General features: G+C 45.6%; 1 protein-coding gene across 1 annotated transcript; it reads right to left on the bottom strand.

Annotated features, from left to right (window-relative positions):
* Positions 1-22,153: 22,153 nt before the first annotated feature.
* Positions 22,154-35,771, bottom strand: LOC121167757 (dnaJ homolog subfamily A member 2). Its single transcript, XM_040997338.1, has 9 exons — positions 35,575-35,771; positions 34,277-34,336; positions 33,745-33,968; positions 30,911-30,991; positions 30,549-30,682; positions 28,136-28,332; positions 24,515-24,659; positions 24,260-24,387; positions 22,154-23,866 (listed from the first exon to the last, which is right to left on the bottom strand). The coding sequence occupies exons 1-9, from the start codon at positions 35,650-35,652 to the stop codon at positions 23,675-23,677; spliced, it is 1,239 nt and encodes a 412-aa protein (XP_040853272.1). The 5' UTR covers positions 35,653-35,771; the 3' UTR covers positions 22,154-23,674.
* Positions 35,772-67,279: the final 31,508 nt, after the last annotated feature.

Below are 67,279 nucleotides of genomic sequence, written 5' to 3'. Positions count from 1 at the left end.
TGGAGAATGTTTTACATGGCTGATGGATATGTGTATGTTATGTGTCTAGCTTAAGATCCTTTTCTCCCTTGAATGTTATCACATTTTAATAAAAATGCCTGGGGCTGCCATTGTGGCTCAGTGAATTAAGCCACTGCCTGAGACTCTGGCAACCCACATGAGTGCCAGTTCGAGTCCCAGCTGCTCTGTTTCTGATCCAGCTCCCTGCTAATGTGCGTGCGAAAGCAGCAGGTGATGGTTCGAATATTTGGGCCTATGCCATCTGCGTGGAAAACCCAGATGGATAAAAAAGGCCTTTAACCTGGTCCAGCCCTTTCTGCTGCAGCCATTTGGAGAGTGAACCAACAGAGGGAGATGTCTCTGTGTCTGCCTCTCCCTGTGTCATTCTACATTTCAAATAAATAAGTAAAGATAAAAATGCCTGATGAACAATTTCCTGGCTATCGTATCTATGCCATGTGTGATTATTAGTTAATGGCTCTCTTAAACATTTGGGTTGTATACAAAGGTGCTTTTAAAAAAAACATCTAAAAGGCAATGTGGGGCCCGGCGTGATGGCGCAAGTGGTTAAGGTCCTCACCTTGCACGCCCGGGATCCCATATGGGCACCGGTTCTATCCCGGCAGCCCCGCTTCCCTTCCAGCTCCCTGCCTGTGGCCTGGGAAAGCAGTCTTAGGACCCTGCACCCGCGTGGGAGACCCGGAAGAGGCTCCTGGCTTCAGATCGGCATAGCATTGGCCGTTGCGCTCACTTGGGGAGTGAATCATCGGACGGAAGATCTTCCTCTCTGTCTCTCCTCTCTGTATATCCGCCTTTCCAATAAAAAAATAATAAAAAAAGATAAATCTTAAAAAAAAGGCAGTGTGACATTAAAATCATCTGCCAGCTCACTCCCCTCAAGATGTCTACCACTGGTACAGTGACCCAAGTGAAACCAGGAGCCAGGAACTCCATCAGAGTCTCCCACGTGACCGTCATCCCCCCCACCCACAGCCTTTTCCGTGCATTAGGAGGAAACTGGAATGAAGCAGACCCAGTGATATGGTATGCCAGCAATGCAAAGCAGGATTTAAGAATGGAGTGATAGCAATTTGTGCTTCATGCCCCCAGGTAGTAAACAGAAACTCTCTCACCAGGGAATCCTACCCTTCATGTCAAAAGACCAGTCTAACCTGTCTCCACGGCCTCTGCGTTTCCTTTGACTACCTTGCCCCAGGGAGCAGACCTATCAATGTCGAAATGCTCATAAACAGCTGTTCTATCCTCACCCACACCTCCATTTCCAAGGAATCTCCCTACCCCTAAGAACACCCCAAACCCCAAACCATAAAAACCCCATCCTGCTAAGGGCCTTTGCCACATGGTCACTCTGTCTACACACAGGCAGATGGCCACCCTTTTAAAATTGATGCAATTTGGTTGTGAATTTGCTCTCCATTTCTCAGTTTCTCTGCCTTTTTCCCAATGGCGTAACCCACTGTACCACAACTCTAGTTCCTACAAATGGTATTTTTTTTTTCAATCTGTGGGAAAATGTAGTTATGAGTTTATTTTGGTATCCAAAACTTTTTCACCTAATACATGTATGCTTTGAAAAAGTTACACATGGGGCCTGGCACAATGCCTCAACTGGCTAACCCTCCCCGCTCAAGCGCCAAGGTCTCACATAGGCACCAATTCATGTCCCAGCTGCTCCACTTTCCATCCAGCTCTTCTTTATGACCTGGGAAAGCACTGGAGGACGGCCCAAAGCCTTAGGACCCTATGCTCATGTGGGAGACCTGGAAGAAGCTTCTAGCTCCTGGCTTCGGATCAGCTCAGCTCCAGCCATTGCGGCCACTTGGGAAGTAAATCAGTGAATGGAAGATCTTTCTGGCTCTCCTTCTCTCTGTAAATCTGCCTTTCCAATAAAAAAAAAAATCTAAAGGAGAGAAAATTATAGGTAGATTTCAAATTTTTTTTGCACCAAAATAAACCAATACATTTAATTTACAGACTGCTTTTCTATCAATAACTGTTGCTTTTGCTTTCAATTCATAAAATTAAAGTGTTTTTCATCAGACCCACAAACTGGGGACTTTATTTCTTATCCTTCCTTGCAGGTTTATATGGCCATTGAATGGGACATAAGTGTTAGGGTCCAAAATCGCCCCTCCGTTGAATAGCAAAGAACCAGACGTGGATGCAATCAGCAAGCAGAGTTTATTGAGCTGGCTAGCCAGGGTCAAGCTCCTCACACGGACATGCAGGACCGGTGGATGAAGCAAGACCCTGAGCTAGGGACAAGCCAGATTCTTATAGGCAGTTTGGCCGTTACAGCAAAGCCCACGCCCGCGAAAAGCACTCCAATCATTTTAACGCAAATATGAAACACTCTGATCAACTAAAAGCCCGCAAAATGCCTCAAGTCTCTATTCATCAGGACAAGACAAAACTGTTCTAAGCTAAGGGGTTACAGATGCAAAGCAATAGGTAACATATCTGTGAAATACAGACCATGGGGCTATTTTACCCTTATCAGGGCCACTGACCCTTACTTACATCCTGAGCCTGGGTGCGGGGGACAATGGGCTCTTGCTCTTATCAGTGCCTGCAAAAGACCCACTGACCCTTACAGCCTAAGCCTGGGAGTGTGGCCCAAGTTATTTGTAAAAACTTCTTTTTAGGGCCCAGCGTGGTGGCTCAGTGGTTAAGGTCCTCACCTTGCACGCCCAGGATCCCATATGGGCGCCGGTTCTATCCCGGCAGCCCTGCTTCCCTTCCAGCTCCCCGCCTGTGGCCCGGTAGAGCAGTCGAGGACAGCCCAAAGTTTTGGGACCCTGCACCCGTGTGGGAGACCCAGAAGAGGCTCCTAGCTTCGGATCAGCATAGCATTGCACTCACTTGGGGAGTGAATCATCGGACGGAACATCTTCCTCTCTGTCTCTCCTCTCTGTATATCTGCCTTTCCAATAAAAAAATAAAAAAATAAATCTTTTAAAAAAAAAAAACTTCTTTTTACTTTAAATTCAAGTTGCTTTTGACTTACTCAACCCACTTCTAATATATAGACCTTTTAACATTTTGGTTGCCTCTAACAATAAGTAAGAATGTATTGTTGCTAGGAACTTCTTTTAAGCAATTATCCTCCCTCCCCGCCCCCATTCCTTTCCATTCACTGCTTGGAGTGCCAACTATAATTGGTGAATCCTAGTCGTGACAGCAGGACTCCAAGCTTGAGGCAGGTGCTGCTTGTGATGCCTGCATGCTGTAGCAAAGTACCTGGGTTCAAGTTCCAGCTCTACTCTTGATTCCAACTTTCTACTGACGTACACCCTAGGAGGCAACACAAGGGGAGACCCGAGTTTAGTTTCTGATTCTGACTTTGACCTGATCCAGCACCAGCAGTTCTAGGAATTTGGGGAGTGACCCAGCAGATGGAAGATTTCTGTCTGCCTTTAAAATAAGTAAAATTAGGGGCCCGGCGCGGTGGCGCAAGTAGTTAAGTCCTCACCTTGCACACCCGGGATCCCATATGGGCGCCGGTTCTAATCCCAGCAGCCCCGCTTCCCTGCCTGTGGCCTGGGAAAGCAGTCGAGGATGGCCCAAAGCTTTGGGACCCTGCACCCGTGTGGGAGACCCGGAAGAGGCTCCTGGCTTCAGATCGGCATAGCATCGGCCGTTGCGCTCACTTGGGGAGTGAATCATCGGACGGAAGATCTTCCTCTCTGTCTCTCCTCTCTGTATATCCGCCTTTCCAATGAAAAAAAATAATTAAAAAAAAATAAGTAAAATTAGTTAACATTAAAGAAGGTATCTGGGCCCGGCAGCGTGGCCTAACAGCTGAAGTCCTCACCTTGAATGCCCCAGGATCCCATATGGGCACCGGTTCTAATCCCAGCAGCCCTACTTCCCATCCAGCTCCCTGCTTGTGGCCTGGGAAAGCAGTTGAGGACGACCCAAAGCCTTGGGACCCTGCACCTGTGTGGGAGACCCGGAAGAAGTTCCTGGATCCTGGCTTCGGATCGGCATAGCATCGACCGTTGCGCTCACTTGGGGAGTGAATCATCGGATGGAAGATCTTCCTCTCTGTCTTTCCTCCTCTCTGTATATCTGACTTTCCAATAAATAAATAAATCTTAAAAAAAATAATAATAAGTGACTGTGACAGCCAGGCCTGGGCCAGGTCAAAGCCAGGAGCCAGGAACTTCATCCAGTCTTTCAAATGGCTAGCAGGGACCCAAGTACTGGGATCGTCCTCGACTGCCTTCCCTGGATCAGAATAGAGCAGCCATAACTTGGCTAATGCTGAATGGCTAAATTAGCCAATACTGAATGCTTGTGTCACAAGCCACAGCTTACCTGCTGTGTGAAGATGCCTGCCTCTGTTCCAAATCATAGAACTGTGGGACACATTTGTCAAAATTATAAAACTTTCTCTAATGAATTGTGTTTCATTGTATGAACTTCAACAGACTTAGCCAGGTTAGAAATTCCACCTCCTGATACCTATTCTAGAACATTTCTGCATTTGTGATAAATAGTTGTACAAGAGTGTTCTTGCTAGCATTGTTAGCAACAGCAAAAGGGGGGATGAAATGTGAGTATTTACTGGTGTATGCCTCCAGAGGACCATGCAACTGCTAAGCATATGACTGCTTCGGTTCCCACTGATGGGAAAAGCCACCCGGAAGCCACTGCTGACATGAAGCAGCAGTTGCCATGGACATCAGCAGGGCTGTGGTTGACAGGGATATCCCTCCTGTCCATCTCCAGGGAATTTGCTTCCCTCCCCAAAGGAGTTGCCTTATTCAATTGCCTTATACTGTGGGTTCTTTGGGTGGATCAACAAATTCCCTCCCAGGATTAATAAAGTCTAATTTTCCAGCAGTCCAAGCTACTACAAACATGGAGCTTGTAGCCAGCACTGTGACATTGTAGGTTAAGCCAGCACCGCAGGTGCCAATTTGCATCCCAGCTGTTCTACTTCCATGCTAGCTCCCTGCTAATAGTCTGGGAAAGCAGACAAAATGGCTCAAGGCCTTGGACCCTCTACCCACATGGGAGACCTGAAGGAAGTTCCTGGCTCTTGACCTTGGACCGGCCCAGCTCCACTTGTTACAGCTATTTGGAAAGTCAATCAACAGATAACAGACCTTTCTCTCTTTCTGTCCTTTTCTCTGTCTGCAACTCTGCCTTTCAAATCCAAAAAAGAAATAAAATAAAGAGCCTTTTAAAAACAAAGCAAAATAATGTGGAGCCCAAGTCTTGAAGACACATTTGGGTGGTGGCTTCATGGAGGAAAGGGACTTTGGTAAGGCAGCAGAACTGACACGCCAAGGATGTGTGGTCCAGGGCCACAGCGTGTTTTGCCCTGAACTTCATCAGGTGCTTTGAAAGGTCTCTGCCCTTTCCCTTGTTTGGCTAGCTCCGATTTGGGATTGGGCTAACAAACTCTCCTCCTATCCCGTGTTAGTTGGGGTCAAGTTTCTATTGCCTTCAACCAAAACGTACATCAGTATATAGTTAGGATGGAACATGAGTTAGGATATACTGGGTGTTTCTACACACAAAATTCTTGGCTTGAATTTTGGCGTAGAGGCTGGGAGACAGAAATGGTGTGGTCGTAACCAGCCACTGGTATCACAAGTTCTATCAGAGCAAGGCTTGTTTAAAGCTACGCAGTGTGAATTTCCAACAGGGAGTGGGCCAGGGCACCCTCAGACTGTACTTAAACAGCCTTAGCTGTGCACATCATCTCTGCTCTCTTCAGTGCAAGAGATCCCCTCACAACGGTATTCTGAATTTGGAAAGTCTTTAAGAACCATTCTTATAAATTCCTTACTCTTCAAGCTCCTTAAAGGGAACCCTTATTTTGCTACAGATCCATCAGATTTACTCATCTGACTGCTTTGTGTAGTCTGTGTTCCTGGAAAGATGTACATCAAAGGCTTTTAACTTTAATGATTGTTGAAAAGATTTATTATTTACTTTTATTGCAAAATCAGATATATAGAGAGACAGGAGAAGAGGCAGAGAGGAAGATCTTTCATCTGATGATTCACTCCTCAAGTGACTGCAATGCGCCAGTCCGAAGCCAGGAGCCAGGAGCTCTTCCAGGGCTCCCATCCGGGTGCAGGGTCCCAAAGCTTTGGCCCATCCTTGACTGCTTTTGCGGGGCTTCCGGGATTAGAATGGGCGCCCATATGGGATCCCGGCGCGTTCAAGGTGAGGACTTTAGCCACTAAGCCACTGCACCAGGCCCTAATGATTAATTTTATAGAAGTTTATCTTTATTAGAAAATTATGAAATACAGTTAAGAAGCTGAAAGAGAAAATCACTTATTTACATGAAAGAGAAACAGAGTCATACACACACACTCATGCACAAAGAGATTTTTTATTTGCTGATTCACTTCCCAAGTGGCAACAATAGGTGAAGCCATGGTGAGGCAGGAGCCAGAAACGACACCGATATCTCCCACGTGGGTGACAATGGCTCAAACACTGGGCCGTCACCCGACACCTTTCCAGGTGCGGTATTCGTGACTGGATTGGATACAGAGCAGCCAGGGCTTGAACCAACACTCCCATGTGGATCCCTGCATTGCAAGCAAAGGTTTCGTCCATGGCACCACAATGACAACTCCAAAGATGTCCTTAAAGATGCGCGTAAAATTATGTAGGGTTGGGGCTGGCACATCGGCATCAGCATCCCTTAGGGTGCCAGTTCAAAGTCCCAGCTGTTCCACTTCCTAGTCAGCTCTCTGCTTACGGCCTGGGAAGGCAGTGGGTTCCTTGGGCCTCTGCGTGCATGTGGGGAACCTGAAAGAAGCTCCTGTCTTCCAGCTTTGCCTCAGCTCAGCTCTGGCCATTGCAATGGTCATTTAGGGAGTAAATCAGCATATGGAAGAGCCCTGTCTCTCCTCCCCGAACATCAGCTTTTCAAAGAAAAATGATGTAGGGATAAATTGTAGTTATGTCTCAGATTTCCTTTAAAATATTCCAGGGAAGAGAGACATCAGTTAAAACAAAGACCAGGTGGCACCTGCATTGTGGTGCAATGGGTTTACAAACAATCGTTCAATGTGACTTGTTATTTGTACTGTCCTATCATCTCTAAGATAAAAGTCTGAAAAGAGAATTTCTGGATTAAAAAAAAAAAAACAGACATTTTGGCACCAGGGGGAGCTGGTTGACCATGAATTCCCCTGGCAGTGTATACTTTAAAGTAAACCCTCTCCCTTGGCAGTTTCAGCTTTGCAAAGCACCTGGACACACAGTTCTTATTTGACACCTGGAACCCCAAATCCCTAAAGGGGACTCTCATCATGGAAATCCCACTCCAGCCTCCTGCATTTTTTCAAAAATAATTTCTATTTATTTGGAAGGCAGAGCAAGAGAACACACACACACACACACACACACACACACACACACACACACACACACACAAGTAGTTCTTCCATCTGGTTCACTATCCAAGAAGCCACAGGACTGGGCCAGGCTGAAGCGAGGAGGCAGGAACTCCCTTCAAGCGTCCTACATAGATGATAGTCACCCAAGTTCTTGGGCCATCATTTGCTGCTCTCCTAGGTGCATTAGCAGGGAGCTGAATTAGAAGTGGAGCAGCAGAGCCTGGCACCTGGCGTAGTGGTTAAAGTCCTCGCCTTGAACGTGCTGAGATAAATATGGGCGCCTGTTCTAATCCCGGCAGCCCCACTTCCCATCCAGCTCCCTGCTTGTGGCCTGGGGAAGCAGTTGAGGATGGTCCAAAGCCTTGGGATCCTGCACCCATGTGGCAGTCTTGGAAGAAGTTCCTGACTTCAGATTGGCACAGCTCCGGCCGCGCCTCAGTTTTAGCAGTGGAGAACAGGTATCCGTTTATTTTTATTGTTTATTACCCAGAAGACGACGCTGATGGACTAAGCCTCGCAGCTCAGCTCTTCCGCTGCCACCTGTGGGCCGGGCGAGGGGCGCCCATCAGGGGTGTTCCCAGTCCAGCAGCCGCGCCCTGGGCTCCAAGCCCAGGCCTGTACCCCCTCCCCGCACCCTGGGCTCCCCTGAGCCCGGGGCCTGTACCCCCTCCCGGCCCCACACCCGTGCCCTGGGCTCCCCCGAGCCCGGCCGGCGCCCCCGCTTGCCTTCTAGTACTGGGACAGCCCCGTCAGCCCGCCATGCTGGTAGGCCCGCTCCCCCTGGTAGGTGGAGTCTTGCGACATCGATCTGAGATTTAAACAGCCACTTGGGGAGTGACCAAGAGGATGGAAGATCTTCCTCTCTGTCTCTCCTCCTCTCTGTATGTCTGTCTTTCCAATAAAAATAAATAAATCTTAGAAAAAAAAAAAAGTGGAGCAGCCAGGCCTAGAACCAATGCAAACATTGGCTTAACCAGCTGTGTTACACCAGCTCCACCCCTGCATTCTTTCACGTGGACAACTGACATTTCCCATACTGGTAAGGTGTCATCTCCTTTAAGTCTCTGACAGGTCGTTTCGGTGAGGATGGCTCCACCTCAGCTTCCTTGGCTATGACTTGGCCAATTATCGCATCATCTGCACCCTGACCCCAGATGTTGCCAAGATAGCCCCACCCCTGGACTTCTGCTGCAAGTGGATGAAGGGGCTGCTGCGTTTGCCACAGAGCATCATGCTGGAGTGCATAGGCCTTGGACTCGAACTAGAATCCCCCGCTGGACTCCCTGAAATTCCTTTATCCCTCCGAGATTTGGGTATCTCAGATAGCCTGAGCTGTAAAATGGGTACCTTTCTACCAACTGGGGCTGGTGAGCGTCTTGTCTGATGGAGCACACGTGAGACAGCAAGCACCCAGACTGAGACATGGAAACTTTCGGTGATTTTTATCAGGCTGCTACAACGTGGAGGTGAGATGCGTCCAACTTGCCAAGCCTGTTAGCCCACTGCACTGTTTATTCTCTTTCTCAATATATAGATGTATCTGTCCTTTTTCAGTCTTATCACCTGACAGTCACCATGACCAAGCATTTCTGGGAAGCTGTATTTGGGAGATGACAGCCTGAGATTTATCTGGGAAAAATCTATTTCAGCCACTTGACTCAGTTGTCACAAAACAAGTCACGTTTCAGACCCAAGGAATGTAAACTTGTGTTCACCTGCTGTGGCAGTAGACCTGAGCCACGGCTCCAGGCATGTGCTTTGAACCCTGCCAGGAAAAACAATAATTGGGGCCCGGCCAGCTCTGTGTCAGGAAGGACTCAACTGGTTGCCAAGTAACAGAAAACCCAGCTTAAACAAAAGAGGAATTTGTCAGCTGGTGAAATACAGGTCAGTCTGATTCACAAGGATTAAGAATCAATATGGGACCCCCAACACCGGCATGGTGGCCTAGCAGCTAAAGACCTCACCTTGAACCGTATGAGTACTGGTTCTAATCCCGGCAGCTCCACTTCCCATCCAGCTCCCTGTTTGTGGCCTGGGAAAGCAGTCAATGACGGCCCAAAGCCTTGGGATCATCATCCATGTGGGAGACCTGGAGAAGGTTCCTGGCTTCTGGCTTCAGATCAGCACAGCACCAGCTGTTGTAGTCACTTGAAGAATGAGTCATCGGGGGCCCGGCAGCGTGGCCTAGCAGCTAAAGTTCTTGCCTTGAATGCCCGGGATCCCATATAGGCGCCAGTTCTAATCCCAGCAGCTCCACTTCCCATCCAGCTCCCTGCCTGTGGCCTGGGAAAGCAGTCGAGGACGGCCCAAAGCCTTGGGACCCTGCACCCGTGTGGGATACCCGGAAGAGGTTCCTGGCTCCTGGCTTCGGATCGGCATAGCATCAGCCGTTGTGCTCACTTGGGGAGTAAATCATCGGATGGAAGATCTTCCTCTCTGTCTTTCCTCCTCTCTGCATATCTGACTTTGTAATAAAAATAAATAAATCTTAAAAAAAAAAAAAACAGAGTGAGTCTTCGGACAGAAGACCTTTCTCTTTGTCTCTCCTCCTCTCCGTATATCTGATTTTGCAATAAAAATCAATAATACATCTTTTAAAAATATACATTAAAAAAAAGAATCAGTATCAGGTGTTGTGCCCTCAAGCTGTGGCTGCATGAGAGCAGCACAGAAAGTATGTAAAGGAATGAGCATGGCGGCGGAAGCGTGGCACACAGGTTAAGCTGTGTCTTAGGATGCCAACATGGAGTTCTGATTTGAGTTCCAGCTACTCTGCTTCCAATCCACTTCCCCACTGATGCTCTGAGAGGGTTTGGTTTCTGACACCCGTGTGGGAGACTTAGCTGCAGTTGCCGCTGACTTCAGCTTGGCTCAGCCAAGGTGGTGATGGGCACTGGAGCAGTGAACCAAGAGAACTATCTCTCTCCCTCTTTAAAAAAAAAGTGCCAAGCATATCTGCATTCCAATATAAATTGTGACAATGGATAGTAGACTGCATTCAGTCCATGGCTGCGGTTTGCCGACTCCTGGATTAAGAAGACAACCCAGAAAAATGGAATTGAATAAAGATGTAAAAAAAAAAAAAGACACATCCAAAAATATCCATTCAAATTCCCAGACTCTCCAGAGTAATCTGCCTTTTCTGCTCTCTTCAAACAAAGGGTGGTGAGGTGACTGGCCTGGGCCAAGCATCCTGCCTATGTGGCTAGAACAGAGTCTCTCTGTGGATCTGCCTAGTCCATAAGCTATTCAAACCCAGGACCTTAAAAAAGGTGTAGGGTCGGGCAGCGCAGTGATGCGGCCAGCTAATCCTCTGCCCTGTCGTGCCAGCATACCGTATGGGTGCCAGTTCGTATTCTGGCTGTTCCACTTTCGATCTAGCTCTCTGCCTATGGGCTGGAAGAGCAGCAGAGGATGGTCCAAGGCCAAGGGACCCTGCACCCATTTGAGAGACCCAGAAGAACTTTGGATCAGCTCAGCTCTGCCTGGGTAGTGAACTGGCAGATGTAAGACCTCTCTATCTCCCTTTTTCTCTCTGTTAAGTCTGCCTTTCCAATAAAAACAAATAAATACATTTGTTGAAAGATTTACTTATTTTTATTGGAAAGTCAGATTTACAGACAAAGGAAAGATTTTCTATCCACTGATTCACTCCCCAAGTGGTCGCAATAGCCAGAGCTGAACCTATCTGAAGCCAGGAGCCAGGAGCTTCTTCCAGGACTCCCATACAGGTGCAAAGTCCTAAGACCTTGGGCCTTTCTCTACTGCTTTACCAGGCCACAAAGTAGGGAGTTATATGGGAAACGGAGCAGCCAGGACAAGAATCGGCGTTCATATGGGATTCTGGCAGATGCAAGGCGAGGACTTTAGCCACTAGGCTACTGTGCTGGGCCCCAAAATAAGCATATCTTAAAAAAAAAAAAACCTAAAGTGTAGTGTATGCTGGCATGTTGATTTGCTACAGTTCTTGCTTTTTCTTTCTTAATATATTTCTTTCTTTTCCTTTTTTTTTTTTTACAATTTCTTGGGCATTCAGGATTATTCATGGTTTAAGACCTTTGGACTTGCTTGCTTTGTTCTTTTCCTTTTTTTTTTTTTAAGATTAATTTATTTGTTTGAAAAGCAGAATTATAAAGCAGGGACAAAGAGGGAAAGAGAAAGACACAGGGACAGAGAACTTCCATGTGCTTGTTCACAGCCCAAATGCCCACAATGGCTAGAGCCGAGCGGGTCTGAAGGTTTCCCATGTGGGTGCAGAGGCCTAATCTGGGCTGTGTTCCACTGCTTTCCAAGACTCCATTAGCAGGGAGCTGCATTGGAAGTGAAACAGCCAGGATTAGAACCTGTGCTCATATGGGCTGCTTGGGACCAAAAGCGGTGGCTTTTACCCACTGTTCCACAGTGCCAGCCCTTGGACTTTCAATGATACAAGATAATATGTGGTGTCTGCTGTTTTGACACAGCAGGGTGTTTTTTTTTTTAAGATTTATTTATTTTTATTGGAAAGGCAGATATACAGAGAGGAGGAGAGACGGAGAGGAAGATCTTCTGTCCGATGATTCACTTCCCAAGCGAGCGCAACGGCCAGAGCTGTGCCGATCCGAAGCCAGGAGCCAGGAACCTCTTCCTCCAGGTCTCCCACGTGGGTGCAGGGTCCCAAGGCTTTGGGCCGTCCTCGTCTGCTTTCCCAGGCCACAAGCAGGGAGCTGGATGGGAAGCAGGGCCACCGGGACCAGAACCGGTGACCATATGGGATCCCGGGCGTGTGCAAGGCGAGGACCTTAACCACTATGCTATCATGCTGGGCCCGACATAGCAGGTTATGCCACCACCTGTAACAGATGCATCCCAGATGGAGGGCTGAGTCACGTCCTGCTTGCTGTGCTTCTGATCCAGTTCTCGCTTCTGCCCCTGGGAAGGCAGCAAAGAATGTCCCGGGCACTTGAGTCCTTATCATCCGTGTGGGAGACCAGGGCAGAGTTCCCCCTTCCTGGATTTGGCCTGGTCAGGTCCAAACACTTGCAGGTATTTAGGGAGTGAGGCAGCAGATGGGAGATCTGCCCCCCTACTCCCAGTGCTCTGCCTTTAAAATGAGTACATGAGTATTTTTTTTCTAAAGATTTATTTTTTATTATTTTTTTTATTGGAAAGGCAGATATACAGAGAGGAGGAGAGACAGAGAGGAAGATCTTCCATCCAATGATTCACTCCCCAAGTGAGCGCAACGGCCGATGCTATGCCTATCTGAAGCCAGGAGACTCTTCCGGGTCTCCCACATGGGTGCAGGGTCCCAAAGCTTTGAGCAGTCCTCAACTGCTTTCCCGGGCCACAGGCAGGGAGCTGGAAGGGAAGCAGGGCTGCCGGGATTAGAACCGGCGCCCATATGGGATCCCGGGCGTGCAAGGCGAGGACTTAACCACTTGCGCCACCGCGCCGGGCCCTACATGAGTATTTTTAAAGATAAAATAGAGATCCCTCAGCTTTAATGACTGCTGTTATGATTGGCGCTTCTGCACTAATTAGATTCACAAGACGTCTTGGATGTGAAGTAGATGCTGGTCAGTGCCAGCAGAGTGTTAAGCAGCTTGACACACAAAGTCCTTCTGAAGGCTTCATGTTTACCAGAGATTAAACATTTGGAGGAATCTTGCAATGCAGTCAACAAACAAGAGGTAAGGTAAGGAGTGGCAGACAAAGCCAGCAGCCATTCCCAAGTGAAGGAGGCGGAGGGTTGCCAAGGAGCCACGGAAGGCTGCCCGGGCTGCACTGCTCCTGTCTCCCTGTAGTCTGGCAAGGGGCTTGTTCTCGCAGCGCACAGCTTTCTCTTCTGATGCCAAGAAATGAAGCAGTCAGAGAGCAAATACCTGGCCACCCGAGAGATCCGAACACTGCTGGCAGATCCGAGCACTGCTTGTCCGCCGCTCTTGGGTGAACGACTCTGGGTAGCTCATTGATATCTGGAATCAAGTCAGGGAGGACCCAGAACCTGGGTGGGATGGGGGGACTCCAAGCAGACGGGATGTTACCATTGCTATCCCTACTGGCATGCTTTCTTGGAGAGCCTGGGAATCACGATGGTTGGGGACAATCGACCCGCAAGCCCCTCAGGGGCTCAGGTGAGAGTTGTAGACTAAATCTTGGGAAGCTTCAACAAAGCCACGACCAAGGAAAGCCCAGGTGCCAGCCAATCCAGTTGCCCACAGAGGAAACCCACTTCCCAGTGGGCAGGATTAGAGCATAGAATTTAGCAATGGCCTCATGTCACACTGGGTTACGCTGCTATTTCTGTTGTCAGCATCCCATGCAAGCACCAGTTCAAGTTCATTGCAGCCATCCAGGGTGGGAACCAGCAGACAGAAGATCTTTCCCTGCAAACCCCACCCCCACCACCATGTGTCTCCCTCTCTGCTTCCCTCTCTGTGATAAATAAATACATGAGAAGAAAGACTTGGTATTGGGCAATCTTTGGGTGAACGAAACACCGACACACCGAGTGTCTGTGTTCTCTCAGAGGGTGGTCTATACAGGAATTTCCCTTCTCTCTCATTCAGATCGACATTGTTTATTGCTGCTTTGGCTACATTCTCACCATTTCAGCAGAATCTTACAGGTACAAGTTGTGCCATGAGAAGAACAAGCCATCCAGCCACACAAAAAGAAGAGATGCAATGTAACCACATACTACTCGGGAGACAGCGAACTACAGACTCCTTTGTTTGTAGATATTTTGCCTCGGCTGAATCCTGTGCAGACTCCTTAAATGTGTGGGCTTGATTCCACTTTTCAGTTGCATTTGAGCTTACTGGACTTAAAGTTATGCCTCAACAAAGTAAAAAAAAAAAAATGTAAGTAAGCATATCTGGGAAGCAAAACATTTTAGCATGAAATCCTGGGTTGTGATGAGGTTAAGAAAAAACTGATGGCACCCCATATGAGTGCTGGCTCAAGTCCCACGGCGCCACTTCCTTTTCTTTTCATTTTGTTTTATTTATTTATTTTTTTGTAATCTTACTTAGCTACTTAGGGTACAAAGGGTCAAGGGCTACAGGAAAGTGTGTAATACCACTGTTCCCACACTTAATATCATCACTTTTTTTCCCCTATATTTGTGGTAAGGGGAGAAATAAAGGGAAAAGCCCCACCCAGCCTCGTTCCCATCCTAGGTCTCCGATGTGAGGCATGCTCCGCAGGTCCTGCTTAAGCAGCTTTGATAGTTCAACAGTTCTGAATTGCTGCTAATCTCGCTGCTCCAATCAGAATCCACTAGCTGACCATAGTTGGTTCAGTTTCAGGGATCTCCAAAGAAACTTCGTTTGAGGTGATCCCAGACCTGATTCTTGTGTGTGCTTGCCAGTACAGGGTCCAGCATAGTCTGTCTCCCCAGTCAGTTTATGCACATGCTGGTCATTGCAATTGCTGGGTCAGTTCTGTTTCCAGCCCTGTCTTCCACGCAAACCGATGGGTGTTGCAGTCCAGCCCGATCCTGTCTGCTTCATACTCGGCCCTCACACAAACCAGTGGGAGCTGCAGCCTAGTTGGGGCGACTCCCCATAACCTCCACCAGGCCTGCCCCTACCCTGGTTCCCATGCTTGCCAGTATGTACTGCAGACTTGTTCAGTCTGTCCCACATCCCATTTAGCTCTCGTACATGTCAATGGGCATTGAAGCCTAGTTCAACCCAACCAACCCTACTATCCAGTCCACACACATACTGGCGGGTGCCTTTCTGTCTAGCCACCCCTGTCCCTGTCCTGGTTTTCGTGCTCTCCAGTGGGAGTGGTAACCCAAGAGGGAGGTGCCCACTATCTCCCTACTAGGCCACTCCCACTTCCGGATTATGCACTCTCCAGGTGGTTCTGGAGTTTAATTTGACAGATTAAGCTCTCAATGCCAGTTTCTGACAACTGATGCTGCAGCAAAGCCCAATCAACCCTCACACACTCTAATTTTTGCTTGCACCAGAAGGAACAGTCAGTCCAACCTGGCCCTTTGCTGATCTAGCTCGGCCTCTGGTACTCGGTTTCCCCAGGAGGTGATGTGAACGGATTCAGCCTGGTCTGCCCCCCCCCCCCCCACCTATGCCATATGTATGATGGTGGGTATCTTCCTCTGGCCTGGTCTGGGTTGCTCCCTATTGTGGTTTTTGCGCTCACCTGCAGGGACTGTGTCCCGACAGAGGAGTTTCCCAAGCTCCTCCATCAGAACCTCTCCCTATGCCAGATCTTGCACATACTGGTGGTTCCATGGGCCAGCCCTCATTGCTGGCCTTCAATCCATTCCAGTTCTTGATGTTGGATGTTTCAGCCCAGCCAAGGCTTATCCATACCCAGACACTGCTCACACATGGCTCAGTAGGGACAGAGACCCAGCCTAGTCCATCCTACATCTACCCAGGTTCTCCAGAGCACCAGATGGTGCTGGCATCTAGCCCAGCTTGGTGTGCCCAGCTCCAGTTCACACTTGTGCCAAGGGAGATTGCAGCCATATCCAGACCAGAATGCAGTCCCCACTCCGGGCCCCACACTCTCCCATGGAAACCTCAACCCAGTAAAGGTGTACTACCAGAGGTCCCCAACCGAGTCTATTCCCAGCCCCAGAGTACGCGTGTGCCAGTGGATATTCTGACCCAATTGGCTTAGACTCCTCACCTGTCTCAGCCTTTGCCTTCAATGCTGTGGCCTAGTATCCCTGGCTTTTGCAGACCAGTCAGTGTAAGAGCCTAGTTCAGTATGACATGTGCTCCATCCTGATTTCTATTCTTTCTTGTGAGTTGGGGTTTGCTTGGCCCTGTCCAGTCTGCCCCCTTCCAGTTGCAGCCCAGCCCACCCCACATCCTATTTTAGGATGCACATTTGGGTGCTGCTGCCTTGACCTGCCCAGACTGCTATCAGTTCCTTTACCCGTAAGTGATGGCAGGTGCCATGGTCACACCTAGCTCAGCCCATCACCACCCCAGCTCACAAGCTAACCTGCAGGACTTGTATTTCCACAGAGTTTACCCCCAGTCCGAGTTCTCTCATGTGCTGGTTAGTGTCTTGACCTGCCAAGTGTGACCAGTCCACTATTCCACCACCCAGTCAGGTATTGGTACCTAGCCTGCCAGACAGGCCCCCATCCCTAGCTTTGGTGTGGACTGATGTGTGGCAGTCAGTGATGCTCTTTGCCCATCTCAAGACTGCTAATTGGGCTGGTGAATCAGTCTGGCCCTAAAAGATTTTATGGGCACTCCCCTCCAAATCATGAGGTCTCAGTAGCCATGCTTGCCTGAAAGTTTCATGACCCTGTTACTGGGAATCACCTAGAATTCATCTCTCACCTACACTAACACTGTCCTTATTCACTAACACTGTGCTTATCCCTAGGCAGCAATTACATATCCTAAAAACCCCAGAGTTCGCCGCCGGGCAGCCAGCAGGCAGAACCTGGCACCATTTGGTGCACTGGCCACCCAAAGCCAAGGACTCAGTCACTGCCTTTCGGCAGTGGCTTTGGCCTGAGTCCCCAGCATTGGGTCCAGCCTGGCAGGGGCACCCCCCACACACACACAGCTGTCATGCTGTTGGGAGCTGCTTTTGCCACTAACCCCAAGGCCCGAACCTGCGCCACTTCCAATTCAACCCCATGCTAATGCACCTGGGAAAGCAACATAAGGTTGTTTCAGTGCTAGGTCCCCTAAACCCACATGGAAAACCCAAATGGGGTTTCAGGCTCCTGGATTAAGTTCAATCCAACCCTTAGAGGTGAGGGAAGTTGAGGAAACTCAGTGATTGGAAGATGTCTCTTCCTCTCTCTTTGCAATTCTGCTTTACAAATAAGTGAACAGATCTTTTTTTAAATTATTTATTTATTTTGATAATAAGTTCATTTATTTTTTTGATGATGCTTACATAGTTGAGAGGAATGGATATCCATGCGTTCCACCAGTTTGGGTGATGGGAGGTCAAGGGGGAAAGTAGATGAGACAACTAACTCCAATCTCCTTTTTCCTTCCTGTATCTGTGGAAAGAAGACAGGGAAGGGAAGTTAATCCCAGCAGCCGAACGACATCAGTACCCGGGAATGGGGCATGGCTACCTAGTGTTGTCCCAGGGCCCACAATGTGGAGCATGTTCCAAGGATACTGCTCGAGTAGATTTGATAGTTCTGAGATCCGATTTTATTGTTCCAAGCTTGAGTAAATCCTTCCAAGATCCACTGGCTGACACAGTCCAATAAGAGTCTCAATTTGACGAATACTCATTGTCAAAGCTGTCCATGGTACTAGACTTACTCTGCAGACCTCAAGGAACTAGTTGTTGTCTCCCATGAGCATTTGGGCATGCACTCTACTGCACAAGTCAGCTGTACAAGTCTACTGCACATTGAGGCCCAGTTCTCACACATGAACTCTGTGGTAAGACTATAGATCCCATAATTTTTCTTGTGGTTGGAGTTCTGAGTCTACTAGCTAAAGGGTCCCCAAAGAAACCTTACCAGAGGTGACTCCAGGCCTGACTCCTGTGTGGCCAGCAAGTGCAGAGTCTGACTCAGTCCATCACCAACACCAGACTACACATATACTAGTGGCTGCAGTCTCCCAGTCAGTTCTGTTCCGAGAACCATGCTATAAACAAACCAATGAATGCTGTGGTAGACCCTAACCCTGCCAGTCAAACACTTGACCCTCATGCACACTCAGTGGAAAAGGCAGCCCAGTCAGGGTGACCCCAATCACCCTCACCAGGCCCACCCTCACATACAGTGCCTGTGCCCGACTGGCTACCCATTCCAGCTCTTAGTGTGGGGTGCTACAGCCCAGCCCCGCCTGGTCCAAACCCAGACCAGCTTTCATATGGTTCAGCAGGTGAGAGATCTAGCCCAGCCTGTTCTACACCCACCGTGGCTCCTGTGAGCACCAGCGGGTGCTGGAGCCTAACCCAGTCTGGCACACCCTGGAACCAGTCCACACGCATGCTGAGGGATACTGCAGCCATGTACAGCACATTTTGCAGCCCCCATTCTGGCTTTTGCATCCACCAGTGGGAATCTCAGCCCAGCAGGGGTGTCCCCTAAACTTGCCAACCAGGCCTGCTCCCAGCCACAGATCTCATACACACTCATGGTTGCTCAGACCCAGCCCAGCTGGGTATACATCACCCAGCTTGGCAATCACGGAATGAGAAAAATCTTTGCAAATGTGCAGGTGGGTGTTATGACATGGCAGATGCGCCTGTCACAGGGAATGCCTGCATTTCCATGTCAAGGTTCTGGTTGAGTTCCTACTGCTCCCCTTCTGATTCAGCTTCCTGCTAAATGCCTGAGTCCCTGCCATCCATGTGAGAGACCAGCATTCAGCTCACATCTCCTAATTTGTTCTGGCCAAGCTCTCAATGTTGTAGGCATTTCAGTGAACAAACCATTGGATGGAACCTCCCTTTACTACCCAGCTTTTTAAATAAATGAAGTATTATTTTAAAGATTTATTTTATTTTTTTTTATTGGAAAGGTGGATATACAGAGAGGAGAGACAGAGAGGAAGATCATCCGTCCAATGACTCACTCCCCAAGTGAGCATAACGGCCGATGCTATGCCAGTCCGAAGACAGGATCCAGGAACCTCTTCCGGGTCTCCCAGCTTTGGATCGGCTCAGCTTCAGCCATTGTGGCCACTTGGGGAGTGAACTAGTAGATGGAAGATTTTCCTCTCTGTATAACCACCTTTCCAATAAAAATAATCTTTAAATAAAAAAAAAAAGATAAAGTGCAGAACATTCATGCATTAAGTATCTTACTAAGCCAAGCAAAGACCTGGATGACTCTTATATACTGCTAAGTGAAAAGGCTATATGGTTAATGATTCAGATTACTGAACATTCTGAAAAAGCAAAGCATTTAGTTGATCAAGGGCTGATGTAATGGTACAGTGAGTAAAGCTGCAGCCCACACCAGCTCTGGTTCAATTCCTGGTTGCTCCATTTGCATTCAGCTCTCTGCTAATGTGCCTGGGATAACTTTACCATGGCCGACATGGAAGACAGCTCCTGCAACCCATTTGGGAGACCAGGAAGCAACTCTTGGCTTTGTTCTGCGCCGGTTGTGGCCATCTGGAGGCAGAATTAGTGAATGGGCTTTCTGCTTCATCCTCATTCTGTAACTGCTTTTCAAATAAACATAAATATGAGAAACAAAATGGTTCACATATTCAGAACTGGCAAAGTAAAATTTTTTTATGATGGTAAAACTATTTGTTATTGTGCTAAACAGATATAGAAAAACTGCATTTGTAGAAAACCATCAAACCTTTAATATATTTTTTTTGAAAGTCAGATATGGGGCCCAGCACGGTGGCTCAGTGGTTAAAGTCCTCGCCTTGCACGCCCAGGATCCTATATGGGCGCCGGTTCTATCCCGGCAGCCCCGCTTCCCATCCAGCTCCCTGCCTGTGGCCCGGGAAGGCAGTCGAGGACGGCCCAGAGCTTTGGGACCCTGCACCTGCGTGGGAGACCTGGAAGAGGCTCCTGGCTTCGGACCGGCATAGCATCGGCCGTTGTGCTCACTTGGGGAGTGAATCATCGGACGGAAAACCTTCCTCTCTGTCTCTCCTCTCTGTATATCCGCCTTTCCAATAAAAAAAATAAATCTTTAAAAAAAATAAAAAAGTCAGATATACAGAGGAGGAGAGACAGGAAGATTTTCCGTCCGATGATTCACTCCCCAAGTGAGCGTAACGGCCGATGCTATGCCTATCTGAAGCCAGGGTCCAGGAACTTCTTCTGGGTATCCCACACAGGTGCAGAGTCCCAAGGCTTTGGGCCGGCCTCGACTGCTTTCCCAGGCCACAAGCAGTGAGCTGGATGGGAAGTGGAGCTGCTGGGATTAGAACGGGCGCCCATATGGGATCCTGGGACATTCAAGGTGAGGACTTCAGCGGCTAGGCCATGCCGACCAGGCCAAAACCTTTAATAAGTGAACCTAGCCTGCATTTTATAGACTAAGAAAATCATTTAGAAGATCTGAGCAGACTCTTAAGGTGGACTATGCTAGCCAACGGATTCTGGAGAGATTTCATCTTGGAATGGCAAGATTGGCAGCAATTCAGAATTATCAAAATCACTTGAGTAGTGCCCTCAGAGCATGCCCCACATCGGGGACCCTCGGGTGGGTGGGACTTCTCCCTTTGTCTCCCACTTCCCCCAGATACAAAAAGTAGACCAAGAAAAAAAAAAAAAACCAAAAAACAAACCTGGAGGACAAAGGTGAAAGGAAAAAGGATAGTCATATTTTTATAGAAAATAAATAAAAGGTGTGCACTCCTGTGGTGCAAAAGTTAAAAGAAAGAAGTTAAGGAAGGAGGGGTAAAACCAGATGGAATGTAGCGTTCAAACCTATACACTACACACACACAGGCAGGGATCTCACTGAAGGGAGTTGGGCAATGATCTAACTTTGGAAATAGTCTACACAATGAAGGGCCAAAAAATCACACTCATCTATAAAATTGCTTCCCAGGTGGTTATGTGTTAACAAGCTTGATATCAATACATGTGTGGGTTCACCTGGATCTTTTTTAATAATTGTGTGAAAGTATTCTTGGTATATATTGTGTGGAATTTTGAGCTGTGCTTGTTCTCCTGTGCTAGTGACATGTGGTTTCATTTTGGAATGCTGACCGGCACCTAGTAAGCTGCAGCTCCCGAGCAGCCGTACCTAACATTATGTTAGCAGAATATTCTAGATACAGCTAGTTATGGAATTACACAAGAAGCTCAAAGTAAAACAGAATGTGTGAAGAGAATTTTGCCTAACTGTAGGGTAATGAAAAGCTTCTAGGTGTTTAATGTTACGTTAGGTCAATGAGACTCATTTTCACTTTAAGGTATTTCCAACCTGTATTGGGCTACAGCCCCAACCTAAGCTGGAAAAATCTGTACATTGAAGTGAACAATGCGGTGGATGGCACAAGGTGTCAAGTCTGACAGTATTTCAGGCATTTGCAGCAGGAGCACTGTTAGAGACAACTTCTACACATCACATACTGTTCGTAACACACTGTTACATTCCACACTCACATAGCAGTATTGTTTTAGACACTACTATCAGAAACAATTGTCACACCTGAGCCTTCAAATCAGGGAGAAAAAGCTTTGTTTGATCCAAGAGATAACCTACAAAACACCAATATCCACGTAAACTGTCCAGGTCATGAAAAGGAGTGTTAGACTTGGCACTGGCCAGTTCATGCCGAGCATGAGGACTGAACATGCAGTACCCTGGCATCCGTTACAGCAGAGCTTGAAGTACGTGTAAAGAGGCTTCACACCCTTAGCTATCAGGAATACAAATCATAACTTCACATGAACTAATATGGCTCTATGTAAGCAAAGAGAAGTACAAAGTTGATAAAAACAAGGAAACCTGGAGCACTCCTACAATGCCAGGGCGATCAACTGGTGCAGATCCGTGGGGGGAGGGGTGGCAGAGGAAATCCAAAAAACAAACACCCAATGATGGAGAGACAAAACAGAAAGTTACTAATCCACATGCTGCTGAAAAAGATGCCCTGGTGCATGGTACTGGAATACTGAACTAAATTTCATGGTAAAGTCGTATCCTTGTAAAGTGTTATTCGCTACTGTGCTTTTTCTCTAAACAGGTGCTGTACAGCAGGGCAAGCAGACCAAGCCAAAGATCTTGACGGGCTTCCCACTCCAAATAATTTCATTTGTATAATAAAGCTCCTGGGTAGAGGAATTGAAACAAAGACTACACTGCACAGGTTTACAAACCTTTATTGGAAAGGCTACAAACTTCGTATCATAACTGCATTTCTTAAGCTTAACATGGCTGCGGGGAAGTTAACCTCGAATACAAAACTACTCTGCTGTTGTATCTTGCCCAGGCTTGTTGTAAAATATTGTTTTTGTACAATGGAGGTAGAATGGATTGGGCAGTAATTTAAACCTCACGTCTTGAGTAGTGTCAGGACAGGTACTTTCACTCAGGCTCTAACAGACCTAGATAAACCACATTCGGCATTTAGGGATGTCATTAACACAAAAACCCTAAGCTTCAGTTTCCTATTTGCACCTTTACAAATGCAAAGGATGCATTTGATGTTTTTTTTCCCCTCAAATGTGTTCTAAAACTATTACTCTAAAGAGTAAGAACACAACATCCTTTTTATACTTTCACCTGATTTTTTTTCCCATACCAGCCCATCTTTTCTATAAAATGTTATAGGAAATCAAAATAATAACTTTCCCAAATTTCAAGTTCGAATATTCAACTTAATGGAGACAGAGCAACTTTTAACTTAACATTTAATGAAAACAGAGCATTTTAACAGGTTCTATGCAGACATGGTTCTACTAATGATTTGCTGTTACCTTATTTTTAAAAAGGGAGTAGCAGGGAAGATACAGAGGCCTGGGCTAGCCCTAATAATCGCGGGATCAGAACTCAGGAGTCACATTAACTTAAATGTCTTTGACTCTACAAGCATCAATTAAAGCCCATAAAGCCTGTTTCTATCAACCTGTCTTCACACTGTAAAATGAGCAGGGCCTGAGGCACAGGCTTCAGGCCAACAGATTAAAGGCTGGTCAAGAACCAGAATGAAGGATGCATTCTCCAGTTTCATACATTTTACAGTTCAAAGTATGTTGTTTTTCCTAAAAATGTGAAACCAAGGATCATTTACACCAGCCGCTCTTTATTATCAAGTTTCAGAAACCTTTCACAAAAAAAAAAAAAAAAAAAAAAAAAACACTTTACAACCACAGCTAATTTAATTTTCTCCATTGTTCCCAGTCAGCTCCAAACCCACTGTGTGCAAAGCCCATTTTCCATGCATCTAAATGATAGATACAGGCTATGAAATTCTTTATTCTATTTGTAGCAGCTTATGTAGGTGCAGCCAAACACAAAGCTTCAGGACAAATTTTACAACTTTACAATGTGGTATTTGAATTTAAAATATGAAACATAAAATCTACACAAAACTGGTAAAAATCAAGCAGATACCAGGACTGAAACTTATAACCCATATGTGAAAGGGAGTCTTATTTCCTTTCAAGTGCTTTATTCTGCTACAGAACAGTCAAAATGAAGATGTAAAGCTTTGTGTTAGTTTAAATTATACACTCTCTGTAGATACTATACCAATTTTAAAAGTTACACATAGACCAGCAGATGTCCATCAGTTCATCTGGATTGATCCGGCACGCCAGCTGGATAGCTGAGAACAAATCAGGCACACGGGGAGGACACTCCACCTGTGTCATGTGTCTGCAGTTTACTGGTGGGCACACTGCACTCCAGGTCCATGATGGCTGCTGCTTTCCTCATCAGAGCTGTCATTGTAGGCCTCCCGCCTCTGACCGCCTCCTGAGCCTCGTGTGCTATCAAACTCCTGAAGCTCCACCTCTTCGGTTTCTCCAATGATGTTAGGAACTTCTGGTCTAGATGGAAGAAGATCTTCTAGTTCCTTAATTTAAACAAACAAAAGGTTAATCGTAACATTCAGATTAATTCCTTTTGACTCAACGAAGGAGTATGCTACTGTGAGAGTTAAAAAGAAAAATGAGTTTTGTACTTTTAAATCAGAACACAAACTGATTAACTCACAGGCCAAGTCTGTAGACATCTTTTGTGTAATCTCTCTTTTGCTTAAAACAAAAAACATGGAATAAGCTGCCGATATTTAACCAACGAAGAATTCCACAGCAAACAGCTTCCTGAATCCTGCGAGGGGGCTGGGGGATGTCTTGTCCTCCTCCTCTGAATGACTGGGCTCCAGGGAGTCCCAGAGCCGCCACCACCACCAGGACCCAAACTAAACTCCTCCCAAAGTCCTTGCTTAAATTTGAAGAACACTTACAGATAGCTTGTCTGGGTTGATCCAGTTGTTTTCAGGAAACTGCACATCAAATTTTATATAAAGATCACCCTTTTCAAAGGGATTACGATATTGTGGCATTCCTTCACCTCGAACTACACGAACACATCCTATTATTTGAAGATGAAATCAAGAATTTTGAGCAAAAATGATATTAAAACAATTTATGGATAAACATTATAGAAATCTACAAACTAAAATACTTAGAAACCTGGATCAGAGAAAATTTGGATTTACCTGGTTCAATTACTTTGCCAGGGGGGTACTTCACCACAATCTGACGGGCATCAAGGTGCTTAAATGTAAACTGAAATCCACATAGAGCTTCAACAAGCCCTATTTTATATGTCATGTGCAAATCATTTCCGTCTCTCTGAAACACCTGCAGACGAAAGCACACAAGAAACACAACACCTTAGGGCCTGGCACGATGGCTCACTTAGCTAATCCTCCCCCTCCAGGCGCCCGGATCCCATTCAAGCACCGCCTCATGTTCTGGCTATTCCACTTCCCATCCAGCTCCCTGCTTGTGGCCTGGAAAATCAGCAGAGGATGGCCCAGAACCATCCTCTTGGGTCCTTGGGACCCTGCTCCCACACGGGAGGCCTGGAAGAAGCTCCTGACTCCAGGCTTCAGATTCGCTCAGCTCTGGCCACCTGGGGAGTGAACTAGCAAAGGAAGAATCTTGTGCCCCACCCCCAACACTTTCTCTGTAAATCTGTCAATAATAATAAATCTTAAAAACAAACAAAAAAAAAGCACACAGAACTTACTAAAAGTTGTAGATCCATACTCCATTCTACTATGTTCATGAATCAAGTTTTTAAAGCACAATTCCACTGCTCAAAAGGTCAATGTCCCTGATTCCTTAATTTTTTTTATTAGGAGCTAGCCACTAAAGTAGTATGTTGGAAACTTCTATTAGGAAGACAAAGGAACTGGGAAAACAGCTGCATACAAAAGCAACAGAACTGAGGCTCCAAAATCACACTGGGTTTATCCTGTTATCACAGCTCATTTTCTGCCTCTGGGCAAAAAGGTATAGAAAGCTCAGCTGGGTTTCCCCAGAACACAGGTGCCCTGGTAACACCCCCCAGGGAACAGGGGTACGGTAGGGTTCAAGAGCAACATAAAGATACTGAATTCCAGGGGTTCACTTCTGTGCTTTACACACATACAAACCCCCTTTTTCTCACTTAAAACTCAGAATGTGTTTTGATGAGTACAAATTAAACAGCAAATACTAAATGAAGTTAGCTCATTTAATACTACACTGTAAAGATGCAGGGTTACTGAATATGAATGAAGAATATTTCTGAGCTTCTAGCATGTAAGGGGAAAAAACATCAATTTCACACATGCCCAACTGTAAATTTTGCTTAGGAGAATTTACAAATATGTACACAACTTTCAAAAGTCAAACCATAATATCAACAGTGATTCTCTGAAGGTGGTTCTGGACCAGCAGCGTAGGCAGAACTCAGAAACTTGCTAGGAATACATATTACTGGGTTGCACTCCCATACTTACTGCTGTAAACTATGGAGGTAGCTTCCAGCAAGCTCTAGTTTCTCCACTGCCTAACCTGCTGTACCACAATGTGGTCCACAAACTTTAGCATTTTTTTAACTTACTTTTTTTTTTTTTGGAAATATAGTTAAAGAGGAAGGGAGACAGAGTTCTTCCCCAAATGGCCAGCAACTAAAACGTCAACAAAATGCCAACTGAGCAAATGACGAATATTTTAAATTATAAGACTCTAAAGTGGAGTTTCAGAAACTTTTTTTTTTAAAGATTTATTTATTTTTATTGGAAAGGAAGATACACAGAGAGGAGGAGAGACAGAGGAAGGTCTTCCATCAGTCCAATGATTCATTCCCTAAGTGACTGCAACGGCTGTGCTGATCTGAAGCCAGAAGCCTGGAACTTCCTCTGAGGCTCCCACGCGGGTGCAAGAACCCAAGGCTTTGGGCCGTCCTCAACTGCTTGCTTAGCCACAAGCAGGGAACTGGATGGGAAGTGGAGCTGCCAGGATTAGAATCGACATCCCTATGGGATCCCGGCACTTTCAAGGTGAGGACTTCAGCCGCTAGGCCATCGCGCTGGGCCCAGAAACTACTTTTTTTTTGTTAAAGCCATCTAGCAGACCCCTGCCATTTGTAGGCCTGGCAATATATATGGAAAAGCAAAATAAAATTTATGGTTTGTGGCGGGATGAAATATGACTAATATACCTCAGAAGGTTAGAGCAGGGGAGCCAATCACTACCCTGTGAAGGGGATGACTCTGGAATATTTATCTCAGTACGGCTTCGCTAATCTCTACGGAATTTTTAAAGTGATTCTGAAAATCCATTTTATTTGTAAAAATTAGACATTGAGTGGGAGCAAATTTTAGCGTAAAGTAAAAAGGTGGCTATTCTGTGATGGAGAGTTTCAGAGGAACTCCTGAGCAAATGTAACCAGGTACAGAGGCAGAAATTATTAAAGGCTTTTGCACATTCATAAATTTGAATACCCAAGGAGTATTTCATAGGTAACTCCAGATATATTCTGGTGCACAATATGCCATCTGGCCATTCAATATACAGGGCAGAGGCTCATCTAGGTAAGCCTCCACCTGCAAATCCCATAGAGGCGTCAGCTCATGTTCTGACTGCCCTACTTCCCATCCAGTTCCTTGCCGATGATTTGAGAAAGCACAGGAGGATGGCCCAAGTCCTTGGGATCCTGTACCTGAATGAAAGATCCCAGAAGAAGCTTCCAGCTTCCAGCTCCAGCCACTACAGCCACCTGGGGACTAAACCAGTGGATGGAGGATCTTTTTGTCTCCTTCTCTTGGTAAATCTGCCTTTCAAATAAAAATAACATAAGGCAAGCCAAACCAAACAGGGAGGGAGTAGGTGTTATGGTACAGCCAGTTTAGATGCTCCTTGGAACACCTGCATGCCCTTTAACAGAGTGCAATTTAAATATAGGCACAATGGTATAACCAGAACAACATGTACTAGACAACCATACTGTTGCAGAAGTTCATTTTGCCCTAACAATAAATATATAATACTAAAACCCTGTCTAAAGGCGTATCACAGTGGAAAACAAATTGCCTTAAATCATCTGGTCCAATGCCCTTCTCTCTCCCCTCCTCCTTTAAAAAAACAAAAAACAAAAAAAAATACATCTATTTTTATTGGAAAGTCAGATATACAAAAAGGAGAAGACAGAGAGGAAGATCCTCCATCCAATGATTCACCCTCACAGTGACCACAACAACCAGAGCTGCACTGATCCGAAGCCAGGAGCACGGAGCCTCCTCCAGGTCGCCCATGCAGGTACAGGGTCCCAAGGCCCTGGTCCCTGTTCCTCCAGGCCACAAGTAGGGAGCTGGATGGGAACCGGAGCCCTTACGGGATCTGGCATGTTCAAGGCGAGGACTTTAGCCACTAGGCTACTGTACAGGGCATTCTCTCTTTTAAAAGACTTTATTTATAGAGGGAGCCATTTCACCCACTGGTTCATTCCTAACATGGCTGCAACTGCAAGAGCTGAGCTGCTCCAAAACTAGGAACCAGGAGAAGCTTCTGGATCTTTCACAATGCCCTTATTTTCACAAACAAGGAAACTGAAACACAGTGTATAAACTCAAGGTTATAGTGCCTGTCACTGACCTGCTCTGTTGGTCTCACATATACTCGTTTGGTGTTTAAATGAAATGAGCCTGAACTTAGCCATGTTCCACCAACAGTTTCATGTAACTTCAGCATGGCTCCAGAAGCCCAAACAGGTCAAACCTATTTCTCACAAGCAAGATACATTTTTGTAACAAAACAAAATGCAAATAAACAATAAAGGAAATTACCTCATGTTCTTTTTCCTGCAGTAAAAGAACAATGTCTCCTGGTTCCACTCCTGGAGCCTGGTCTGCTTCCCCAGTGAAGGTGATTCTCTGTCCATGCTTCATACCTTTGTCCACATGGACTTCAAGAATCTTGACCTCTTTAATCACCTTCTTCCCTTCACATTTTTTACAGCGGTCCTTTTCATTAATTACCTCTCCTGCAAAGAGAGAACAGTCAACAACACTGTACGCAAGACAGCTCTTGATAATGTCCTTAATTCATTACATACATTTTCTGATTTTTTAATATGTATTTTTACTGCAAAGTCAGATTTATAGAGAAGAGACAGAGAGAAAGATCTTCCATCCACTGGTTCACTCCCCAAGTGGCTGCAATAGCCGGAGCTGAGCCATTCTGAAGCAAGAAGCCAGGAGTCTCTTTCAGGTCTCCCATCACACAGGTGCAAGGTCCCAAGGCTTTGGGCCGTCCTCAACTGCTTTCCCAGGCCACAAGCAGGGAGATGGACGGCGAGTGGGGCTGCCGGGATTAGAACTGGCGCCCATATGGGATCTCAGTGCATACAAGGTGAGGACTTCAGCCACTAGGCTACCATGCCGGGCCACTGAATTTATTTCAACCTCTAGTTAAATTCCTGTCTAAAGTACCATTCTCAATTAAAACAGGCTCTAACTACACATTATTGAGTGTTAAGTATGTGAACAGTTTCTTGGTTTCTGACCTCTAACTCTGAATGATTAAGAAATGCTGAAGCCTCTACATCTGCAGGTGAGAGCCTGCACCCTGTGCCAGAGACTGGCCCTAGTGGGAAACAGAACCTTAGTTTTATTTCCAAATAAGTTTAATATCAGACAGAAATAATCAAGATAAAAGTTTAAATATGTTTTCAGGAACTAATATGAGGGAGGGAATGTCAGAGCTCCATTCTGCCTGCCAACAGTAGCCAGGGAGGGGGTTCAAGGGAACCTGAGGGAACAAGGAGTTCAATCCGGGTTTCCCACACGTGGCAGAAAGCTGACTGCTCCGTCCCTCACTGCTGCCTCCTGCGGCCCTCATCAGTTGGTTAGTGCTGCAGCTTATTTCACAGACCAAGGCCGCTTTCGTCTAGGTCCTTCCTTTACGAGGCACCCCGCTCCCGACAATGTCGAGGCAATGAGCGACCGCTGACTTTCTGACAACAGAGCTTTTCTACAGACCCTTCTGCAGTATCTGGCCATGAAAACACATAAAACTATTTAAAAGTTACATCACTCTGCAGTGGCTGATAATGGCTGTTTGATGATCAATGGTTTCTGTAATTGTATTTTTGCAAAGTTATGTTCCACAAAACACCAGTTCTTCAAAACAGCACTGGGCATAGGGGACGATTTCACTAACCCTTGCTTTCTGATAACAGGAGTTAGCAACTGAATGGAGATTCATCAGAACATGCAGCTTCTTAAAATTGTCACATGACTTAGAAGAACAATTTGGAAAAGGATTCTCCAGAGCCACGCTATCCAATGTGCCAGACACCATTCTGATTCTGGGCAGGGCATTGGAACACACCCCATTTGGAGTGCCTGGGCTTGAGCCTGAGCTCTGACTCGCAGTGTGGCTCCCTCATGCAGGCCCAGGAAGTCCGTGAGGCATGGCTCGAGCAACTGCAGCTCTGCCACACTCACGGGAAGCCTGGACTGGATGCTTCTGGTTCCCAACTCCAGCACAAATCAGTCCAGGCTACGGAGCGCACTCAGGGAATGAGCTACTAGACAACAACTCTCCCTCTAAACATACGTGAAATAGGAAACTTCAGGTCCTCCATCAGCCTAGACACATTTCAAGGACTTAATAACCAAAAGTGTCTACATGCTACTACAACAGGCACTGAAAATACAAAAGATGCCCACACTACATTAACAACAACTACAACAAGCACCCTCTAGTACAGCCCAGCTCCAACAAAGGTTTCCTACAGGCTAAAGAGCAAAGATACTTGTTTCACTGGAACACAGCCATTCTCATTTGTTTACATATTGCCACTGCCTATAAGCACTAAGGGGCAGAGGTAACAGTTGTGACAGAAGCCATTTGGCTCACAAAGCCTAAAATATTTACTTTAGTGGGAAGAGCTTTAATCCCAAAATCCATCCTCAAAAAGGTAACCAAACCTTCCAGTGAAATCCTATACTTAACCAGGATAACTAAACAAGCTGCTATCTCATTCATCAAATTTAACCTTTCCAAATAGACAAAAATCACCTTGCCCGTATTTTCTGAATAAAAGACTTCAGCTTTGTCAATGCTTATTAATTTCTTTTACAACTTTTCTGCAATACGAATATAAATATACCTTCAAAGAGAAAAGATGGTAAACCCCTCTAATTTCGGTATCCCCAACCCAATCCAACACAAAGCAAGTACTGGCCCGCATACCTTCTCCGTTACAGTCGGAGCACACAGACTGCATCTGCTGCACCATTCCTGGAGCCAGCTGCCTGATCATGATGCGCACACCTCGGCCCCGACAAGCAGCACACTTCTGAACTGCTCCAGACTTCCCACCTTGGCTAGAGAAAACAAAACCATGTCAGATTTTTCTCAATAACTGTTATAGTCAGCCATGACAAGCTGTGTTTTTTACCTTCATGTTCAATCCCAATGACTAGTATTTAATTTCCACAGAAAACAAAATACTCTGCTGGGTAAAAAAAGTCTGAATGCAGATTTTTTTAACCTGCTGCTACTGTGAGAACAGTGAGACTGTACTGTACAAAGTGGAATGCATACACACTCACCCGCTGCACGCACTGCAGAGTACATTCTTGCTAAGCTGTAGTTTGGTTGTCTTGCCATTATACAGATCTTCTAAAGACACTCTGTGGAGGAAGGAATCAGATTCAATTCAATCTTGCCATTTGCTTAAATATAAAGAATAGTTGATAAAAAACAAATTCCACTAAAACCTGGAGTTAAAAAACACTGCAGAGTGTACCAATTCAGCCAACTGAGGCTTTCTTTTGCAGGTCAGGTTAGCAGGACACCAAGGCTGTGGACAGTAAGCATGGTGCTCAAAGCCAGGACCTACAGTATCAGGCCAACAGCTACTGGGCCACCATTTTGGACAAAGCTGATGACTGCAAAAACTCAAGCATCAATCTCCATTTGGCCTCAAGCCCAAGCCCTTTACCTAAGTAATTCCTAACAATGATCACCCCCATTTTATATGCTAGAACTGAGCAGAGTTTACTTGCAGGAATTCCGTTTAGGTCTCCGGCTCTAGGATCAAAGCTCTTAGGCTACAAAGTTGCATTACAGCTCAGGGGAGGAAACTAATATCTGTACACTGTGACAGAGAGGAGGAAAGAACAGGCTTTCCAAAAAGAATCTACATGCAAGTCTTAATCTACCAAAATATCAGCCAAATTGCTACAACTTGTTCCAAAATTTAAAAGGATCTATTTAAGTCAAATGGCAAATTTATTTTCTAAACTCATCAATCACTATACATTAAATTATGTGCAGCTTGTTAGCCAGTCATACCTCAAAAAGTGACACAAAACAAAGCCCAAACGCCACTGCAACCGGGCGAGAACCCTGGATGAGGCTCCCAGCTTCGGTCTGGCCTAGACCTGGCCGCTGCAGCCATTTGGGGAGTAGAGCAGCAGGTGGAAGAGCTTTCTCTCCCTCTCCCACTCTGCCCTTTAAGTAAATTTTTAAAAATCCTAAAAACAGGGCCCGGCACAGTAGCCTAGTAGCTAAAGTCCTAGCAGCCCTGTGCATGCTGGGACCCCATATGGGTGCTGATTCGTGTCCCAGCAGCCTAGCTTCCCATCCAGCTCCCTGCTTGTGGCCTGGGAAAGCAGCTGAGGACAGCCCAAAGCTTTGGGACCCTGCACCCGCGTGGGAGACCTGGAATAAGCTCCTGGCTTCAGATCGGCTCAGCTCTGGCCATTGTGGCCATTTGGGAAGTGAACCAGCAGATGGAAGATCTTCCTCTCTGTCTCTCCTCCTCTATCTCTGACTTTGCAATAAAAATGTTTTTTTTTTTTTTAAAAATTGAAAACAACAAAAAAACCCAAATTTTATTAGGGCCCAGCACAATTTCAATTGGCTAATCCTCCCTTGGATCCCATAGGGGCACCAGGTTGTGTTCTAGTTGCTCTACTTCTTAGCCAGTTCCCAGGCTTGTGGCCTGGGAAAGCAGAGGATGGCCCAACTCCTTGGGACCATGTACCCACATGGAGACCAGGAATAAGTTCCAGGCTCCCAGTTTCAGATCAGCTCAACTCCAGCTGTTTGGTGAGTGAACCAGAGGACAGAAGATCCTTCTTTCCTTCTCTCTGTAAATCTGCCTTTCCAATAAAACAGATCTTAAAAAGCAACAAAATTTCATTAAGACCACATAGGTGACAAAACCTAACTTACGTTAACTCATTCATCCATTTTAGAATCCTAGGAATTAAAGAAACTAAAAAATAGTTCATATATTTTTGCAAAACACCTATACTATTTCTGTTATTGCAACTTTCAAAATTATCATCTTAAACTAAATCATATATTACAGACAGTACAAAAACATTATTTATAACTGTATCTTAGCCTTAGACAAAGGAAACAGGTAGGTCCTGTTCACACACATATACAATCACATTTGGCACACAGACCCCAATATTCTGAAGAAAAATCTGCATCTCAACAAACAGGCCAAGAAAATTCACGTGCAGTTAACGGCCTGGCAAAGCTGGCACTTTACCAGTGAGGGATAAACTGGCACAATCCCTCTACAGGCAACACAGGAGTTCTTGGCCTCAAAGCACTGATGGTGGCCTGTGAATCTCTGCCAGAGACAAAGCTGTGTATCAAGTTACCCAGAACAGTGTTTTTTAGAGCAAAATATACCAGGATAGCCTATAGAAGCAGTGAGTCATTTAAATAAATCATGGAACAGAATGTCATTCAAAATGTAACACTTACAAAATGTTAAAAGGAAGCAACATTTCATATGTAGGATGAGAAAAAAACCAGAAGTGATTATGAAGAACCATGATGCATGAGCATACCCTTGACTTCTGGATTGGTACAACAGAGAAACTAAGGGTAAGTTTTAAAATTCCAAAACATTTTAAGTGGGACTTGGTCTCTGACATTTGCTAATAAAACCATTACTGACACATAAAAAAGCTACCGAGGTAAGAGATCCCCAAATTCTGCAAAGCACAACAGCTATTTTCATTTTGTAGAAGGCTTATGGATTTGTAGTCTAAGACCAAGGTCAGACACCATTCACACCCTGGAAGGTCAATGTCAGGCTGGAAGCCAGCTAACTCCATAGGTACAAATTTAGGCGAGCTGGTACAGAGGATCGAGTAACGAGTGACTGCACCATGGCAACAAACCAGGCAATCACTTCCTGTTAGTGTAGGCAGTGACCTGGATTCAAATACTCCAAAGCAACCGTCTGCACACTCCGAGTCTTACAGCATCTAGAAACATGCGGCCACATCAGGTACCAAACCCTCTTCCCATCCAGGGAAATACCAAGCATCCTGTGAAGATGTGCATCAGAATGCAAACACCCGGATTATTAAAATCTGTTTAGTCACCCAACGAAGACAGGAAAGACACTCACTTCAGTGGATGCATCATGTCCTCTCCTCTCCTCCTGCCGTTTCGACTTCTGCTCTGATTGCCCATAAAGCCGAACAATCCCCCACCAAAAATGTGAGAGAAGATGTCATCCATGCCGCCACCGCCGCCACTCCCTTCTCGGAGCCCCTGCTCTCCATATCTGTCATACAATTCTCGCTTCTCAGGGTTTGAGAGTACTTCATAGGCAAAACTGATTTCTTTAAACTATGGGCAAAAATGGAAAAAAGAAAATAAAAGGGCTTATTTCTTAGAAATCTACAATCCTCTTAACCCCAATAAAAGCTACATGCGTGCTACCTTTGGTTTGATTCTGGGACCATTCATCACGTGACCCTGCTCAGAATGTTACTACATTTATTACAATACTAAAATACTCATTACTTTGCATAAGTGGATTACACCCTGTCCCTCGTGCCCAGTTCCTTTTTCCAAGAGCAATCAAGTTTAATACAAAAACCCGAGGACCAAAAATAAATAAAACAAAATAAAATAAAAATCTTCCAACAACTTACTTTGTCTCCAGCATTGGGATTCTTATCAGGGTGGTACTCCTTGGCTAACTTCCTGTATGCCTTTAAGAGAGATTTTTTGAAAAGGGTTACCAAACACCAGTTTCAATATTTGTCATAACTAACTTATCTACTTTTGTGAAAAGCAATGTTCTGAAGTTATAACCTTGCAAAAACATCCTCTGCTTGTGCACTGCTCATCTCACAAACCAAGTAACCAGGAGCTGTACTTGAAAATAGATTCCACTGAAGCGAAATACCAAGATATCAAACAAACAAAAAAATACTGAAATAGCAGCCGAGACTGTTGCTGTCAAATGTCTCTGATGGCCAGGCACCAGACCACCAAGACTGCAATAAATTCGAGACAAACAAGTGGAAAGCTCTAGAGGGTGCAAAATACTGCTAACATCGACACTCAAAAATCCCTGCCCTTGAGGGCTCCAGCCTCGAAGGAGCAGGAGCTTCCTCGGCACCACAGGAGAGTTGAACTTGCACGCATTCGCAACTGGGAGGGGAGGGATGGGGGTTCGGGACCGGAGCTCTCAGGTCCTCCATTCACACAGACTCATGAATTATATAACAGGCTAGCATTTCCGGTCAGGCAACAGGAAGTCCATTTTACCCCCTACTGCATCCGTCCCAGCGGCTCCCGAGCAGCCTCCTTTCAGGATACTAACACGGACCCCGCGAGCCTGGGAGGATGCTGCGGGGAAGGCCTCGTGAAACGGCGCCGCTGCTCTTCCACCCCGAGCTGGAGAGGGAGGTCGCGGCTTGGCGCGCGGCCGTCGTGAGGCCGTGTCCAGCCTCCCCTCCGGGGCCGGGCTTGGAGCCCACGGTCGATCCCACAAAAGTGGGGACGGAGCACTGAGATCACCTGCCCCCAGCAGAACAAAGCATCCCAGCACCGAGCCGCGCTAGGGCAGCGAGCGATGGAGAGGAAGCGAGGGAGGAGCTCCGGGGCCAGCACGCCGGACCCCGCGCCGCCGCAACCCTCGCTCCAGCCTGCTTGCTTTTTTTTTTTTTTTTTCCGGGGCGGTGAACCGGGCGCGCGGAGGGCCGGGGACGGAGGGGGCACCGGGGGAACGGCTCCACGGCGTGTGTGCGCCAGCGCTCGGCCGTACCTGCCGCGGCCGCGGGCGGCCCAAGGTCAGCCGAGGCCGCGGCGTCCGCCGGCCCCGACCCCGGCCCCGACCCAGACTCACGCCCCGGCCCCGGCCCGCGCCGGCTCGCGGGGCCGCCCTACAGCGCGGCCTGGGCCGCCCGACCGCGCCAGGCCCCACGCCGCCCCGCCGCCGCACCTTCTTGAGTTCATTCTCGCTGGCGCCCGGCGGGACGCCCAGGATGTCGTACAGCTTCGTGTCGGCCACGTTCGCCATGGTGACCGGCCGGGAAGCGCGCAGCTCAGCGAGGTGGGCGACGCGGACAGAGACGAGCCGGGCCCGCGAGCGGCGGCGGCGCAGGCCGAGGAGACGGCGAGGGGGAAGCGGAGGCGGGGCTGAACTTTGACCCGGCGCACGGCGCGGCGCGACGTCACCGCTCGGGGCCGGCCCGAGCCGTTGGGGCCTGCATGGCGGGGCGTAGGGGCCTTGCGGGGCGCGGTGTAGCGCGCGGTGCTGGGTGCTGTGCTCTGCTCCCGGCTGTGCGCGGCTCCCCGCGCCTCGGCGCTGCCCGGCTCCCACCGGGACGAGCTCTGCGCGGGGCTCGGCCCACCCCGGAAGGCGTGCGCCGCGGCGTCGCGTGGTGAACGCCGCCCCGAGGGCCGAGGTGATGGGGCGGCCGGCGGTCACCCTCGGTTCTGACAGGGAACACCTGGGGCCCAGATTGGCGCGGGGGACCCACGCGTGAACTCCTACTCCCCCATCCCCCGTGCTTGGTTCCTTCTCCCCCGCCCGCAGTACCAGTAGCTCCTTGGGACCAATTGAGTTTCACTTTCTCTCCTGCGGCCCCTCAGTCAGTTTCCAGTGTTTTCAGGGAAACCATCTCATTCATGAATATCCTCCGTAACCAGGAGGCTGCAGATTTGCCTTTTAAGTTCGCTTGTCCGGGACTTTCCTTGAAAACCCCTGTCCGTATCTAGCAAGAGTCTTAAGGCACCACCACGTGTTTCGTGAAGTAAGTTAGCAGTTCCCTTAACCCCAGTGCGTCTGTGTGCTTTTTGCTTGGTTTGTGGCATCCGGGTTGAAACCCAGGGCCACGGGTCGCAGGGAAGCACGTGTTTTTAAGGCTGACTTGGTCAGTGTGGCTGGCTGGCTCTGGTGGGGCACATCCACCTAGTGGTGGATGGTCCTTGATGAACTTCACCTTAGCTTGAGCCCAGGCAATGTTGGATCTGCTTTGCATCTACTTTGTGCTAAGATGTGCAGAAGCCTGTGTGGTTGGAGGAGACTAAACAAAAGTGCCTTCCTTCACAGCAGCAAGAGCAGTCGTTCTTGTGTGCTGGAGCCCGAACTAGTGGCGGAGACTTCAGCATGCAAACATCTAGCCCCGATAGTCTTCTTCTTTCGCACTGTCCCTGACCTAGTTGCTACCAAGGACTTTGAAATGTAACCTGTAAACGGTGGGGAGTTGAACACAACCTCCCCAGTTCTTCCTACCAAGCTCTTCCTTTCTCTCGGCTCCCAGTCTTGATTCCACAGCCTAGCGACCCTTGTGTTTGATATGAGTTCCCAGCCTGTTGGCTTCTGCCTCGTGTGGACAGGTGTGCCGTGCTGTGTGGCGTGAGTGGAGCCCGGACCCCACTAACAGCCTGTAGATTCTGTAGAGCGGTTTCACTCTATTCCACAGTGTCTGGCTTTGAATGCGATGAAGGCCTCGGTTGTTCAAATGCATGAACACCATTACTGTTTAAAGGCTCACCTACTGCGTTGTCCTTACTGCTGTGAAATGCCATTTCTCCAATTCTGGGCGTTTCATGATGTTCATAAGAAGGATGACGTTGTGGTGAAGTGGGATTGTACATGGGTAGCCTTTGCTTGCCAAGTGACTTCACTTTTCTGAGGTTGTTGCTTCACGGGTGAAAGGGGGACTACATGTCATCGATCAGTTTGAGGATTAAAAAACGAATACAGGGCCCAGTGCCGAGGCCTAGCGGCTAAAGCCCTCACCTTGCATGTGCACGGATCCCATATGGGCGCTGGTTCTAATCCTGGCAGCTCAGCTTCCCGTCCAGCTCCCTGCTTGTGGCCTGGGAAAGCAGTTGAGGATGGCCCAAAGCCTTGGGACCCTGCACCAGCATGGGAGACCTGAAAGAAGTTCCTGGCTCCTGGCTTCGGATCAGCGCAGCACTGGCCGTTGCACTCACTTGGGGAGTGAATCATTGGACGGAAGATCTTCCTCTCTGTCTCTCCTCCTTTCTGTATATCTGACTTTGTAATGAAAATAAAAGAAATCTTTAAAAAAAAAAACCATCAAAAAACGAACACATAGGAAGTGCTGACAGCAGGAGCCTAACCGGGTGCTGCTGCTGTTCTGCTCTATGTGCATGCTTCCTGGCCCTGTTCATTGAAGTGCTGGCTTCCCTAATGGGATTCCCCAACTACCTAGATGTCCTTGCTTGCTGGTTATTCTTTTTCTTTCTCATTTCTCCATAAATTCTTGTTCTTCATGAGAATGTGAACTGGGAACTCCACTGCAGCCTTCATGTGTTTTCTTTCTGCCTCTGAGCAGTTAAAAAGGAGCCGGATTTTCCCATTTGTTTCAGTTTTACTCACTTTTTTTTTTTTGCTAAGGGAAAGAATCCTTGATTCAGTTGTAGTTTCTGCTCTCAGTGCTGACTCTTAAACCAGTCACCACAGTTCCAGCTCAAGATCGCCTGCATTTTTGTGCGATATCTTCCGTTTCTGAGTGCTAATTGCAGCTCCCATTGCTGTCTGCTTGTGTTACAGGTCGGCGAGCCATCACCCCTGAGTGCCTTGGCTTGTACACATGCTCCTCTCCCTGTCATCGCAGACCTGATGTAAACCTGCCTTGGTGTGAGCTCTGGGAGCTTTCAACTACTGACTGTTTTCCAGGTAGTTGGTTGATTTTCGCTCCATATTTAGCTAATGTCACGAAGGGAGAGGGCCTTTATCTCACGCGTCAGACACCATAAAATGCTGAGTCATAGTGCATCTCAGGCTGCTCTCAGTAGGCAGTGATTTAAGGTTGGGCTGGAACGAATTCAGGTTTCTGGCAGGTGCTTATTGTTCAGGGCCTTTGTTTTGTTTTGACGTGCTTGTGTAACTGGGGGTTGGGGTACCGAAAGGTGAATAAGGCCTAGGGAGGGTGTGCTGCTCAGTGATCATACAGGATGGTGTCCATGCCCTTCGACTCGCCCGTGCACACCACGCAGGCACTGGGCACCGTAGTTTCACTTTCTCTCCCTTTGGCTAGTTTTGAATGTATAGAGCAGTCAAAGTATTTTTTTCAGGGCAAAAGAAGAAAGTACTTAATGCTTCTTGGTGGGAGAGTATTAGGATCACCAAACTGACGATTCTCTAGAAGAAAAAATTAGCACTGTAGAAGGAAAAACGGGGGGGCTTTGGGTTGCCTCAGCTGAAGTATTCAGTGATAGCACCGATTGTATAGGATACTTTAGCCTCCCTTCTAGTGCTTCACAGCTTATATTGACATATTAGTTGAAGAATCAATTTCTTAGAAATAATTGCAGTGGTCTTGGAAACGGGGCAAGTTTACATTTCTAACCATTTGTAAGGGAGAAAATAGTGAAGAAGATACATTTGTATGTGCATTTGTTCCATAACGAACGTATTATGTCAACAAATAAGGATTGTGGACCCAAGCCATGTTTATTCAGTGCTAGGTACAGTCAGGAACCAAGCAAACATCCCAGGCATTGTGGAACACACATGCTGGTGGTGAAGGCAGATAGTAAGCAAAACAGTGTATTTCAGTTGCTGCTTGTGCCCTGGAAGAAAGGGAAAGGAGACGCTTCCTTGATACTGTATCAGTTGAACCAGGATGTGAAGAGAGTGAGGTAGTTAGCCTTGGGCATATTTGAGAAAATTTCTCAGACAGTGGGCCCAGGAAGGCCACGGGCCAAACATGTCTGGCTTGTTAAGAGGGGCAGGTGTCTGGGGGAGCTTCTGTGCGACCCAATCAGAACCGTTATTTAAAGATTCCCTCTGACATGGGAAGCTGTGGAAGGATTTTTAATTAGAGATAAGTTTGATTTTAAACACTTCACCATGAGAGCTGTGTTGAGAAGCCATTGCCGTAAAACTCAGGAGAGAGATGACTCGGCCAAGGTGGGGAGAGGTGGAATTGCTAATGAATGCTTGGATTCTGAATATATTTTGAACTTTGAGCTGACAGAATTAAATATTGCGGGGCAATGAGGGTGGGTGAAAAATAAATGTTCCTGTTAAATTATTCACCTTGAAGGAGATGTTCAAGAAGCATTTTTAGTTTAAATTTTTATTTTTAGTAAAAAATATGTAACAATTTTTAAAAAAAAGATTTATTTATTTATTTTAATCCATCCGCTATTCACTCCCCAAGTGGGCCACAGCCTCCAGAGCTGAGCTGATCTGAAGCCAGGAGTCAGGAGCTTCTTCCAGGTCTCCATGCGGGTACAGGGTCCCAAAGCTTTGGGCTGTCCTCAACTACTTTCCCAGGCCACAAGCAGGGAGCTGGATGGGAAGCAGGGCTGCCGGGATTAGAACTGGTGCCCATATGGGATCCTGGTGTGTGCAAAGTGAGGACTTGAGCTGCTAGGCTACCATGCCAGGCCCCAAATATAACAATTTTATATTGTTGGGAGTAATGACTTTTTTATACATGTGTACAGTAAGGAATAATTATACCAGGATAATTAACATACCCTTCCAACTCATACTTTCTTTGGTAGTGAGAATATTTAAAATCTATTCTTTTAGCAACAAAAAGAATAAGCACTCTTATTGACTGTGGTTATCATGTTGTAGAGTAGATTTTGAAAACTGATTTTCTTATCTAATACTGTATGTGTGTTTTAGTCAATGTCTCGCCACCCCCGCATCTACCTACACGGTAGCTACCAATCTAGTTCCATAATTTGACTTTTTAAAATTTCACATGAAAGAGGTCTTCAAAATGTTCATGGAAAAATGTGTATTATGAAAAAACTATATGTGGGGTTCAAAAATTGTTGCACCCAAGAAGGTTGATCTTTTTTTTATTTCATTCTCTCTGAACATTTTTGAAGTATTGCTTCACTTAGCATGATGTCTCCCAAATTCTTGCTATTGTCAAAAAGGACAAAGTGTCCTAAAAGGCAGAGAGCATCCCCGTGTGCCCGTATCGTGTTTTCTGTATTTATTCATCTTTTGATTGACATTAGATTGATTACATATTTTGACTATTGTGAATAATAATGCAATGAACAGGGACTGTGCACATCTCTTTCTTTTAAATATCTATTGCTATTGAAAAGGCGTATTTACAGAGAGAAGGAGACAGAGAGAAAAAAATCTTCCTACTGGTCCATGCCCCAAATGGTTACTGCAATGGCCATGGCTAAGCTGATCCGAAGCCAGGAGCTTCTGGATCTCCCAGGCGGACCTCTCAAGGCTTTGGGCCGTCCTCAACTGCTTTTCTGGCCACAGGCAGGGAGCTGGATGGCAAGCAGAAGAGCTGGGATACAAACCGGCACCTTATGGGATCCTGGCACGTGCAGGATGAGGATTTAGCCACTGACCCATCGTGTTGGGACTGGATATCTTTTTGATGTATTGATTGTTTTGGATGATTAGTCAGTAGTGGGATTGCTGACTCTTACTTTTTTTTTTTTTAAGATTTATTTATTTTGGAAAGGCAGATTTAGAGAGTGAAAGAGATAAACAGACAAAGGTTTTCTGTTTGCTGGTTTACTCCCCATGTGGTCATAAATACTGGTGCTGAACCAATTTGAAGCTGGGAGCCAGGAGCTTCCTCCAGGTCTCCCACACCAGTATAGGGTTCCAAGGCTTTGGGTCATCCTCTATTGTCTTCTCAGGCTACAAGCAGGGAACTGGATGGGAAATGGAGCATCTGGTACATGAACTGGTATCCATTCTTTTATTGATAGAGTTATAGAGAGAAGGACACACACACACACACACGCACACACACACGCACACACACACACACACACGCACACACACACATGCACACACACACACACGCACACACACACACAGGTTTTCAGTCTATTGTTTCACTCCCCAAATGTCCATTGTGGCAGAGCTGAGCCGGTCTGAAACCAAGAGCCAGAGTTTTTTCTGAATCTCCCATGTGGGTGCAGGGGCCCAAAGACTTGAGCCATCCTCTCTGCTTCTTCAAGACAGAGCAGGGGGGCCTGGTGGCGTGGCCTAGCAGCTAAAGTCCTTGCCTTGAATGTGCCAGGATCCCATATGGGTGCTGGTTCTAATCCCAGCAGCTCCACTTCCCATCCAGCTCCCTGCCTGTGGCCTGGGAAAGCAGTGGGGGACGGCCCAAAGCCTTGGGACCCTGCACCCATGCAGGAGACCTCAAAGAAGTTCCTGGATCTTGGCTTCAGATCGCATAGCATCGGCCGTTGTGCTCACTTGGGAGTGAATCATTGGATGGAAGATCTTCCTCTCTATCTCTCCTGCTCTCTATATATCTGACTTTGTAATAAAGATAAATAAATCTTAAAAAAAAAAAAGAGCAGGGAACTGGATTGAAAGTAAAGCAGCTGGGGCACAAACCAGTGCTTGTATGGGATGCCAGCACTATAGGTAGAGGCTTAGTCTACTATGCCACCACGCCAGCCCCAATCCTATAATTCTATTTTTTCTTTTGTGAGGATGCTTCGTACTGTTTTCTACAATGACTGTGCTAATTTACCTTACTGCCTGCTCTTATTACAGGTTTCCCCCCTTTTTTTTTCACAATCTCATGAACATTTGTTATCTTTTGTCTTTTTGATTATGACCATTCTAACAAATATGAAGTGGCATCTCATTGTGGTTCTGATTTGCAGTGTGTGAGGACAAATTTTGAATAAGCAGTTGGGTTTATAAAAAATAGAGTTAGAAGGAGGGGTATCCAAAGTAGAGATGTAAATTTGGGACTCCTTCAATATATTGCTGATTGTGTATCAAGTAATATAGAGAAGTGTCTTAACAGCCCCCCTTGAATAACAAAATGAAATCTGTATGGGAGAATTTTCTGTTTTCCCGTATTTTTAGTAGTGCAGTTCACAATAGCTGAGTCATGTTACCATCCCAAATGCTCCTCAACTGATGACTAGATGAAGAAAATGTGGCACATATACACTATGGAATACTATTTAGGCCTAGAAAAGAGTGAAAGCTCCTGGGGCCTCTCTGGGTGAGGCTGCTGCGCAGGCCAGTGCACACGGGAGCCAGGGCTGGGTGCAGGCCAGTCGGCACTATGGACCTCCCCAGCCCAGGTTGCTGCACCCTCAGTCTGAAAGCCCCATCCTCTTAGATGTCACCTGACAATCAAGACTGCTAAGGAAAGCCACAACAAACCTCCTGTGAACACAAATGGTCATTACTAGATGTTGGGAGGGGTAGGAAAGGTGTAGGAGATTTGGGTAAAAATAATGATGAGGTAGCTGGGAGTGATTCATTATTATAACAAACAGGGTATATAATATAAAATGTTAATGGGAAGATGGGGGAGGGGAAATGGGAACTCTGTTCTACTTTACAGTTTTTATTTTGTACATTTAAAAGTTCTGAAACCAAGTTTATGTATAAAGAGTGAAATCTTACCTGTTGCAACAAATGAATCAAGCTGGAAATCATTATGCTTGGTGTATAAGCCAATCCCCAAGGGACAGATCTCATATGCTCTGCCTGATCTGTGACAACCAATCCACAGAGCACAGTAACCATGGTTCCTGTGAAAGCTGCATCCTGGGAATTCACTTCTGTTACAGGTAGTGTCTATACTCCTGAGTCACAGTAGGATTCCCCCCCCCCGCCTTTTTTTCTTTTTCCTCTACTTGTTATATCACTGTATTGGAATATAAAGCTTACTACTGTGATGCAAGTGAGTATGCCATTGCAATAATTTGGGGAAAAAAGTAAGACGGGAAGAAGGGTGGTGGAGAGGCAAGGGAGGAGACCCTGTGCTTCTAAATGTGAATGGTGAAAAATATGAAATCTCAATTTATATAAATAAAAAAAAAATTTTCATTTTCCCCTCCTCCAAATGGGAATTAATTTGTGGTAAGGTAAGGATGTTACTTTTAAAAAGGTAATCCAGAATAATACTAGTTTTAGAACATTTTAAAATAAAAGATTTATTCAATTTAAAAGAATGAGCAAGAGAGATAAATCTTCCATCCACTGTTTCACTCTCTAGATGGCTACAACAGCCAGCACCGGGTCAGGCCAAAGCCAGGAGCCAGTGCCTTCATCTGAGTCTCTTGTGTGGGGGCAGGGAAGCCCAAGCACTTGGGTCATCTTCCACCGCTTTTCCCAGGCCATTAGCAGAAGTGCAGCAACTGTGACATGAACTGGTGCATGTATAACATGCTGGTATCATATGATACCACACAAACCCCAAATTTTGGGACATTTAACATTGTAAACAATTAAGTTATGAATAACCTAAGAATCTAATCATTTTTATGTACTTGTTTTTTCAGTTTTGTACATAAAAACATTGTTTGGATATGGCATAATTTTATTTACATTTAGAACAGTCCTTAAAATGCCTGTTCAAGGCAGAATGAATTTACTTAATAAGATTTCCATTCCCTAAGCATCAACAGTCATGCAAAATCTGCAGTGACATTTTAAGTGTCAAATCTTTCTTTTAGATAAAAATGCTAAGGAGGCTTCAGCATTGTCTAATTGGAGGAAAAAGTCATGGTTAAGAAATCGGTGAATAGAATACAGAAAACACGCTCTGTTCTCACTATGCCATCAAGGTAGCCACAGTCCAGGATTCTGTCCACTTTTTAGAGGTATTTTTCTTTGTCCTTCATAAATTTGGATATAAAACAAATAGCAGAATCAAAGGCAATAAAATGCTGGTAAACCAGTGATCCAGGAAGTCAGGAAGCTCAGTTGCAGGCAAGCAGGAAGAAATGAGATGGACTGAACTAGGATGACAACAGTCAAAGTGGAGAGTAGTGGGTGGATTTGGAATGCACTGTATCTTGCTTTTTATTATGTAAAGCATTTTTGAAAATTTATTCTTTTACTTTTTATTTATTTGAAGGGCAGATTTCGGGGGACAGAGGTATCTTTCATCGTCTGGTTCACTTCCCAAATGACTGTAACATTCGGGGCTGGGCTAGTCCAAAGCCAGACCGTCCAGGTCTCCCATGTAGGTGCAGGTAAAAGGATTTGAGCCATCTTCTACCGCTTTTCCAGGTGCACTAGCAAGAAGCTGAACAGAAGGTATCTGACAGAAGCGGTGCAGCCAGGACTCAAACTGGTGCCCATACAGATTGCCAGCATTACAGGCGTACCTTACCCAATTACACCACAGTGCAGTTCCATCATTTTTAAAAATGTGTTTTTGAAAGGCAGAGCTTCCATTCACTGATTGACTCCTCAGCTACCCATAACAGCCAGATCTGGCTTAGACTCAAGCTGAGAACTCACTCTGGATATCTCATGTGGTGGCAGGGACCCAGGTACCCTTGAGCCATCAGTGACCATTCATAGGGTAAACATTAGCAGGAAGCTGGAATTGGAATCGGAATCGGCAGCAGAGCCAGGCCTCAAATGTAGGCATTCCAGAGTGGAATGTAAGCGTCTTTACTGCTCCAACAAATGCCCTCCCCATATGCTATACTTCAGAAGTGAGGCCTGAAGGTGAGATAGTGTCTGAACTTTATTACTATTTCCAGAGGTTTTCCCCTCTCACATTCCTAAAGATTTTATCTCAGATCACCAGACTATATCATGTGCTACCCCTGTGGCACTGACTTTAGGAGTGGGGAGTTTGAAATTTCAAATTTAATTATCCAAGTGCAGTTTTCTTGATTCATACAATTTCCAAATCTTCCCAAATTCTTGTTTTTCACTATAAATGACTTCCATCAGTTTATGTCTTAAGTTAGAAAATCTGATGTGATTCGGTATTATTTTTTCCAACCTCACATCAAATCCATCAGCAAGTCCTATAGAACCAACATTACAAACGATTGATAAGGTCATTAGTGCAGTCGTTAAGGTGCCATTTTGGGGCATCTGCATCCCCTGCCAGAGTGATTCCTACCTCTAAAGTCAGTCCTCCTTATTTCTTAAAGCATTTACTTCCTGGACCACTGTCTCTTGAGGCTCAGACTCCACTCCTGCCTTAACTATTGGCTCTTTCTCTTTATATAAAAATGGTCTTTCCTTGAAGTAACATCCAGTAATCTTGTCCTCTACCCATTCTCTCAATCCCACTCTCTGACCATTGCTTGTCTTTCCACTCTCCTTAATAGCTTGACAACAACAGTCATTAACCACATCAGAAATGTGCAAGTCATTGATGAGAATGAAGCACAGTCTCTTGAGTGTCTAGAAGGGACAGATGGTGTCTGACAGCAAGATTTTATTTATAAGTTTAAAAGGCAGAGTTAGCAGGGAGACAGAGGGAAAGATGTTCTATCTGCTCCCCAAATGATCACAAGGGTAGGCTGGGGCTGGACCAGGCTGAAGCCAGGAACCAAGAACTGTGGATCTCCACGTGGTTGGCAGATGTTCAAGTATTTGGGCCATTCTCCACTGTCTTCCTGGAACATTAGCAAGGAGCTGGATCGGAAGTGGAGCAGTCAGGGCTTAGACTAACACTCCAGGATGAGATCTGCTGTGCCGTATTGTTGGCTGAGACAATATGATTTTAGTGAGGCTAGTGGTGCTCTTCTAAATTTCTACTTATTTTTATTGAAAGGCAGAGAGAGAGAGAGAGACAGACAGAGAGACAGAGAGAGAGAGAGAGAGAGAGAGAGGCAGAGAGGCAGACAGGTGTTCAATCTACTGGCCCATTCCCAAAATGCCTGAGACAGTTGGGCTGGGTGAGCCAAAGCTGGGAGATGGAAACTCAGGCCAGGTGTCCCAAATGGATGTTAAGAAACCCAAATACTTGAGCCATCACCTGCCACCTCCCAGGGTGCACGTTAGCAGTGAGCTTGAATTGAAAGCAAAACTGGCACCTGAGCCCAGATACTGAAACAGGGGCTGCAAGTATCCTTGGTGACATCTTAATCATTGCATCAGTTGCCTACCCCTGAATGCAGTACTATTGACTGACTGTGATCCCAATTCTATAGGACTTCTTGATGAGTTTGCTGTAAGTGTAGGAAAGAAGAGAAAACTGAGATCAAATCAGATTTCTGACACAAGACATTAAATTGGCAGTAAGGTCATTTGCAGTGAAAAACACCAGAGATTGGATAGGTTTGGTGATTGAATGAGTTAAGCATTTGTTATTTTGGTAGTTTGAATTTTTTTTCAATATCAGTAAAGATGTAGGCTAAGGAATTAGAACTAATGTGATAGAGCTTGGGAAGAAGTCAGGACTGGGAAGGAACTTTTGCAAGTAGATTATTCTCTGGTGGCATTCAAAGCCTGAGGACTAGCTGGAGTCATCCTTATCCTTCAGAGGAAAACTAAAGTTTGGAGAGGCTGCAGGTTTTCATTGGAAACAGGAAGAGGAATATTCAGAGACATTGAGGCTAGCAGCATTTTGATAGCTAACTCATTCCCCAGGAGGCAGAGGAGGCATTCCACGTTTATGGTTCTTTAGGACCCAGTCCATAGTAACTCTAACTTTACTCATGCTAGCCAATATTGTCTTGAAATATTTTGAATCTGGCATAGTCTGGTTACATAAACTCAATTATAGAGCCTTAATTGTACTAAAGTATATCAGACATCTTCCAGTTCTGGCCTAATTTGCAGTTCCAAGATTTTTCTCTAAATTTCTGGTGTGGAAGGATTGGCCAGTTTCTTGAATGAGAAAGGAAAACAGCCGAGCAAAAGACCATGACTAAATCCAGAGAAGTGACTTTGAGAATTGGGATATGTTCTAGTTTTATCTAGCTCAACTTGAATATTTCCTAGACCACTAAGTCTGAGCATTTGGATATCTTGCTTACAAAAGAAACTAAGCGTTAAAATTTTTTATTAGTACATTTATGGGATTCAGAAGCTAAACCATGTTAGAATTACAGGAATAGAAATCAAGCTAGCACTTCTATCTATCCTTTTATCTTGTCTTAATCCCATATTTCTTATATTTCCATTATCAAAATAAAGTGTAAGTTTTACCAGCGTACACAGATAAAATTGGCATTTTTTTCTTTTTAAAGGTTATTTATTTGAAAATCAGAGTTACAGAAAGAGAGAGGTGAGTCAGAGGGAGAGATCTTCCATTCCCGCTGATACACTTCCCGAATAGCTTCAGCCACTAGGGTTGTGCCAGCCAGAAGCCAGAAGCTCCTTCAGGGTCTCTCAAGTAGGTGCAGGGGCCCAAGCACTGGGGCCATCCTTCACTGCTTTCCCATGCCATTAGCAAGGAGCTGGATCATAAGTGGAACACCCATATAAGATGTTGGCACTGCAGGCTATAATTTAAACCCTTAGTATTTTCCCTTAAAATTAAAAATATGCGTTTATTCACTTATGTATTTGAGTTACAGAGTGACGGTGAGGAAGAGAGAGACCTTCCTTTTGCTTGTTCACTCCCCAGATTCATGTAGCAGTTAAATTGAGGCCAGGCTGAAACTAAGAACTAGAATTTCATCCTAAAGCACCTGAGCAGGAAACTGGATTGGAAGTAGTATGGAGAATAGGCAAGAAGTTAGATAGCAACAAATAAGCTGGAAGATTTCCTGCAGTTTCTCAGCCTGGTACTTTAACTGCACCCCTTCACCTGCCAGCCAAGTACACCCACTTTCCAAGACCCACCTGTATCTCACACAGCAGGAAAGAGATGTCACAATGAATATGGAGACATCGTACGACTCCCAGGAAACCACACACACGTGGAGACACCACGAGCTCCCAGGAACTCTCACACACGTGGAGACACTACGAGCTCTCAGGAAGCCACACACACATGTGAAGATAACATGTGGTTCCCAGGAACTCTCACAGATGAGACATCACACAGCTCCCAGGAACCCTCACACATGTGGAGACACCACGTGGCTCCCAGGAACCCTCACACACGTGGAGACGCCACGTGACTCCCAGGAACCCTCACACATGTGGAGACACCACACAGCTCCCAGTAAACTTCACATATGCTAAATGCTGCCCAGATTTAACCCATTTGTGTATTCTGTTAGGTCACACCTCCTACCCCATAAAAGGGTCTATTGGATATAGGAATGGCCCTTCCATTTTTGGCCACTTTTTTTTTTTAATTTTTAAAATTTTATTTATTTTTATTGCAAAGTCAGTCAGATATAGAGAGGAGGAGAGATAGAGAGGAAGATCTTCCGTCTGATGGTTCATTCCCCAAGTGACTGCAACAGCCAGTGCTGCACTGTTCCAAAGCCAGGAGCTCTTCCAGATCTCCCATGTGGGTGCAGGGTCCCAAGGCCTTGGACCATCCTCAGCTGCTTTCCCAGGCCACAAGCAGGGAGCTGGATGGGAAGTGGAGCTGCTGGGATTAGAACCAGCAACCATATGGGATCCTAGCATATTCAAGGCAAGGACTTTAGTGGCACTAGGCCATACCGCCAGGCCCCATTGGCCACCTTTTTTTGCCACATGTTTCTTCATTGGCAACTATCTGACCCTCTCCTCCTGGAGTTGCCAGCCTCACACTTGAATGTGTACTCACTCTCAAATTCTCTCATTTATCCACCTCACTATGGCTGTTACCAATTTTCACCTCACAAAGGGTGGAGGATGTAGGATAAGAATTGAGAAATTATTCATACATAGAATAAAGCTACCAGGACTCAATCCAGTGCTGTTATGGAATGCCACTGTTCTAAGCAGCAGCTTAACTCAGTGTGCCACAACATTTGCTCCTAACATTTGTGTTCTAATCTCCACTACAGAAGGAAGGAAGCATACATGGGCTAGTTGCTCTGCTTCTGATTCAGCTGCCTGCTAAAACACCCAGGAAGGTAGCAGAAAATGGCCCAGGAACTTCTGGATGGAGTTTGTACCCTTCGTCCTCAGTCTGACCCAGCCCTGAATGTTGCAGCCATTTTTGGAGTGACTCAGTTGATAGAAGACTTCTTTGGTTCTGTGTGACTCCTTCTCTGTAAGTGCCTTTCAAATAGATAAAATTTCAAAAAAATTTTTTTGAAAAGGAGAATACAGATTAATATATACTGCTCTGCGCTGGTTTTGTTCACTTATGAATTCTGAAAATCTTCCACATCTGCAGATAGAGAATTTCCTCATTTTTTATTGTTCTTTCTGTTTTGGTGTAACAATACACATTGCACCATTATTTATTTAGTTAGTTCTTTGTTGATCGTATTTGGCGTGTTATCTGGTAATTAAGATATGTATCTATGCCAGAGATTAAAAATCCTCAGAAGTTATTCTTTGTCTCTCAAATTTTAGAAAATTAGTTCTTTTGATTTGTGAGCAGCTGATAAGGCTGAATTAAGTTCTGAACTTATTTTTGATACTTTAATTTTTAAAGAGAATTGTTTCATATTTTCTTGAACAGAAAAAAGTTATCAGGCTGTCCTGGAATTAGAGCCTTCGCAGGGGATTATTTAAAGCCAGCAGCCACTGGCATCAGCATTTGCCATTTGAGCTTGAAGTCATTAACTTTCTCCTATGATTCAAAGAAAGATAGCTGGGAATTGTGAGAACAGTGGCTTTGAATTACAGTTTCTAGGTCAAAGTAATGGAGACATTACTGTAGCTGTGGTTTAGCTGTGAACTTGGCTGGCAGATCTTTCCTATTAAGGAAACAATCTACTATGGTGAAACTGAAAACACAAATTCGGAAGGCTGTGGAAGCCCTCTTATTCCTCTGAAAGCAAGAACCCAGTGAAATGCCCTTTGGAGAGATCTCCGTGGTGGAGAAATGGTGGTAGTTTACATCTGTTTCTCCCTGAGTATGATCCCATTTGAACTCTTTACCTGCTCGATTAGTAGAACCAAAAGAAAACATTTTGAATGAACTTTAAGTGCCATGCCATAGCTCTGCTTCCATGAGGATTCCTTCAGACTTCCTGCATCTGTCTCCCCAGCAGGATAAATGAAGTCCTCCACGTTTGTTGGGATCACTGCTGTTCTGGGGAAGGCTTATGTGTTGTGACTATTCGCTTTTGTTGAGATAGTCATCAGTATCAACACTTTTGGGATATTCTCTTTTTGCCAGGGTCTCTTTCCTCAAAGATACCCTGGAGCCAGCACTGTAGTAAACTAGGTTAAGTCTCCACCTGCAGTTCTGGCACCCTAAGGGAGCTCCAGTTGGAGACCTAATTGCTTCGCTTCTAATGGCCCAAGTCCTTGGACCTCTGTACCCACTTGGAAGACCTAGGAGAAACTCCTGGCTCCTGGTTTCAGACTGTCTAGCTCCAGTGTTGCAGGCATTTGGGGAGTGAGCTAGAAGATGGGTGATCTTTTTCTCTCCTCTCTCTCTTACTTTGCCTTTTAAGTAAAAGTAACTTAAAAAGAAAAAAAAGATGCAAGAACACTTTTCTAGCAAATGGATTCCAGAATTGGATGGGCATGGAGGAGTATGGAGATGGGAGATAAACAATATTGTTAGATTTCAGCATACTCTGTAAGGGGAAAGACAGGGTCTCCAGATTGTGCAAAAGAGCAAGAACTGTGGTTTTATGTCCCATTTATGTCCTAGATGTGGAAATTGTTTCAAGATTTAATTTTATTCACCTGTAAGTTTCATGGAAGCAGGAACTATTGCTCTCTTGTTTTATTTCCTTTCCTTTAAAATGTTTTCTACATAGGTAAATAGTCAGTAAGTGTTTGTGCATGGAATGAATTAAATTTAAAAAGATTTATTTATTTATTTACTCATTTGAAGGACAATGACAGAAAAAAGGGGGAATCAGAGATAGAGCGATCTTCTCTCAGTCCATGCCTGTAGAATGGGTGGCAAGGATCCAAGGACTCGGCCCCTCATCGGCTGGCTGCCAAGGTACATTGGCAAAAAGTTGAATTGGAAGCATGGAGCAGCCTGGAACTTGAACTAGCATTCTTATATGGGATGCAGGTCCCAAGCAATGACACCTACCCTGAATAAGCTAATTCTTATGTGTAATATTAATATGTTCATCCATTTATTCACTTTACAAACATTTATGAATTTTAAATATATTCACTTTTTATGTATTTTAAATATATTCAAAAGAGGGAAAAAAAGAATGAGATTCCATGAACTGATTTACTCCCCTGAATGCCCACAATATTTATGTCTAGCGCAGGTTGCAGTCAGGATCTCCAGGCACCATCTGGGCTTCCCATATGAGCGGTAGGGATCTGAGTACTTTAGCCATTACTTGTTAACTCTGAAGATGTGCATTATCAGGAATCTGACTCAGAAGAAGATCCAAGACTTGACCCAGCCACTCCAATATGGAATGCAGACATCCTAAGTGGTGCCTTTTCCCCTCTCTTTAAAGATTTGTTTATTTTTATTTTTATTTGAAAGACAGAGTTATGGAGAGACAAAGATAGAGATCTTTTATCCACTGTTTTCACTCCCCACATGGCTGCAACAGCTGTAGCTGGGCTGATCTGAAGCCAGGACCCAAGAGCTTCTTTCACATCTATGTAGGTGCAGGAGCCCAAAAACTTAGTCTGTCTTTGTAGCACATTAACATGGAGCAGGTTTGGAGGTGGAATAGCCAGGACTTGAACCAGTGCCCATGTAGGATGTGGGTGCTGTAGGTAACTAGCTATACCACGATGTCAGCCCCCTAAATAATGCCTTAACCTCTGAACTTAGTGCCTGTCCCTCTGCAAATATTCATTAAGTGAACTGTTTATGCAGGCACTGTTCTAGAAACTTGCGGGGGGCGGGGGGGCGGAACGGGGGATCAATGAACATTGCAGATTTGATCCCTGCCTTTAGTACTTCTTGGTGATCAGTAAGTAAACTATACGATAATATAAAATAATATAAAATGAGATAGTAATCAATAACTAAGGGGCAAAATCAGGGAAAGAAACTAGAGTATGTTGAGAGAGAGATCTGTTCTTAAAATTTTACATACAGTGACTAGAAATAATACTTGAATAAATGCCTGAGGAAGGGCAGGGAGCAATAGTATGTGTGAGGTAGAGCATCCCACCCCCAGAAGCAATAGCAGGTGTGCCGATCCAGGTAGGAGTGTGCCTCTTATAAGTGGGGCAGGAGGCAAGGGAGGAAAGACAGTTTCCATAGAGCCTTATGCTCTTTGCATAGACTTGGGCTTTTACCCAGAGTGGGGTGGGAAGGCACTGAAGGATGGATATTGAACAGAAAAGCAACACGCTGGAATGGACATTTTCATAAGATATTCTGATTCTCAGCTTGAGAATAGTAGTGCAGACATTAGGAATCTGTTCAACCATTCCAGGCCAGAAACAATGGGTCAGTCCTAGTACTGTGTTGAAGGCAACACGGAATGTATCAACTTAAGGATTTCCCATGAGATGTGAAGACAAAAGCGACAGATGAGGATCAGTGTGGTCAAAGAGACTTAGAGTTGATGTTGAGTCATGCAGAAAATTGTATTGAAACAGTGTACACATGTAAAGCAGAAATATAAAACTCTCTAGAAAGAAGTAATGCAAAATAGCACGTCCCATTCAATTTCCTGATTTTTATGCATGTGCATGGCTAGAACTTACTGCACTGGATTATGTGCACCTGTTATCTGTTTTACCTTTTTCTTTTTAGCAAGGTGTCTGGCATAGGATAAACATTAAATACCTATTTATTGAACAATTTTTTTTGAGCATATTCACAAGCACAAATACTTTTTAGGCTGAAACACACATTGCAGGTCATGCTAAGAACCATCGGTCATTCCTCTGCATTCCTATTGAATTTGTATTCTTCACATGACCCCTGTCAATTCTAAGTTGTATATTTGAGCATTTATTCTGTAATAAATTTAATTTCACAGAAATTTTATATTCTGTTTGTTTCAAGAAGTCTGCGAAACAGCAACAGAAGGACCCTAAACACACACACAGGATTCCCTTGCTTCATTGCTCCAACATTTTGGATGGGTGTGATGCAGGGACTCGGGAAGGGATTGTGAGGAGTTAGATGTGCTAATAGGAAGTTAGGTCAGATCCTTGTCCAAATGAAAATAGGTGCAGAGTCCCGTTAAGAGTGGACAAAGTGGGGCCTGGTGGCGTGGCCTAGCAACTAAAGTCCTCACCTTGAACGCGCTGGGATCCCATATGGGCGCTGGTTCTAATCCCGGCTGCCCCGCTTCCCATCCAGCTCCCTGCTTGTGGCCTGGGAAAGCAGTCGAGGACGGCCCAAAGCCTTGGGACCCTGCACATGTGTGGGAGACCCGGAAGAAATTCCTGGCTCCTGGCTTCGGATTGGCATAGCATCAGCCGTTGTGACCACTTGGGGAGTGAATCATCAGACAGAAGATCTTCCTCTCTGTCTCTCCTCCTCTCTGTATATCTGACTTTCCAATAAATAAATAAATCTTTAAAAAAAAAAAGAGTGGACAAAGTGGGACTGCTGTGATGGCTCAGTTGTCTAATCTTCCACCTGTAAGTGCCAGAAGCTCATATGATCATGTTCTGGCTACTCTGCTTCCCATTCAGTTCACTACTTGTGGCTTGTGGAATGCATTGGAGGATGGCCCATGGAACCTTGGGGTGCTGTACCCATTTTGGAGATCAGAGGAGGTTCTTGACTCTTGACTTTGGATTGGTTCAGCTCTAGTTATGGCCATTTGTGGACCAGCAGATGGAGGATTGTTCTTTCTGTTTCTTTCTGCTGCTTTCTGTAAATTTGCCTTTCTGATAAAAAAATCATTTTTATTTTTTATATTAGTTGTATTTATTTTTGATGATAGTTGATTAGGGTGATAAGGGCCAAGGGCTACAGGAAGGTGGGTGAGATCACCATTTCCACATTCTCTGTTTTTTCCCCTTCCTATATCTGGGAAAAGGGTAGAGGGACAAGGAGAGAAGCCACATCCAGCCTCCCAAATGCCTCTGTACCCTAGGATGGAGGACAACCACCCAACACCACCCCAGAGTCCCCGATGTGGAGTAGCCAAAACACTTGTTCCTTTCCATAAGTTGCCTTTTCCAATACTTATTTTATCATGACAACAGGCTAGATGGTTAGATGGGATAACCAATTCCAGCCCTCTAATGGTTTTTGGTTTTTATCAAGAGAATAGGCTAGACAGAATGAGTAATTTTAATCTTCTGATAGGGCTTTCCCTGTCTTCTGATTGTTAGTTGTTAATTTGATCCTCCCCTAATTGATTAAAAGTAGGGCCAATCAGAGGGAGTCACTTTGGGCCTAAAACAGCTGGAAGCCTCAGGATTCCCAGGCAACTCCTGCCTTGGAGTTCCCCTCCTGCCTCTCATGTCAGAAGTTCCCCACTTCAATAAGTCTTCCTTTGCTCAGTGTCCATGTCTGCGTGGAAATGCTTCGATGTGATCCAAGAGCCGAGAGGTCACCGTATCATGCTGTAACAGCAGAAGGAGCTAAGTACTGCCAACACCCAAACTGTGTGCACTTCTCAAATCCCACCATCTTCCCTGTTGATCCAACATGGCTGAACACAGCACACTCACTCTTCACCCTCAGCCAAGTCTCACTTCCTGTCATGCTCTAAACAGCCGGGACCTCTTGGAGACCCAAAGCCTGTCTCCTTCAGAATTTCAGTCGATCCCTACTATAATCACCTCCCCTACATTATAAAAGGATATTTCCCAGTCAAAATAAGGACAAGTCTCTCTTGAGACTGCCAATACTCACTCCTCTAAGTGTGTACTGTCTTTTCACCTTCAATAAATCCTGCTCTTCTGTTCATCACACCTATTTCTGGTTGCATTCCTTTGTGTGTGTGTGTGTGTGTGTGTGTGTAAGTGTGTGTAAAGATTTTACTTATTTATTTGAAAGAGAGATTGACAGAGAAGGAGAAATGGAGCCTTTCGTCTACTCGTTCATTCCCAAATTGCTGGAGCAGAGCCAATCCAAAGCCAGGATCTGGAAGCTTCTTCTGGGTCTCCCACGTGACTGCAGGGAGTTCAAGGTCTTGAGCCATTGTCTGCTGCTTTCCCATGATCAGGTAGCTGGATAGGAAAGGGAGCTGCTGGAATACAAGCTGGTGCTCATAATTGATACTTGTGCCACAGGTGGAGAATTGGCTGGCTGCACACTGTGCTGGCCCCATTATGTGGGAAGTCCAGCTGGAGCTCTCTCCAAATGCTGCTAGTGTTCCAGTCCCCCAACGTCATTTGGGAATCTCCATCAATACAACACTTCCTTTTATGGCAGAATGCCCAGTACCCTTCCAGTTGCTCCCATCAAGGGCAACTTTTCTTTGATTTCACCCCGAGTTCTCCTTTGTCATTTCTATCCACTTGTGTTGTTCAGTGCCTACTACTCCTAAACTAACCTTAGCGTAGTGTCTGACATGACTTCTGATTATCAGTGGTAGAACTTTCTTTTTTTTTTTTTTAAGATTTACTTTATTTTTATTGGAAAGGCGGATATACAGAGAGGAGAGACAGAGAGGAAGATCTTCCGTCCAATGATTCACTCCCCAAGTGAGCGCAACGGTCAATGCTATGCCAATCCGAAGCCAGGAGCCTCTTCCGGGTCTCCCACATGGGTGCAGGGTCCCAAAGCTTTGGGCATTTCTCGACTGCTTTCCCAGGCCACAGGCAGGGAGCTGGATGGGAAGCGGGGCCGCTAGGATTAGAACAGGCGAGGACTTTAACCACTGCGCCACCACGCCGGGCCCAGTGGTAGAACTTTCAATGGAAAGAAATCTTTCTAGATCTGTTTCCCATATAACATTTTCCTACCCTGATTATCCTGAAGGAACTGAACACTACCCAGCAAACACTTCTTTTAAATACATGGCAAGTACTCCTAAAACTTTGAAACACTAATCATCACACAAAATACATGGAATAGGGAAAAGCAAGTAACTGAGCTGACATATTTGTGCAATTTTACACATATCTTATTAAACTTTTCAGTGTCAGCCATGCCAGTAAGAATGTCACCAATGGCCTTGGTGCAGTAGCTTAGTGGCCAGTCCTTATCTTGCATGTACCACGGTCCCATATGGGTGCCAGTTTGTATCTGGGCTACTCCACTCCCCTTCCAGCTCCCTGCCTTGGAAGTAGAGGATGGCCCAAAACCTTGGAACCTTGCACTCATGTGGGAGACCTGGAGTTCCTAGCCCCCCGGCTTCAAATTGGCTCAGCTCCAGCTGTTGCAGCCACCTGGGGAGTGAACTAGTGGGTAAAAGATCTTTCTCTCTGTCTCTCCTTCTCTCTGTAAATCCGACTTAACAAAAAAAAATTTTTTTAAAAGAATGTGAGCCACAATACCATGATAGGGCAAGTAAGAACTGTGCCTGAACTTCCTCAACAAGCAGGGGCTTCAGATTTGGCGTTAGAACAGAGTCCTGGCTTTCAGGCTGCCTTAGCAGATGGTGGCTAATGGGTATATAAAGGTAAACGCTGTGCTCGCCAAGCCTCGTAGCCCTCTCACCATCCCCTTGTTTTGTCTTTGTGTCGTTTGTATAGCGAAGGGATTCATTCATCTTGAGTGCACAGGAGGAAGTATGTACAGAAAGAGTCTGACAGTTTTGTTAAGACCCATCTGTATGACCTCTTAAGTATCCAGTCATTGTGATCTCATTCAGTTTTTCTAAAAAGCCTTATTGTGCCTTCACTCTGTGCAACACTGGTGGGGATTAGAGACACAGTCATGAATAAAACAAACAAAACCTGGGCAGGCACTGTGGTACAACAGGTTAAGCTGCTGCTTTGGATGCTGCATCCCATGGCTCAATAGCACTTTAAGTCTTGCTTATTCTGATTCAGCTCCCTGCTAAGGCATGTTGAGAGGCAGCAGAAGATGGCCCAAGTACTTGGGTCCCTGCCACCAAGAGAAAGTAGGATCAAGTTTCTGGCTCCTGACTTAGGTCAAGATTTGGTTGTGGCCATTTGGAGAGCAGACCAGCAAATGGAAAGTCTTTCTCTGTCACTCCCTGTTTCTCTGTTGCTCTATTTTTCAAATGCATGCAACTGTTTAATAAAAAGATTTGTTTATTTTGATTGGAAAGGCTGATTTAGAGAGAGAAGGAGAGACAGAGAAAAATCTTCCCACTGGTCCATGCCCCAAATGGTGACCGCAACAGCCAAAGCTGAGCTGATCCAAAGCCAGGAGCCAGGAACTTCTGGGTCTCCCACGTGGGTGCAGGGTCCCAAGGCTTTGGGCCATCCTCTGCTGCTTTCCCAGGTAATAAGCAGGGAGCTGGAAGACCTTACATTGCAGCCATGTGGGGTGTGAGCCAGCAGATGGAAGGTACTTTCTCTTTCTCCTCTCTGTAGCTCTGCCTTTCAAAAAATATATTTTAAAAAGTCTTGCTCGTCAGCAATTGTAGTCCAGTTAGGGATTCAGGCAAAACTTAGGAAGAAAAAAGGATAATTGATAGTGCTAAAAGATTTTTTGTTTTTATTACAAAGTCAGATATACAGAGAGGAGGAGAGATAGAGAAGAAGTGGAGCTGCCGGGATTAGAACCAGCGCCCATATGGGATCCCTGTGCATTCAAGGCAAGGATCTTAGCCACTAGGCCACGCTGCTGGGTCCTAAGAGATTTTTTTAAAAAGAGTAAAGTAGAGATAAGGTAGAGAACAGAGATGGGAAGTAGGGCTGCTGGGATTAAAGCCAGTGCCCATATGGGATCCCAGTGTGTACAAGGCGAGGACTTTAGCTGCTAGGCTACCGCACTGGGCCCATGACAGCATTGGTGGTATAGTGGTAAGCAGGGCTAACTTCCATTTGATTCTTACGTTTCCTTTATAACATAGTTTACGTAATTGAGAAGGATGTATGCCCATGTGAGCCTCTGATTAGGGTGGGTAGGGCACAGGTTTCAGTCTTTTTTTTCCCCTCCTGTGTCCACAGGGAAGGAAGGGAAGAGGGCCACTCCTTGGTGTCAAACTAATCAGCACCCAGGGGTGGCGGACATCGATTTGATGACGCCTTACAGACTCCAGTGTGGGGAAGCCCAAACAACCCTCACCCACTCTAATTTTGTTTGCACCAGTAGGAATAATCAGCCCAGCCTGGCTTTTCCCTGATCTAGTCCACATGAGGTGTACAGGTGTTGTAGCCCTGCTTAGTCTGGTCTGCCCCCATCCCAGCTCACACTCTCCAGTGGGAGTAGCTGTCCAGCAAGGGAACCACCCCCCACCACTACCATATTCTCCCTGTTGGCTCCAGCCCCTCCATTCCTGGTTCTCATGGGTGCTGCGGTCACATCTGGCACAGGCAACCTCACCTTGGCATTTTGTATTGTGCACTAGTTTTTGTTGCGACCGAACCCGGCTCGACCCACACTGTTCTGGTGCTTGGATTTGCCAGTGGATGACGTGAACTGATTCAGCCTGGTCTGCCCCCGACCCATGCCAAATGTGTACCAGTGGGTAACTTTCCATGGCCTGTTCTGGGCTGTTTCCTATCATGTTTCTTGTGCTTACCTGCAGGGACTGTGTCCTGCCAGAGGAGTTGCCCAGGCTCCTCCATCAGAACCTCTCCCAATGTCAGATTTTGCACACACCAGTGGGTCCATGAGCCAGCCCTACTCAGTTCACCTTCTGTCCTAGCAGGAACAGTGGCTTTTCCTGACTGGCCTTCAACCCAAACTGGTTCTTGCTGTTTCAGCCCAGCCATGGCTCGTCCATACCCCCATACAGCTCACACATGGCTCAGTAGGGGGTTGAGACCTAGCCTAGTCCATCCCACATCTACCGTAGTCCTCCAGGACACCAGAGGGTGTAGGAGTCTGGCCAGGTTTGGTGCATCCAATCCCAGTCCACAAGGGAGACTACAGCCATTTCCAGATCAGAACGCAGCCCCCATTCCAGCCCACGTGTCCCTTGGTGGGAACCTCAACCCAGCTAGGGTTGTCCCCTTAGCTCCCCAGCCGGGCCTGTTCCCAGCCATAGATCACGTGCATGCCAGTGGTTGCTCTGACTCAGCTTGGCTCAGCCCCTCACCTGTCCTGACTTCTGCCTTAGACACTGTGGCTTAGCATTCCTGGCTCACGCAGACCAGTAGGTACAAGAGCCTAGCTCGGCATGACCTGTGCTCCGTCCTGGTCTCTAGTCTCGCTTGTGGGCTAAGGTTTGCTCAGTCCTACCCGGTCCACCCTGTTCCATTACCAACTGACACATTACCCAGGTGTTGGAGCTGCTTTGCCCAGCTCACCCAACCCCCAGGTCTGGACCACATGTTCACCAGCGGGAGCTATGACTCGCCAAGGGAGTTTCCCAAGTTCCTCTACTTAATCCACTCCCAGACCCAGTTCTCATACATGCCATTGGGTTTAGGCCAGGTTCTGGCAAAGTCTGGCCTTCCATTTGGCCTTGTATGAGCTGGTGAACGTTGCAGCCCAGCCCACCCCACACCCTATTCAGGATGCACATTTGGGTGCTGCTGCCTTGACCAGTCCAGACTATTGGGGGTTCCTTTACCTGTGATTGATGGCAGGCTCCTTGGTCACACCTAATGTAGTTCATCACCACCCCAACTTTTGAGCTAACCAATGGGGCTAGAATTTCCACAGGTTTTGGCCCACACATCCCCCACAGAATCTACCCCTGGTTATGGTTCTTGAGTGCTAGTTAATGTAATGGCCCTGCTTAATGTGACCCTTCTCCTGGTTTCTGTTTCTAAAGTGTGGTCCTTGATATAATAGTCAGGAAGCCTGCATCTCATAAAGGAATGGCTAAGTTAGAGTTCTGGATATGCTTGCAGCTCCAGCTTCCTGCTAATGCCTATCTTGGGAGGCAACGACTAATGGTTCAAGGGCTTGGATCCCTGCCACTCATGTGGGAGACTCACATTGAGTTCATGGCTCTTGGCTTTGTCCTGGCCAATCCTGGCTGTTCTGGGCATTTGGAGAGTACCAAAATGTGGGAGATTCTCTCTCTTTTTCTGCCTTTGAAGTAAGTTAATATTTTAATATTTTTAAATATTTTATTTGAGAATATTCAAGCATAGATACTAAGCTAGAATATGAATTTGAATATTCAAGCCAGGTATGATAATGTTATTTAGTACCATGATACCCCAAAACTATTAAACTATTAAAGGAAACATAGGAAGCACTCTCCAAGATATAGGAATGGGGAAAGACTTCTTGGAAAAGACACCAAAAGCACAGGTAGTCAAAGCCAAAATAAACAAATGGGACTACATCAAACTAAAAAGATTGTACAGCAAAGGAAATGATCAACAAAGTGAAAAAGCAACCAGCAGAATGGGAGAAAATCTTTGCACACTACACAACCAATAGGGGACTAATATTCAGGATTTACAAAGAGTTTCAGAAACTCAACAACAGCAAAATAAACAACCCTGTGAAGAAATGGGCAAAGGAAATGAACAGACATTTTTCAAAAGAACAAAGGCTAATAGACATATGAAAAAATGCTCAAGCTCCCTAGCTGTCAGGGAAATACAAATGAAAACCACATTAAGTTTCCATCTAACTCTGGTGAGATTGGCTTACGTTCAGAACTCTACTAACAACTCCTGCTGGAATGGATGTGGAAAGAAAAGTACTGTCCTTCACTGTTGGGAGTGTCGATTATTATAACCACTATGGAATTCAGTATGGAGAGTGCTAAGAGAACTGAAAATAGACCTGCTATATGATCCAGCTATCCCACTGCTGGGAATATATCCAAAGGAAATGAAATCTACACATGAGAAAAGGATCTGTAATCCTATATTTACAGCAGCACAATCTACAATAGCAAAGACATGGAAACAGCCCAGATGCCCGTCAAAAGAAGGGTGGATAAAGAAACTGTGGTACATCTACTCCAGGGAATACTACACAGCCATTAAAAAGAATGAATTATTCAATTTGTAACCAACTGGTTCCAACTAGAGACTATTATGTTCAGTGAGATAAGTCTCTCCAAAGAACAAATATCATATGTTCTCTGTGATATAAGGCAACCTTCATGCAAAATGTAAGATCAGTAGTCCTTTCAATATTGTTTTTGCTTCACCTCATGGATTTTTGGCATTTTTGTTTTTACTTTCACTTCCTCATAATAGTTTCTTTCTCTCTTATTAATTTCTTCACTGACTTATAGGTCATACAGTAGCATCATTTGCTTCATGAAGACTTTATTTTCTTTTTATTCAGCAACACATTGGTCATTCAATAGCATGTTTTTTTTTTAAACATCATGGCATTGTAAATGTTTTAAACTTCATTCCTGTTGCTGATTTTGTATTGTGGCTTTTAATTTAAGGGAATGTGTAGCAGCTATGTAATAGAAACTACCATATCCAGATGTGAAGATACAATGCAGTGTGCCTCTCTACTTCCAAATCAGGGATGAGCTCCCAATGAAGCTGTTAAATATATCTTAACAGTAGGATACTGGACTCTCTGCTGTTGTCCATACCCACAATGTCAGGATACACTTAAATAGCACAATGATGGACTTATGACTGCTTATGAAGGAATATACTATTGTAACGACATAGTGGAAATCAGTGCTGGGGAGAGGATAAGGGAAATCCTACAGCTTATGGAACTTTAACATTTAAAAAAAAAGTTTGGCCACATCAAGCCCCTCCCAACCTAACAGTCCCTTCCTGACTCCAAATCAGGAACAAGTGTTCAGACCCAAACTACAAAAGATCATGTACTTCCCTATTCGGGATCATCCCCACCCTGCCAGCTGCATGTATTCTCAGGATAGCCCAGTGTGACCATCAGTTACCTTCCTGGGGTGGAGTTTGTGAGAAGTATTGCCATTCTGAGTGTACGGGGGGGTGTGCAAAAAAAACCAACCCTACCAGCGCCTGCAAAGTCCTCAGCTGGGTGCGAAGTCAAGTGCTGTGCGTGAGGAGAAACTGTCGGCCTCACTGCAGCAGAAGTGGCAAAGGCGTCTGTCAAGCTCTTACTGGAGAATCGGCCAGCAGAACCCGTGCCCATCGTGCTATCTTCCTGTGCTTGAGCACAAGCTCCCCATGAACCTTGTCTGGGTTGTGCATCGGCCTCTCAGCAATTGCTATTTGCAAGTGAGGCAAAGAACCTGGAGTTGGTAATGACGATGTAGTCATTTCCTTCCAACATCTGTGTTATAAACAGGTTCTTCTGATTTACACTGATGAAAGTCATGCCTATTTTTAAACTTTCTCACAAAACAATGTAGTTTCTTTGGTCCTACTCTGCTTTTCCCAAATCTTGACACTAGTAGATGTCTTCCTCTTTCAAAAGGTGAGATTTCTGGCAGAGGATCTGCATCCAAAATACATAAAGCAGTCACAAACTTAATGAATTACCAATAACCCTATTAGAAGTTTGTAGAGTTGAATAGACCTTTTTTTTTTTTTAAAAAAAAGATTTATTTATTTTTATTGAAAAGGCGATACACAGAAGGAGATACAGAGATAAAAAGTTTCCATCTGCTGGTTCACTCCTCAAGTGGCTGCCACAACCTGCAGCTGAGCCATTCCAAACTCAGGAGTCAGGAACTTCCTCCAGGTCTCCCACATGGTGCAGGATCCCAAGGCCCTGGGTCTCCATTGCCTTCCCAGGCTACAAGCAGGGAGCGTGATGGGAAGTGGGACAGCTGGGACACGGACCAGTGCCTATATGGGATCCTGGCACATACAAGGTGAGGATCTAGCCACCAGGCTATTGCAGCAGGCTCCTTGAATAACCCTTTTATGAAAAAAGATTTACAAATGCCCAGTTGGTATGTGAAAATGTGCTCAACATCAGTGGTAGTTAGAATAATGTAATTGAAAAGCACAATGAGGTGCCAGCACACAGCAAAATCAGAATTATTCCTTTTGAAAAATACAACAAAGTAAGATGAAAAAAAAGTGACAACACCAACTACTGATGATGCTATGGAGAACTGGAACTCATTTCTGCTGGATGGGAAAAGTGGGGTAAATCTTTTGGAGGACGGCTTGGGAAGTTTTAGCAAGTTAAACATATACCTAACCATATGATCCAACAACCTCAACACTAGAAAAATAAACACGTTGATCATGAAAACTATGCAAGTATTTATAGAGGCTTATAATTTAGACACTGAATAAAAACATGCATAGCATCATTGCTCAAAACAGTAAACTGCTTGTTCTTTAGTGTGTGAATGGCTAAACTATGATAGAGCCTTATGGTGGGATGTTGGTCAATAATAAAAAGAAACCTACTGATCTACTCGGCATGAGTGAATCGAAAGTACATTACAAAAGTGCAAACAAGCAAGAAGCCACACTACCTGCACGGGTTCTGTCAGAGGGAAAGACATGGGGATTGAGGACTCGGCATTTGCCACTGGTTAGGATTAGGGGAAGGTCGGTATCAAGGAACAGCATGAGAGAATTTTGAGGGTGACAGATTGTTGGGGTTCAACGAATCCAAGCGAGGCTCCAAGGCGAGTGAGATGACTTTATTGCCTAGTCCAAGGGACAACCTCTTGCCATAAGCAAGAAGCGCCCCAAATGAAATAATCGTGGGGTTTTTATAGTAAAAGAATCAAAAAGCTACGTGACAGTGAGCAAGTACATGATTAGGGGCTAGCAGTGACACAAAACAGAAAGCATGCGACAGGAATTTACAACATATAGGCTTGGGGGTCCTGATCATATCACTTCAACGCAGACAGTAATAAAATAGCATGCCTCGAAGGTAGCTGTCTTTCCTGCAAATCCAAAAACTCCAAGATTCTCCCTATCTCCTGCCTGCCTCCTGGTCTTTCAGGAAACAGGAGCTTTGCTGCAACAGGATGCAGGTGTCTCTTTGGAGATTCCAGACTTCCAGGAGAACAGTCACCTTTACAATTAACCCTTTCAACAGATCTGTTTTGTGTCTTGATTGTGATGGAACTGACATGAATCTGCTTGTTTCGTAATGTGTGGCATTATACTGCAAAGAAGATTTAATAGTGCCTTGAAGTTTTTAGAAAAACTCTAATTTGACACATGACATATTATGAAATGTGTGTGTGTATTTGTATATTTGGTGCCCCCGTTTTCTAAACCCCTAGGACCTCCTAAATCTGCTCTTGGCATGTTAGGAAGATGATGACTGGTGACGGGCTCGTGGACAGCCTCAGGGTGGAGGCTGGTCTCCAGGGAGTCTAATCGTGTGATCCTAACTGGGAGCCTCACTGTGTGGGAACTTTCAAGGTGCCCACTGTGGAGAGGCTGGAGGATCTGGACATGGAGTTTAAGCACCGATAACCAAGGTTCAGTCATTCCAATTCAGTGAAATCTTTGCAAACCCCTGGGAGCACAGGGTTCTTTGAGCTTCTAGTTTGGGTAACATGTCATGCTGAGAGGGTGGCACATCCCAGCTGCACAGGGCTGGAAGCTCCTGTTCTTAGAACTCAGCCTATGTACTGCCTCATCCGGGGTGTATTTGCATTCTTTATATTAAACCGGGCAATGTGCATGTTTCCCCAAGTTCTCCGAGCTCCTAGAGAATGATCACACCTGAGCAGGGTGTCGCAGGACTCCCTGATCTATAGCCAAGTTGGGCACTAGGGCCTACTGCCAATGATTGGCATCTCATGTAGGGGACAGGCTGTGGCTGAGCCTGTAGGTCACTGTCAATGCTAGATAGTCAATGTCGTAGTTGAATCAGTTCGCTCAGTTGCTCTTCAGAGTTAATCAGTGTGGGGAAATCACTATATATCTGGTGTCAGAACTGAAATATTCTGCAAGTATAGAAAGGAAGTAAGATTTCATCTCCTCCTTCAGGGAAGTAGGAAAATTAGTCTTCAGATATGTTGTGGCAACTCTAAAAAGGCAGGATGGACCCATCCCCAAAATCTGGTTTGGATGTATCACACATGAGCGCTGCTGATATGACCCGCAGAGTCCTCAGTGTTGCAGGGATGGGAGATGGGGCCTTGTGGGAGGGGCTTGGGAGGGACGTGGAGCTCTCAGGAAGAGAACAGCACTCTCCTCTGGAGATGAGAGAGGGCTAGTTACCATGATAGTAGATTGCTGTCCTTCTCACTTCCTTTCTCAGCATGTGACCTCCCTCTCACGTGGGCCCTCTTGCCTAACCTTGTATGCAAGGTGTTGAGGCCCTTTAGAGACGTGGACTAGATGCCCGTGCCATGCTTTTTGACTGCCCAGCCTGTAGTACCAGTTGTCAAAGTAAAACCTCTTTTCTCTGTAAGTTATTCCTTCTCAGTGTCTGGCGGGGGCATATAGCTCATAAATGGTGCCATCTACGTCTGAAGGCAGCAGCCTCCGTCAAGCTGTGTTATAAGGGCATTCATCCCATTCAAGAGAACAAATCCCTCATGACCTAATCACGTGTTAGAGGCCCCAGCCCTTAATAGCATTAAGTGGTGATTAGACTTCAGCTTATCAATTTTGATGTCAGCAGATTTGAGATCATAATGTGTGTTTTGCCATGTTGAGCTCCATTGTGAAAGTCTTCAAAAGGCTTTTAAAAGCTTAGGAACTTGGTTTTGTGCTGGTTGTTTGCACATAATCCTCTCTGGATTCTTGAAGCTCCAGTATGAGGTCTACATGCCATTATGTGATTTTGCATGTGGGTTCTGACACTGAATTTCAGTGGTATAATCTAGAAACACTACAAAGATATTTTAAAGCAATTTCATAAGTTTCAAACTGAAAGCTGAACTTTCTTAAATATGTCTAACACTGTGTATATAAAATAATAAAACCAATGTTCTTCTCGCATTAGTAGTGCACCAGAATGTAGGTGTTGGATGCGTTCTGACTCCCAGAGTGAGCATCGTCTGATGGGGCAGGGCCGTGCACTTAGTTCAAGGGTGCTGCTGTTGTTTTCACGTAAAAGGATACTTGTTTACTCCTTTTGAAGTATCCTTAGGAAGCAGGTATCCCTGAAAATAATTCTTTAGATTCAGGCTTATTATTATTATTTTAAAGATTTGGTTTTTTTTTTTTTTAATTGGAAACTCAGATATACAGAGAGGAAGATCTTCCATCTGATGGTTCACTCTCCAAGTGACTGCAACGGTCAGTGCTGTGCCAATCTGAAGCCAGGAGCCAGGAACTTCCTCCAGGTCTCCCACGCACATGCAGGGTCCCAAGGCTTTGGGCTATCCTCAACTGCTTTTCCCAGACCACAAACAGGGAGCTAGATGGGAAGTGGAACTGCCGGGATTAGTACCGGTGCCCATATGGGATCCCGGCATGTTTAAGGTAAGTACTTTAGCTATTAGGCTACCGCGCCGGGTCCTATTATTATTATTTTAAAGATTTGTTTTTATTTGAAAAGCAAAGTGACACAGAGAGGGAAGAGGGAGAAAGAGAGAGAGAGAGATTTTCCATTTGCTGATTCATTCCCCAAATAGCCACAATAGCCATAGCTCAGCTGGTCCAAAGCCAGGAGCCTGGAACTTCCTCCAAGTCTCTCAAGTGGGTACAGGGGCCCAAGAATTTGGACCATTTTCTACTGTGCTGAGCACATCAACAGGGAGCTGGATCAAAAGTCGAGCAACCAGGATTCAAAACAATGCCCATATGGGATGCTAGCACCACAGGCAGAGGTTTAACCTTCCATACCATGTTGCCAGTGTATTATTTTTTAAAGATTTACTTATTTATTTGAAAAGCAGAGTGATAGAAGGGGAGAGAGTGAGAGAGAAACAGAGAGATCTCCATTTGCTGGTGCACTCCCCAAATGCTTGTAACAGGGCTGGGCTGAGCCAGGCCTTACTCAGGAACCAGGTTTCTCACATGGGTGGCAGAGACTCAAGTACCTAAGCATTCCTCAGCTGCCTCCCAGGCCCTTTAGGCGGAAGCTGAATCAGAACAAGAATAGTTGGGACTTGAACCGGATACTCCAATATTGTTCCAACTGGCAGCTAAACTTACT

The sequence above is a fragment of the Ochotona curzoniae genome, unplaced genomic scaffold (assembly GCF_017591425.1).
Source record: "Ochotona curzoniae isolate NIBS_2020 unplaced genomic scaffold, NIBS_Ocur_1.0 patch425, whole genome shotgun sequence".
In the NCBI taxonomy this organism is placed as follows: Eukaryota; Metazoa; Chordata; class Mammalia; order Lagomorpha; family Ochotonidae; genus Ochotona; species Ochotona curzoniae.
The sequence above is the reverse complement of the archived record's forward strand: the minus strand, read 5'-3'. Positions and strand labels throughout refer to the sequence as shown.

Coding starts and splice junctions, on each gene's coding strand:
- LOC121167757 (XM_040997338.1), bottom strand. CDS start 35,652: ATGGCGAACGTGGCCGACACGAAGCTGTACGACATCCTGGGCGTCCCG. Junction 30,992..33,744: donor GACATGATGCATCCACTGAA/GTGAGTGTCTTT, acceptor CTTCCTCCACAG/AGTGTCTTTAGAAGATCTGT. Junction 30,683..30,910: donor CTCTGCAGTGCGTGCAGCGG/GTGAGTGTGTAT, acceptor TGTTTTCTCTAG/CCAAGGTGGGAAGTCTGGAG.